The sequence below is a fragment of the Salvia hispanica genome, chromosome 3, assembly GCF_029641045.1.
Source record: "Salvia hispanica isolate PSC_SH4W2 chromosome 3, Shi_PSC_v1, whole genome shotgun sequence".
Lineage (NCBI taxonomy): Eukaryota > Viridiplantae > Streptophyta > Magnoliopsida > Lamiales > Lamiaceae > Salvia > Salvia hispanica.
Genome location: NC_142694.1, coordinates 12,367,176 through 12,438,301, shown reverse-complemented (window position 1 = coordinate 12,438,301; position 71,126 = coordinate 12,367,176). Strand labels below are relative to the sequence as shown.

Sequence of the window (71,126 nt, the reverse complement as noted above, 5' to 3'; positions counted from 1 at the left end):
ACGAAGACTGCAGCGTGCCCATCATACACTGCGACATCAAGCCTCAGAACGTGCTTCTTGATGAGTCCTTCGCCCCAAAAATAGCAGATTTTGGGCTAGCCAAGCTTCTCAAAGCTGATCAGACAAGAACCACAACTGGAATAAGGGGGACTAAAGGTTATGTTGCTCCAGAATGGTTCAGGAACATGCCGATAACAGTTAAAGTGGATGTTTACAGCTTCGGGATCATGCTGCTTGAGCTGATGTGTTGCAGAAGGAGTTATGAAGCGGATGTGGAAGATGAGGGACAAGCAGTTCTTGCTGACTGGGCTTATGATTGTTACCAGCAAGGGGCTTTGGATTTGCTCGTGGCGGGTGATGAGGAGGCGAGGAGTGATATGAAAACGTTGGAGATATATGTGAAGACGGCAATATGGTGCATTCAAGAAGATCCAACACTGAGGCCTCACATGAATATAGTGATGCATATGCTTCAAGGATCGATCCAAGTCCCTACTCCTCCAGATCCTTCTGCATTTGTACGCTAATCCTCTAGATCCTACTGCATTTGTGCGCTTATTACAGATCCTCCAGATCTATAATTTGTGTTGCAGACCGACGGAAATATCTTGGATCAATCCAAGTCCCTACTCCTCCAGACCCTACTGCATTCAATCAAATACTCAGTTAGAAAATCAAATTAATTCCATGACCCAATAGATTAATTTAGCAAAGAGAGAGGTTTTGTGATCATGACTAAGCTCTCACTCCGTGTAGATTTTAGTTTAGCTACATTTAATCTTTGATAGACATTTCCATTACATATGTTTTACTTACACTTTTCAGTCTTCCATTTTTGTTATTTTTGTCCCTAAAAGACATCCATGTAAAAAGACCAGACAGGAATCCGAGAATTTCAAATATTTTTCAGAGACGCAGTTCGGTTGTACTTATGCAGATTGATGCTGAAGGATATTCTTGGACCAGACACTGCAACGCATGTGTAACACAACACATGATGCTGTAATGGATCTGCAAAGAAGTTGTCAAGGTTAAATTTAACATTTACCTCAAAAACAATTGGGGTTGACATTGTGATTTCAACTGCAAAATTATTAGAAATGTCCAAACCATATGAGAAAAGTTGAAGAATCAAACAAGAATCAAAATGAACAGATTCTGCACAATCGATACTTTTGTAATTTTAAGCTAAATCAGCAGAAAATTTATCTTTTCTCACTATAACAGCATTTCTTAGTTGCATATTATCTGCTATTTATATGTCAAAGTTTCAAATTTAAAGCAGACAATGATGGTTAAACAATAGAGGGATTTGACCATCAACTAAAATTCATCACATACACCAACATCACATCAATTCCCAATTCAACGAGAGAAAAAAATCACTACAGCTAGCCCTTATCTCATATATAACCATCATATTAAAGTTTTGTCAGCATCATATACTTCCAGGAATCCACATCAATCCAAATTACTATAAACCTATTTAAGTAGACAAGAAAGTAGTCACGAAATATCTAAAATCCCTAAAATACAGCCAATAAAACATTGACTCAAATCAAGAGGGCTATAGATGTACCAGCAAAGCATTCCATAAAAAAGATTTCCATGTACTTACAGACCATAATTACTTTCCATTTACTCACAAAATCATGTTTTCATCAAATTCATAGCTCAGTTTCTGCAGCATTGATTTCCCTGACCCTAGCAACTCCGATACCTTCACATAATAATGATAGGTCTCTCATGTTTCATATGTGAAGAGTTAATGTAATTGAATAAAGTGTTTGAAAGTCACAATTATTCCACCCGTTCCTGAAAAGTATGAACTATTTTCTTATTAGTAGAGACATTTCTTTTCGGCTCGTGATTTAACAAAAATTGTGTTAAGTGAGTTAATAAAGTAATAAAATAAAATATGAAATGACAGTAGAGAATAAAACGCAAAATGACATATATTTTCGCTCTATGCATCTGCAGAAGATCATAAACCAAAAACTGCAATATTCACAACTGGACATTAACATGCAATCAAAAGTATATAAGCGGTTCACAGTTGAATTACTTTGATGCTTACTGTTGAATTTCTGTTGAGGATGACCTTCCAATTGATCTAGTTAGTAGATCAACTTGATATGTTGTGATTCGACATGTAGCAGTGCGATTGAAGCTAATATCAATTCAATGAAAATCGCGAAAATGTACCTCGAAAACCTTTCTCGATGTTAGGTCCTAAAACGTCGATAAATCGCCTCTTAAAAAAGATCCTCCAACGCCAGGCGCTGACTATGCTCGAAACCTTCGATTTACTGCGCCGGAACTCCAGCAAATGGCTGAACGGTATGATTCCAGTCTAATTCGAGTGGCCGAGCTCCGCTTTTTATGAGTAATTACTTGCCATATGTAGTGTTGAACGAAAGCATGCCTAATTTAGTGCACATGAGGCGGAGCGAGGGTTCGGAAGGGTTGAGAGGAGATATGATTTAATAAAAAGAGAATTAAAGAGTATAGCATCATTTCAATTCTTTCCATATATTCCCCTGCCACATGAAATTTTATGTCCGCCCATGCACAACATATTTAACAAAATTAATCTATCAAACATTAGAGTAAAAAAAATGAGACTCTTATACTAAGAACATTGATAAAAATGAGATATCAGAGTTATCTTACCCGATTTCTTACAACGAAATGACATTGATAAAAAAAGTAATTTCACACATAAACTAAGAACATTTAGTCAATTACAATATTCATTACACTTTCTTTCCAAATCCAATAAAACTCCCACCACAATTATTTTAACCAGCCACACTCTACCAACTACAACATGCGCATCCAACTAACCCCAAATCTCCAATTTTTATAACTCCTTCAACTAACTGCAGCCACACTCTACAACATGTGCCTCCAACTAACCTCAAATCTCCTAAACAAAATTGAATATATGGTTTGGAATCCTTCTTTAAGGCTCCTTACCCCAGCCTTTCTTTAACCGCGTAGCCTTCCAAATCTCATATTGAAAAAAAATTAATTAGATTAGGCGAGTTCATCTTACCTGGTTTCTTTCTCCCGGGAGGTAGCAGATATCAGATTTAAGAGTTCATCTTACCCGATTTCTTACAACGAAATGACATTGATAAAAAAAAGTAATTTAATACATAAACTAAGAACATTTCGTCAATTACAATATTCATTACACTTTCTTTTCAAATCCAATAAATCTCCCACCACAATTAATTTCACCAGCCACACTCTACCTACTTCAACATGTGCCTCCAACTAACCCCAAATCTCCCATTTTTATAACTCCTTCAACTAACCGCAGCCACAGTCTACACTCTACCTACTACAACATGTGCCTCCAACCAACTCCAAATCTCCCATTTTTACAACTCTTTCAACTAACCGCAGCCACACTCTACACTTTACCTACTGCAACATGTGCCTCCAATTAACCCCAAATCTCCCATTTTTATAACTCCTTCAACTAACCGCAGCCACAGTCTACACTCTACCTACTACAACATGTGCCTCCAACTAACCCCAAATCTCCTAAACAAAATTGAATATATGGTTTGGAGTCCTTATTTAAGGCTCCTTACCCCGGCCTTTCTTTAACCGCGTAGCCTTCCAAATCTCATATTGAAAAAAAATTAATTATATTAGGTGAGTTCGTCTTACCCGATTTCTTTCTCCCGGGAGATAGCAGATATCAGATTTCAAAGTTCATCTTACCCGATTTCTTACAACGAAATGACATTGATAAAAAAAGTAATTTCATACATAAACTAAGAACATTTCGTCAATTACAATATTCATTACACTTTCTTTCCAAATCCAATAAAACTCCCACCACAATTATTTTCACCAGCCACACTCTACCTACTACAACATGTGCCTCCAACTAACCCAAAATCTCTCATTTTTATAACTCGTTCAACTAACCGCAACCACAGTTTACACTCTACCTACTACAACATGTGTCTCCAACTAACCCCAAATCTTCTAAACAAAATTGAATATATGGTTTGGAATCCTTATATAAGAGGCTCCTTACCCCAACCTTTCTTTAACCGTGTAGCCTTCCAAATCTCATATTGAAAAAAAATTAATTAGATTAGGCGAGTTCATCTTACCCGATTTCTTTCTCCCGGGAGATAGCAGATATAAGATTTCAGAGTTCATCTTACCCGATTTCTTACAACGAAATATCATTGATAAAAAAAAAAAGTAATTTCATACATAAACTAAGAACATTTCGTCAATTACAATATTCATTACACTTTCTTTCCAAATCCAATAAAACTCCTACCACAATTATTTTCACCAGCCACACTCTACCTACTACAACATGTGCCTCAAACTAACCTCAAATCTCCCATTTTTATAACTCCTTCAACTAACCGCAGCCACACTCTACACTCTACCTACTACAACATGTGCCTCCAACTAACCCCAAATCTCCTAAACAAAATTGAATATATGGTTTGGAGTCCTTATTTAAGGCTCCTTACCCCAGCATTTCTTTAACCGCGTAGCCTTCCAAATCTCATATTGAAAAAAAATTAATTAGATTAGGTGAGTTCATCTTACCCGATTTCTTTCTCCCGGGAGATTGCAGATATCAAATTGCAGAGTTCATCTTACCCGATTTCTTACAACGAAATGACATTGATAAAAAAAAGTAATTTCATACATAACAAATCCAATAAAACTCCCACCACAATTATTTTAACCAGCCACACTCTACCTACTACAACATTGCCTCCAATTAACCTCAAATCTCTCATTTTTATAAATCCTTCAACTAACCGCAGCCACACTCTACAGTCTACCTACTACAACATGTGCCTCTAACTAACCCCAAATCTCCTAAACAAAATTGAATATATGGTTTGGAGTCCTTATTTAAGACTCCTTACCCCAGCCTTTCTTTAAGAAAAGTTCTCTTACTAACTTGTGGAATAGAATGTTCTCTTACTAGATTCCCATAGCCTACTTCTCCTCCTCACCTCCCGACCCCAATCATCTCCGTCGTCGACCTGCAACGCCGCCTCTGCTACTACTCTAGCGGCTGGAGTCCAATTTTCCTTCCCCGAAATCGACATTTCCCCCTCCATTCTCCCTCGCCAAAACAGCCTCTGTCGCTGTCCTGTTCGACTCGTCCCCGCGCATGGCTTCGGTGTTGCTGCTGTCAATGCTCGCAGCCAATCACTACTCGACCAACCCAAAACGCTATTCGGCAGCCCCAACAGCCCCCATTAACCCCGAAAAGATAAGTTCTTTAACTTATTCTCATGTTGTTTCGTGCTTTGATCAACCGATTAAGTTAGGGGAGTTCAGATTAGTGATGGTTGTGGAAATTCTTCGAGTATGTGAAATTTGTATTTTCAGAAAGGGATCAAAAGATTGGTGGACGACATCGGTTTCTGCCATGACATCCATGAGAATAGAATCCATAAGTTTTGGTTGCGAAGAGATATGGGAATCGAAAGAATGGTGAAAAAAGTATTACCGTGAATTGTGTTGATAGGAAATTGGAATCCAAAGCTTCTCTACTATCTTTCTCTTTCGTCTCTTTCTCTCAATTGTTTTGCTAAGAATAATTGCAGATTGTGAGTGTGATGGAAGTGAATAAATTAAAACCTCTTGGAAAGAAAATAAGTGAAGAAGGAAAGATTGACCAAGATCGCGTAAGTTAAGGAATTAGTATAATTCTTGATTCTATGTCTAGGGTAAATCTTCCTATGTATATATTTTCCTCAAGCCTATTAATGGGGCGTGAATATTGTAACCAAACAACTCAGTTGAATGAAATCAAATACTCCTTTCAACATGGTATCATTCATCATGTCTCAAAACCTTCGACCAAAAACAAAACAGAATCAATACCTACAATCAAACATGACGGACAGCGAGGAGGAGAAGCCAAATACCGACGAGAAGCCAAATACCGACAATGGGATTGGCTAGTTCCGGTGATACGGAGGAACCAGACGATTGTTCGAATTCTTAAGGAGATATGACGGAATCCGGCGAGACATCCTCAAGGAGGTGCCACTGCCCTCAGCCGAGGCCGCATACGACATGGTGAAACGGGAAGCTACCCGCCTTAAAATCATGCCGGCAGCAAACTCCGATCCACCAATCGGTGCAACCAACAACATATCGTCATCGGGTCAAGTAGGGATCGGATTCGCCGTCAAAAGCCAACAACAACACCAATGCCCACACCAACAACTGTCGCGATCCGCCGCACAACCAATCAACCGCCGAGGAGGATTCAAAATTGACAAATCAAAACTATGGTGCTCACACTATGGTAAGAGCAAACATACCCTTGAGACTTGCTTCCTCCTTGTCGGATTCCCGAAGTGGTGGGACGAGAATCAAAAGGCGAAGGCCCGATTGGCGATAGGTATAGAGGATGGCGACGGCGGCAGATTGTTCTTGAACGGATCGGGCAACCAAGAGGTCACCAACGCTTGTGGAAAGGCAGGGGATGTCGGTCCTCAGCAGAATGGAGGTAACAAGCCCGGCGAGACAGCCAGAATCGGAGGAGCGGCATTTGCAGAAAGGAAAGGAGGCGCATCATGTGGAGGTACGAGATTAGGGTTGGAAAACCTTAATCCCCAAATTAATTTGCATTCTAGTCCCTGCAAATATAGTGATGCTAAGAATATACCCCATTACAAGAGTTCTATGCAGTCTGATCCCCCAAATTCTGAATATATGCAATTAGAACCCCAGAATAATGGATTTCGAAATAGGGGCACTAAAATGGCTGAAAAATCTTTTTTGAGTCCAAATCATTTTGCACCTCTAGATAATATTCCAATTGCTTGTGTTGCCCAATATAAAACTGATGCTAAGGAGAGAGAGTGGATTTTTTTTATTGTGAGACGACTGATACTATGTCTTATGATAAACATGATTTTTCTGAGTTTGATGAAGCAACGAAAAGCCATATAAAAACTGCTGATGGGGAATTGACTGTAGTGAGTGGAAGTGGAACCATTGAAATTTCCCCAACCTTAGCTCACCAATTGTCTATATGTGGCCAAATTATCCCATAAACTCATGTCTATTAGCCATGTGACAAAAGAATTAAAATGTACGTTACTGATGCATCCAAACTTCTATGTTTTTCTTAATCAATGTAGGTTAGCATTGAGCATACAGTATTGATTATGCACTGCTTTGACTTATCAAATGGTGCGGGTTTTTCATAACCCAATTATCCTGATATATTGGGCAGTGGTGATCGATATCTAGCGGTGCTAGGATTGCTATTATATTGAATCGTGCGCGAGCTGAGTCTCGCTTGATAATGTCCTCAAGAGGAGCGCGAACGAGGTTTTATTATTCGGAACCTAGCTAGTTGGAGTGTGATTACTCTATGAATAATAAATAAGCGTTTCATGCTAAGTCCACTCTTGGAATTAATAAGAAGTTAATTAATTAAGTCAATAGCAGACATTAATTAATTAATGGACATTTTAATCTTAAGCACGGGAAATGAAAGTTAAACGGAAACCCGGATTACTTGTAATTTCGGATTTGGATGGGGAGAGTTCAATATTACTTCTGTAGTGGCTGCTCGTAATATTCCAATTATAACTTATATTAAATTGTGGGTTCAATTTAATTAGTAAAAAGTAAATTGAATGAGCCCATATCCAAAACCTTCCATAGATCCCTGTCTGGGCCCAAAAGGAATTTAATATAAATAGGAGAATAAAGGAGACAGAAAACAACAATTTCTCATCATTGTAATTTTCGAAAATCCCTTCTCCAGCTGAGGAGATTTTCGAATTCCTCTCCTATTCCGAAAAGGATTTCTTCTGTCTTCTTTATTTAAGTCCTAGTATTCTAGTAAGATCAACCCACACTGATATTGGGATACAGTTCGGGAACCGGAGGGAAGATTTGTGGTTTAGTACTCAAAGCATCACGTGGAGAAGAAGTTAGCCATCTTCAATTCTTTGGAGAATTAATTAGGTATTTTTCTGCTCCGTAGAAAAGCATGTTTTAGGTTTCAATATTCTTAAAGCATGATTGATTCAAGTTATGAGCATGATACATGTGATAATTACGCGAATAGCTTTTGTCTAAATAATCTGCTAAATAGATCTGATTATTATGTGATTGATTTATTCTCGCACGCTTCCGCTGCCAGCACCTTCAGAACAATACATGGGAAATATGTCTGAAGCCTGATGGGGCTCGAGCTGTAGGATGCAGATGGGTCTTCACCATCAAACGAAGACCTAATTGGTCAATTGAGAGGTACAAGGCGAGACTAGTGGCCAAGGGATACACGCAGACCTATGGAGTTAACTATGCCAGACATTCTCACCTGTGACAAAAATGAGTACAATTCGGGTATTATTCTCAATAGCTGCAACTAGAGACTGACCACTACATCAGTTTGACGTGACTAATGCTTTCTTACATGGGGAACTGAAGAATCCTATCTATATGGAGGCGCCTCCTAGATTCGCTGCGGAGTTCGAAGGGGGGAAGATCTGCAAACTGAAGCGAACACTGTATGGACTAAAACAGTCGCCTAGAGCTTGGTTTGGAAGATTCACAGATGTAATGAAGAAGTACAGGCACAAGCAAAGCAATTCTGATCATACATTGTTCCTAAAGAAGAGAGACGGAAAGATCACATGCCTAATCATCTATGTAGATGTTATGATCATCACTGGTGATGACGAAGAGGAGATGGAAAAGTTGAAGAAAAACTTGTTTGCTGAGTTTGACATGAAGAACTTGGGACTACTAAAGTACTTTCTGGGTATAGAAGTGCTAAGATCGAAAAAGAGGATCTTCATCCGTCAGAGGAAGTATGTTCTTGATTTACTGACCGAAACAGGACTGGTGGACTGCAAGCCAGCCGACACCCCTATGGTTCAGAACCACAGCTTGCAGATAGTAAAAGGAGCTGAAGCTACTCACCGCACTAGGTATCAACATCTAGTTGGGAAATTGATATATTTGTCCCACACAAGACCGGACATAACTTATACAGTTGGAGTAGTCAGTCAGTTCATGCATGCACCACAAGTAGCTCACTGGGAAGCAGCGCTAAGGATTGTTCGATATCGAAGGGAACGGCAGGCCATGGCATTCTATTCGAGAATCATGGACATTTGGAGATTCATGGGTTTACCGATGCTGATTGGGCAGAAAACCCGAATGATAGGAAATCGACTGCAAGCTATTTCACTTTTGTAGGGGGAAACCTTGTCACATGGCGAAGCAAAAAACAGAAGGTAGTAGCATTGTCAAGTGCTGAATCAGAATTCAGAGGAACCAAGAGTGGGCTGACTGAGATTCTATGGTTGAAGAAATCTATCAATATATAAAGTGAGAGTTGTGTGAAGTTGTTTTTGGCGGGAAACATGATAAATTGTGGACAAACTAATGTTATATCTTTCGAAAAAGTTAATTGCCCATCGATAGTATAAATATTTGTTCGGGAAAGCAATTGGCCATTGATAGTAAAATTATTTATTGGGAAAACCATTTTCAGCAAAAGCAATTCCTTGAGCCATGTATTCAAATTGAAAAGATAGATTGTTTTAATATTGATGTATTGTTTAATATTTACCGAGAAAGAGAGCATGCAAGAGAATTAAAATCGGTCCAATAAAAAATTATTGTGGCAAGAGCTACACAATTATAGCATGCAACATATTTTAAGATTATAATTTAAAAATATAAAGTTAGCTTTCCCAAGAAGCTTTAGACCATTATAAATAGCACTCAATAAAATTGAATAGAATGTCATTTGAGTGATGCTGAGTAATCGAGATTGGATGTCATTTGAGTAGTGATGGAGATTAAGTTGCCGACCTCACCACCGACCGATGAGTACCTCTGCAGCGGCGGAGCCATTGTGACTGGCTGCCGAGCCACTGCATCTCCTTGTCCAACCCCACACAAATTAGAGAAATAAAAGAGAGAAATAGAGGTATCACAAGCTGCAGTCAATTCACACGAGAGGGGATTTGGACGATATGGAATTAACTTCTCAAAGTGTGTTTTATAGAAAGCGATAGATCGGATTTTCTCGATTGACAAATGAAGAATGGGTACGGGAGTTTATATAGCCGCAAAGATTTCTAGGAGGTTCGATATGTTATCGTGGTGAGAGATTTCTGCTGAGGTCCACCGAAGACTTGGATGGTTCTTGGCCAGTTAATAGAAACATGGAGTAAAAGAGGAAAATTGAAGGAATCAAGAGAAAATGGCGTGAAACTGAAATGGAGAGTTCAAAGGTGAAATTTTGGAGAAGAGGAGTCGCGCCGCCCTATTTTGGGTTGTAGTAAACCCAGATTCATTTTTATTAGTTTCACATAGAATTTTATGTTTTATATTGCTTCTCACACCGTGTTTCTTGCGAATCTATATCTAAAGTAATAAAGTAATCCAAAAAATTCTAAATTAGACTACTTTAAACATTTGTGTACAACATATTGATATTGAAAAAATATAATTTAGAGATATCTATACGCACAGTTTTTGCTTTGTCGCCTAATTTGTTGAATCTACAAAATACTTTTGAGAATGTCATGAGATAAGATAAACTATAAACTACTCCATTAAAGAAAATAATATTGTCTATTAAATAATACGCATAAAAATGTGGAAGTGTTACTGTTGCACAAAATGCTTTTCAGTTTTCAACTATGCAAAAATATAAATCAATTTGCTAAAAGAATGGTTCAATTTGCTAAAAGAATGGTTTGGATCACCATAGTATTTCCTGCTGTGGCATTTTGTAAGCAGGGGATCCCAACCTGTTTTTTTATGGGTTTGATATAATAAAAAGTGGGCATGATTCAGGACCATATTTTCAATAATTAACATAATTACATTGATTCTAAAATATAAAATTTTCTAATAATACTACTCATTATGGATAATCTTATACATATAATCATTTAATACTAATTGGACCTATAAAAAATATAATTGAAATATTCATAATTTAATACAAGTTTTAGTTATTATTAAAAATATTTTTAAATTAAATATTCTGAAATAAGGACAAATTAGTTGACATTTTATTAAATTTTATTTTATTTAACGGAATGAGTCGTGCCTGAACTTTTGTAGCCTTTTCATATCTTTAGCAAAATGAATATATGGAAAGAAAAATCTCAACTTTAGTTTGAAGGAAATTAGAGATGCATTGTGGTTTGATATTTTATATAATTCTATTTATTTAATGTATAATATACTCATGCTAAATTATTTGCATCCATATATTTAAGATATTTTGATCCCTAAAATTATTAAGTTTTCCAAAAATATGCTACTCCATTTTTCTCCATATGTTTTCTCATAGTTGAGGTGAAACTTTTTCGACACGAAGTTTAAGAAAGAAATGTTAAGTGTGTTAAATAAATAGATAAAAGAAGAAAGAAAAAGAAAATGTAGAGAGAATAAAGTAAAAAGTTAATAAAGTAGAGATAATAAAGTAAGAAAGAAGTGAATAAAGTAAAGATAATAAAGTAAGAAAGAGAAAAAAGTTACTATCCCCTCCGTCCCGACTAAGATGACACATTTCTTAGCCGGCACGAGAGTTTAGGAGTTATTGATTAACGTATTTAATTAGAGGGAGTAAAGGTGGGTGTAAGTATTAAAATATAGAAATAAAGAAAGATGAATATTTAAATAAGAGTGAGAAAAAGTGGTTGAGTGTATTAATTGAAGAGAAAAAAGTTACCAAAAAATGAAATGTGTCATCTTAGTTGGAACAAACTAAAAAGGAAAACGTGTTATCTTAAGTGGATAGAGGGAGTACTATATATGGAATTGACTCAACTATGAGGGAACTTCTCGAAATGGGAAAATGACTCAACTATGATGAACGGAGGGAGTACAAAAGTGGTGTGAAAAGCATAAACTGTGGCATAGCTTATTTTTTTTACCAGCCCAATCCGCTCTTAAAATATTCTGGCAAAATTCGATCTACGTGGACAATTGTAAGGTATGCATCTGCACCAAAAATTTAAAATCTTACTCTCTCCGTCTATGAAATATTGTCCAAGTTTGACTCGCCACGGGATTTAAGAAATGTGGAGAAAAGTGAGTTGAATAAGTTAGTGGAATGGTGACCCCACATTTATATTAGTTTTATAATAGAATGTGAGTGTAAAGAGTTGCGAAAAGTGGGGTTCATTTACCAAAATAGACAAAAAGCAAAGTGGACAACTTTGCACGGACGGACCAAAATGACAAAACTGGACAACATTTCATGGGCGGAGGGAGTACGATGTTATGTCCTTCCTAGCTTTTTCGATAAATCTAAGAATTTGACTAACAAATCGTACTTTGAATCGGCTAATATACGATTTTGTTTTTAAAATGTTTTAATTTTAACCATGTGATTTTACACATCATATGCTATGTGGAGAGAAGTAACAACAACTATGATAAAAATGTTACGTAATCCATCTAGATCCACCTTCTGACCTGTTGTGAGAAAAATAAACGCCTAAATTTGTGATTTCTATTAGTACCAATTTTATAGTTCATGGGTAATTTTATGTAATCCATCTGGGACGCAAGGAGCAAAATTTTGGAAAGAGTGGGTGTGTATTAAATGGAGAGAAAAAGAGAGGGTGTAAGTAGGGATAAAGATAGTTGAATATTTAATTGAAAAGACAAAAAAATGGTTGGGTGAATTAACTGGAGAGAGAAATTACCAAAAAGAGAAATGTGTCATCTTAGTTGGCACAAATTAAAAAAGAAAGTGTATCTTCTTAGTTGGGACAGAGAAAGTATTCTTAAATTGTATATTGTTTAATTCAATAACATTCATTCTCATAAAGTAGTTTTACTAAATATAAAATGTTTCAGAGTGGGTTGAGAGAAAGTATATTTCTCTTTTTGTTATTGTTTATTTGTTTATAATGTTTTTAGTTGTTTATAATTGTATGAATGCTTATTTTAATTAATACATATATAAACATAATTATATTTTCTTTATCTTTATTATTTAAAAATCTTATGTCCCGTGCATAGCACGGGTGATAACACTAGTTGATGACAGAATTGGACTTGAACTCACAGAAGTCGTGTAAATTGTTATGTGACAATAAGGCAACAATCAGTATATCTGAAAATCCAGTCCAGCATAACCGTACAAAGCATGTCGAGGTGGATCGACATTTCATCAAAGACAACATAGAAGCCAAGACAGTAGAACTTCCTTTTGTGAGATCTGAAGATCAATTGGCGGATATTCTCACGAAAGAAGTTGATGCTAGGAGCTTCCATGAGGTATTGGGCCAGTTAAGAATGGGTGATCACATTACTTAACTTGAGAGGGAGTGTTGGAAAGAAAATCAAATGAAGAAGGAAAGATTGACCAAGATCGCGTAAGTTAAGGAATTAGTATAATTCTTGATTCTATGTCTAGGGTAAATCTTCCTATGTATATATTTTCCTCGAGCCTATTAAAGGGGCGTGAATATTGTAACCAAACAACTCTAGTTGAATGAAATCAAATACTCCTCTCAACAAAACCCAATTAAATTAATTGGGTAATTCAATGGTAATTAGTGACTGATTTAAATCCTTTGATAAATCCTCATGATTAAGATTAATTTGTTGGTTAAATTCTCGCAGGTAATGGCTAAGGAGTGGAGTAGAAGCTGAAGCATATTTCTGAAGAAGAACAAAGCAGATTGTTGGAGTCTGCGTGAAGTCACATAGAAGAAAAGATTGGGCTCAAGATGATTTAACATCTCCCACTTATTTATTTATTGGACTCTTTTATTTTTCATGGCCCAAAGCCATCTTGTAATTAAACTTGGACTTAAATTATTTATTAAAGGTCTACTGCGTGGGCATGGACGATGTTAATCCGGAGCGTGGATTCATGGATGGGGATGTCGAGGGGGAGGAGGAGGTGATAGGATGATAGCAAGTCACTCAGCTGAAGTCATCAAAACACGGTGAAAAATAACATTTGCTATATAAGAGAAATAAAGAGAAAGAAACAATATCAGGTCTTGGTATTTGAGATTTTGATATTATTGTTTTATAAGAGAAAATATGTGTTATGAACTCATCTACAATACTCATCATAAAAGTTGAAGCAATCAACCAGACCGGGATGATTAGTAGTAAGCTAACACTCACCTGTAAATGTTTTCGTTTCAGAGCAGCACGGTGATCAAGCATAGGGATCAAACTCTTTGTCATTCACCAAAAATTTCCCATCACCAAACACGTGCTATGCTGCATTTCCGTCTTCCTGTTCCGTAAGACCTTTACGAGCCTTGGCAGCTTCTTCTTGTTTCTGGCGCTCTATTTCAGCTCTACCTGACTTCTTAGTATCTTGTCTCCTCTAATTCAGATAGAGACGGTAGTCCTTGAATGCCTTCCAAGTCCTTCAGTGCAATTAAAGTATTAAACTATCCAACATCTAATCCGTTATTCCAGATGCAGCTATAAGGTCACCAAATGCACGATCAGAACCTGCAAGAATCAGCAAAATTAGTAAACAATATTTCCAAAAAGGCTTCCCTATGGAGACTTTTTAAGCTTAGTCATATATCTAAAAAAGATGGAACATTTAGAACAAGTTATACATTGCTCAATAGAGATTTAGTTTTTGGGATTAGGGCATTTGGAGCTACGAAGTTCATGCTCGAGGAAATTAGAGATAGACATTGGTGAAACTGTGAAGATTTGTGTAGTACTAATCAAGTAAGCATTGCTGTGTTGTGTTCCATTTACTCATAAAATCATATTTTCATCAAATTCATAGCTCAGTTTCTGCAGCATTGATTTCCCTGATCCTAGCAACTCCGATACCTTCACATAATAATGATAGGTCTCTCATGTTCAAAAACATTATTCCAATATATGATGCTTCATATGTAAAGAGAATAAAGTGTTTGAAAGTCACAATTTCCCCTTCCAGATTTATTACCTATCTGTTCCAAGTATGAACTATTTTCTTATTAGCCAGAGACATTTTTTTTCGGCCCGTGATTTATCAAAAATTGTGTTAGGTGAGTTAAATAAAGAAAAAATAAAATATGAAATGGCAGTAGAGAATAACTGTAATACCCAAATTTTCCATGTCTTCATAAAGGATAATTATGGTCTGTGAACTAGATTTTAAGCTATAGAGTTTTAGAGTTTTATTTAATATTGAAATCTTATAGTAAGTTTCAATAGCTAGTTCACCTAAGTTTTGGGCATGTTTAGTAATTTTTGTGATAAGTTCTTATATATATGTATATGAGAAAATAAAAGGTTTATTTCTTTTCTCCTTAAGCATTAGGAGTAAGACACCTAAGCATTTAAGGAGTAGGTGTCATTTTCTTAGGCAAAAAGAGAAGTTTAATTTAATGGCAAGTTTGATTAAGAAATAAACTTCTCTCTATATCTCTCTACAACTACTCAAGGCAAGAAGAAAAGAAAGGGAAAAACTACTCCTCGACATTTTTTTTTCACGCTCCCTTCACAGGGGCAGGGTCAAAATCCTTCTCTCATTCTCTTCTTCTTTTCTCCATCTCTTTCTCCATGAAAGTCCCACCATGAATGAATGAAGCTAGCTTAGAAATTCTTCACTCCTTTTGCCAAGCTTTCTAATTAAGGTAAGTAGATGAACATCTTTCATTAACTCTTTAACCTGAGATTTGATGTTGCATGTTGAAATTTCCTTATCTAAATGTGAGTTGAGTTACAGTGAAAGAAAGTGAGAGGAAAAGAAAATAGTTCTATGTTGAGTTCAACCTCTGCAGGTCCTAGGATTGAAATTGGTTGGTAATTTTGCTAAATTATGCTTTATCTTGGTGATGCCGTGCCTAACTGATTGTTAAATTTTATGTATATTCGTATTGGGGCTGTTTATGTCATAAATGTGAATAGAAGGAAAGGAAATTTTGTCGTAAAAGAAAAAAAAAAATAGGAAAAGTCATAGATTGGCCAACACCCCTGCTCATTTGCAAGGAATATTAGACCAACCAAAATATTGTATTTTGCTTTGATATTTTAACATATCCTACCTGAAGATGTAGGTAAGTTGTGTAAAAATTTTGGAGTTTTCTGAGTTAGTATGAATTTATTATAAATTTTACAAGCTGGCTGTGCAGTTCAGCAATGGATCTGGGCAGTCTGTACTTAAAAGTACATAGCTCCTAGATGGTGATGAAATTTCTTTAGAAAATTATGCCCTGTAATTAATACATGTATAGCTTTAAGTAATCGCTGGTTTCATAAATTTCCAACTCTATATGCTTTCGGAGTGCTAATTCAGAAATGGTGTACTGCAGTAGCCATTTGTTAGCTGGATAATAATTTAAAAAAGTACCCTTTGTATCTCATAATGAACACGTTTGGATAGAAATTCATTTGTGAAATAACTTGTTGTATATATAAATTAATTTGGGTGAAATAACTATTTCTAAGGTGATAAGAATCCAAGCACAAGCGATCGAGGCAAAGAAAAGCTGTAAGGATAAGTGCTCCTCATGAAGTTTTTGTGGGCTTGCTAAGGTAGGGTGTTCATACTTCTTTATAAATGAGTTAATATTGCTGTGTGTTTCTATGATAAGAATATATTGTCTTGTAAATTGTATATATATAAGATATTATATGTTCTCTTACTAACTATGGAAGGTAATGTGAATTTGGGTTTGCAAACATGGTATGATGCTGATGTGCTTTTTATTTTGATAATCAAAGATGAAAATAATATATATACGCCCCATTTTGCTCGAGTGAGTCACCGGGTATAGTTGGCATGCCATAGGACAGCAGTACTGCATATACGTTGATCATTTGTCTTCTAGATAACCAAAGAAATGATATCCAATCAGGTTTATATATGTGTCCTTGCCCGATTATAGGCATATATGGAAACAGTGCACCGCCTGATGATAGGCATACATGGAAATAATGGTGCAGGCCCTACGCGGGTCCGATCGGTCCCCACGCGGGGGAAAATTCTACGATGTCACCCTCATCAGGTTATATATGGTTCGTGTACCCGTGTTAGTCACTGAGCAATAATAAAGGGGCCAACTGTATTGAATTTATTGTTCAAAATATGACATGCTGCTACTTGACAAAAGAATGTGTTCATAAGTGCAAGGATTTGTTGTTACATGTTATATGTGCTGGACAATTTGGTGTTAAGTGTATGTTTGTAATTGGGTGTTCTTTGTTTTGTCATCATACTAATAAGCATGACTGTTATTGGCTTGGAATTTACATCAGATTGGTACTTGATTAATACTTAGTAAGTTCTGCAGACAATCATGAGATGAATTTCTTGTAGAGAGGTAAGTGTATCTATTATATACTTGAAACTGTTATTTGGTAAGTTAAGTATTTAAGAGATTATTTGTATGTGTATCTAGACCTTGAAATCAATTTTTGATGTCAACAGTTGTTTAATCATAGTCGGACCTTATAAGAGTTATGTCCTAATTTATGAACTCAATACTGGGCTTGTCAAAGCTCACACCCCTATATACCTTCTTTTGCAGATCTAGTTTGAAACGTTCAAGTGGTTGACGTTGCTGCCGGTGTAGAAGTCACAGACAATCCTTTTGGGTAATCAAGTGAATGTAATAGATGTGGCATGTTAGTTTTCAAGTCATATCAGTTTCTTTTGTGAGCCCCTTTTATGTATAAGCTAACTTAAGCTACTTACCGCTACTTTACAAACACATCTTTTAAACCATGTCATGGGCTTCTAAGTCAAGATAGTTTGATATATGTATGTTTTTGGAGAATCGTGAGACTTAGTCTTCAAAGGGGCTTGAGTTTGTGTTTTGATTAAGAAAAAAAAAAAAAGAAAAAAAAAAGTTTTACTTAAAATTCAGGTTGATCAGATTTTTAAGTTACTAAAACGTGACATCACTTACTCGATTAGTTAATAATCGAATAGTGGGTGTCACATGTATAGTGGGTGTCACAATAACAGAACGCAAAATGACATATATTTTCACTCTATGTATCTGCAGAAGATCATCAACCAAAAACTGCAATATTCACAAGTAGGAAATTAACATGCAATCAAAACTATATAAGCGGTTCACAGTTGAATTACTTTGATGGTTACTGTTGAATTTCTGTTGAGGATGACCTTTCAATTGATCTAGTTAGTAGATCAATTTGATATGTTGTGATTCGACATGTAGCAGTGCGATTGAAGCTAATATCATGAAAATCGCGAAAATGTACCTCGAAAACCTTTCTCGATGTTAGTTCCTAAAACGTCGATAAATCGCCTCTCTTAAAAAAGATCCTCCAGCGCCAGACGCTGATTATGCTCGAGACCTTTGATTTACTGTGTCGGTATCCAGCAAAGGGCTGAACGGTATGATTCCCGTCTTATTCGAGTGGCCGAGCTCCGCTTTTTATGAGTTTTCGGTCACAAATACTGCGGTAACTAGGGATGTCAATGTAGTCCGCAACCCGTGGGCCGGCCCGAATAGCCCGCCAAATTTACAGGGTTAGGGCTGAAAATTTCTAGCCCGATAAAATTACAGCCCGATTAGCCCGCAACCCGTTAGGGCCAGACCCGAAAACCCGATGGGCTAGCCCGAAAACCCGATAAAATTTCTATCGTTCTATTTGTTTGACTCTAATTCGACACTTCATTGATTATTTTATAATATAGATTACTAAAAAAATAAATTTCAATTTTATATATTAAATATATAAATTATATATTAAATTTTTATTAACATAATAATAGATATACAAATTAGAAACTTAAAATTCACTAACAAATATATTTAAATTTCTAAAATATGCTTTAAAATTTCTTGATGTTTATGTTTTATTTTGCATAAACCTTAAATATTAGTATTTGATCATGTTTATGTTTGAATTTAAGCATATATCTCAAATTTACCATAGTTAAATATTTTACATTTTATAAATATAACTAATTTTCACCATTATTTATTGGATTGAACGCATGTTAATTTTATCGGTAGCAACCCGATTAGCCCGCTGGGCTAGCCCGAAACCCGAGCTTTTAGGGTTAGGGTTGAACTTTTATAACCCGAAAAAATCATAGCCCGATTAGCCCGCACCCGATTGACCCGCAACCCGAATAGGGTTGGCCCGAAACCCGGTGAGCTGGCCCGATTGACATCCCTAGCGGTAACTCACTTGAATGGTGATCGTAATTACTTGCCATGTAGTGTTGAACGAAAGCATGCCTAATTTAGTCCACATGAGGCCGAATCCAGCCTCCTGGCGGAGCGAGGGTTCGGATGGTTGAGCGAGAGAGGGAGGAGATATAATTCAATAAAAAGAGAATTAAACAGTGCTCCATCGTTTCATATCACTTTCTTTTTTAGTTTGTCTCAACCAAGATAACTCATTACTAGCTAGAAATAGAAATACTTTTATCTCTACTTTATCCTCTCTCTCTTACTTACTCTCTTTACTTAACACACAAAATAAAGCTATATAAAATCTCGTGCCGTCCAAGGAAGGGATCATTTTCCTTGGGACGGATGCCACATGAAATTTTATGTCCGCCCATGCAAATATATTTAACAAAAGTAATCTATCTAACATTACAGTAAAAAAAATGAGACTCATATACTAGTACGGAGTAGTACAATATAGTAGAATTCAAATAATTTTTTAAAATTTGTAAATGAAGAAAAAGAGACATTATTTTAAGGACATGAAATACTAAGTACGTAATTAGTGCACAAATGCAGTAGGATCTGGAGGAGTAGGGACTTGCATTGATCCTTGAAGCATATGCATTACTATATTCATGTGAGGCCTCTGTGTTGGATCTTCTTGAATGCACCATATTGCCGTCTTCACATATATCTCCAACGTTTTCATGTCGCTCCTCGCCTCCTCATCGCCCGCCACCAGAAAATCTAATGCCCCTTGTTGGTAACAATCATAGGCCCAGTCAGCAAGAACTGCTTCTCCCTCGTCTTCCACATCTGCTTCGTAACTCTTTCTGCAACACATCAGCTCGAGCAGCATGATCCCGAAGCTGTACACCATCCACTTTAACTGTTATAGGCATGTTCCTGAACCATTCCGGAGCCACATACCCTTTAGTCCCCCTTATGCCGGTCATGGTTCTTGTCTGATCAGCTTTGAGAAGCTTTGCTAGCCCAAAATCTGCTATTTTGGGGGTGAATGTCTCGTTCAGAAGCACGTTCTGAGGCTTGATGTCGCAGTGTATGATGGGCACGCTGCAGTCTTCATGCAGATAGCATATCCCTCTTGCGATTGCAAATGCTATGTGCCCTCTTGTATGCCAGCTAGGCCTTTCTGGTTTTTGAAAGAGGAATGTGGCTAGAGAGCCATTAGTCATGAACTCGTACACCAAAATTCTGTTCTGGCCTTGGTCGCAATACCCTAGCAGCTGCACAAGGTTCTTGTGGTTGGTTCTGCTAATTGAGCTCACTTCAGCTGTGAACTCATCATCTGCTCGTTCGAAGATCTTGTGCAGCTTCTTGACTGCAACAACCTTTCCATCATTTTTTAGAGTACCTCTGTAGACTATGGAGCAAGCACCCCTCCCCAATTCTTCATCGAATCCATTGGTAGCTTCTTCTACCTCTTTGAAGCTGAAGCTACTTATCGTGCTCACTCCAGCAGGTTGCACATGGCTCCTCTGTTTCCCCATTGTCATTTTTCTGCGTTTCAAGTAGATAACAAAAAAGAAACTTGTAACAATAAACAATAACACCGAACAGCCTAACAAGGCCGACAATGTTACAGTGGTGGAGCTACTCTTACTGCTCTCTTGGCCGGGGCCGGGGGCAGGGGTGTCAGGATTCGACATCAAAGTGTTGTTCATCCTGACCTTTATCAAGGCCTTTGCTTCCTGCTCCCTCCCATTTGAGAAGGGGTGAGCCTTCATCCAACATACTCTACCAGAATATATTACAAGAGCACAGAGACAATCAGAAATGCATGCTTGGCGGCACCATGCCTCCTCGACGTCCCTGACAATCGCATAATCCTTGAAAGGCCAATTCACGCCAGACATCTCGTTGAATGTGAAACTCTGCGCATCCTGCGCTTGTTGAAGGTCACATCTGTGCTGCACGAACTCGGGTGCGCAGCCAATGAATCCGCCCTTCGGGTAGTAACCCGAGGGGCAGTGGCAGGCGGACCTTCCGTCAGGTTTGATGGAGCAGTAAGCGTTGAAACCACAGGGCCCGCCGCCCATATCATCTTCTCTAATAGCATGGCATATATTTGAAGGCTCAAAATTGCGTACAGACCACGCCGACGACAACGATGGCAGTAATGAATCATCATACACATAATGGCGGAGGACTCCGTCGTGTTCTAGCCCAGTCTCTGGTAAAACTGCCGGCCAGAGATCCGCTGCCGAAGAGAGGCCGGAGTATGGTTCCGTTCTGCCGGATTAGGTTGATGATGCCGGAATTGTTGAAGATCAACTGGAATCCGGCGTCACGAGTATCCGACGACCAATAAGCATTCACATTTTCATCGGAGGGGTATGATCTGGTGACGAGCACCAGATTTCCATCGGCCTGCAATGTGAATTTGAATTTCCCTCTCGAGAAATTGGTCGCCGAGAAACTGGAATATAGAACACTTTGTCGATTGAGTACCTAATAAGACGATGAAGCGTAACTCAGTTGGCAAGACACTTCTGTTGTATTAAATGAAAAAAAAGTAGTCTTGATATTTAGGAATATTGGAAGATAGAGTATTTTTTGCTAAAAAAAAGTAATGATTCACTTATGATGGGATATAAAAAAAAAAGTGATTTCAATTATGATGGGGCGTTTTACCTGAGTTGGTAATAAAGTGTCAGTGGGGGAATCAAAACTCTGCCACAGGATGGCTGAAGCATTGGAGGCAAGCACAAGGTTTCTGTTGTCGAGCATGGCGGCATAGGCCACCGTACCTGTCCGGGCCGGAACAGCCCATACCCGACTGCCTGTTTGATTGACGAGCTCCAGCGTTCCGTCTGCGGAAAGCTGGACGGTTGATCCAGCGGGAACTGGTTCGTCGCGGTTGGCAGACCAAACTAGGGTTTTGTCGGGTATTTGATCAAACCATACGGCTAGCAAGAAGTTTCCGGGAGAGACCTCCCAGAACCCGAAAGCGAATTCACCGGAAGGCGACCTCCACGTGGAATTGGAGTTTGCGACGATGGAGGAGCCCAGAGTTGCGTTCCTGTTGCTTGATTCTTGGCCTTTTACTGTGGTGCTAATGATAATGATGTTGATGATCAACATTATTAACAATCTGCATGAAGCCATTTGATTTCAGTTTTGAGTTAGTCGATGAATTGGAAGATTAATATATATGGAGTCTTGGTCAATGGTGTGTTAGAGACGGATTAATATACTAATGTTGTTTTGATAGGATGTCTCAACTAACAAATTAAAATATTGATCACATGATTTATTCAACAACGTCAGATTTATTAAATTTGATTTCCTTTTACTATATACAGTAAGTTTCATGGAAGCGTGTTGAATTTGGATCTGAACCTACAGAAAATTCCATGACCCACTACATAATTTCAACAAAGGTTTTTGTGAGCATGGCTAACAGACTAAGCCTGCATTTAATCTTTGATTAGTATTTAAAACGTAAATCCTTGACATATCGAGATACAAGACTTTTTAGTCTTTCTTGTTTTTTGTTATTTTTGTCACAAAGTAAATGTAGTTTGGCCCTCCAACTTTAAATAAAAGCAATTTGTATCGTAATTTTGTGTGATAACAACTAGACATGAGATAAAAAAATATAAAAAGGTAGAAAAAATGAGTAAAATTTGATATTTTTATATACAGAATGATTATTTATAAAAAATAATAAATATAAAATGAAATATTCAACCCGTAAATTTTTTTATGCAAGTTCAGTTTGACTGAAAAAAAGGGAATGGGTCAAAATGAAGCCAAAATAGAACAAAAGACAGTTAATAAAAACGTTTTTTATTTCCTCCGAAATTACTTTTGATAGCTCACATAAAAATATTGCTTAATATCCGATCTTCATCCTGATTAGAATCGTCAACATTAAAAATTGCTATTATGATTTTGATCCATCACATTAAAAATGAGACTCTTATTTGACTTACAATACATTCAAATAAACTTCTAAAATTTGTATTAGAAGCAAATGGGGCACTATTTTATGAACATGGAAATAGTAATTAGTGTATAAATGCAGCAGGATCTGGAGGAGTTGGGACTTGCATCGATCCTTGTAGCATATGCATTACTATATTCATGTGAGGCCTCAGTGTTGGATCTTCTTGAATGCACCATATTGCCGTCTTCACATATATCTCCAACGTTTTCATGTCGCTCCTTGTCTCCTCATCGCCCGCCACCAGCAAATCTAATGCCCCTTGTTGGTAACAATCATAGGCCCAGTCAGCAAGAACTGCTTCTCCCTCGTCTTCCACATCTGCTTCATAACTCTTTCTGCAACACATCAGCTCGAGCAGCATGATTCCGAAGCTGTACACATCCACTTTAACTGTTATAGGCATGTTCCTGAACCATTCCGGGGCCACATACCCTTTAGTCCCCCTGATTCCGGTCATGGTTCTTGTCTGATCAGCTTTGAGAAGCTTTGCTAGCCCAAAATCTGCTATTTTTGGTGTGAAGGACTCGTCTAGAAGCACGTTCTGAGGCTTGATGTCGCAGTGTATGATGGGCACGCTGCAGTCTTCATGCAGATAGCATATCCCTCTTGCGATTGCAAATGCAATCTCCACTCTTTTGTACCAGCTAGGCCTTTCTGCTTTTTGAAAGAGGAAAGTGGCTAGAGATCCATTAGTCATGAACTCGTATACCAAAATTCTGTTCTGGCCTTCATCGCAATACCCTAGCAGCTGCACAAGGTTCTTATGGTTGGTTCTGCTAATTGAGCTTACTTCGGCTTTGAACTCATCATCCGCTTGTTCAAAGATCTTGTGCAGCTTCTTGACGGCAACAACTTTTCCATTATCTTTTAGAGTACCTTTGTAGACTATGGAGCAAGCACCCCTCCCTAATTCTTCATTGAATCCGTTGGTAGCTTCTTCTACCTCTTTGAAGCTGAAGCTATTTATCGTGCTCACTCCAGCTGGTCGCCTATGGCTACTTTTAGCCATCATTGATTTTGTACGATTCAAATAGAATACAAAACAGAAACTCGAAACAAGAAACAATAACACCGAACAGCCTAACAAGGCCGACAGTGTTACAATGAGAGCAGTGGAGCTACTCTTACCACTCTCTCGGCCGGAGGCAGGGGTGCCGGGATTCGACGTCAAAGTGTTGTTTATCCTGACCTTTATCAAGGCCTTTCCATCAAAGCCAGGATCCAGCCTCCCATTGGTGAAGGGCAGTGACTTCTTAAAACAATTTCCATTATAAACTATTGCAACAGCACAGAAGCAATCGAAAAGGCAGGATTGGCGACACGATGCCTCGTCGATGTTCCTCAAATTCACATAATCCACGACAGGCCAATCTATGTTGTACATCTCGTCGAATATGAAACTCTGTGCATCCCGCACATCATCGTCGCATCTGTGTTGCGCGAAATCAGGCGCGCAACCGGTTAGACCGCTCCTAGGTTTGTAATCCGTGGGGCAGCCGCAGCTCGGTCGTCCATCAGCTTTTATCGAGCAGTAGCTGTTGAAACCGCAAGCCCCTCCGCCCGTATGTCTTTCTGAAACAGCACGGCATATGTTGGAAGGCTCAAAATCACGTACAGACCACGAAGAATTAGAAGACTTGGGATACACATAATGGCGGAGGACTCCGTCGTGTTCTAGCACCAGTCTCTGGTAAAACTGCCCGGCCAGAGGCCCGCTGTCGAAGAGTGGTCGGAGTAGGGTTCGGTTCGGCCGGATGAGGTCGATGCTGCCGGAATCATTGAAGATCAACCGGAAGCCAGATTCAATAGTATTCGATGACCAATAAGTATTTCCGTTTAGGTCCAACGGGTATGATTGGATGGTGAGAACTAGATCACCGTCGGCCTTCAACGTAAATAAGAATCTCCCTGTCGAGAAATTGGTCGCCGAGATGCTAGAATATAGAGCGCCTTCTCGGTTTAGTACCTGTGTCAGCAATAATGTATCAGTAGGGAAAACAAAACTCTGTCACATGATGGCTGATGTGCAACTCAGTTGATAAGACGTTTTTCTTTATTAAATGAATCTAATAAAAAGAGTACTTGAGTTGGTAATAATGTATCAGTAGGGAAAACAAAACTCTGCCACACAAGATGGTTGTGCAACTCAGTTGATAAGACGTTTTTCTTTATTAAATGAGAAAAAGAGTACCTGAGTTGGTAATAGTGTGTCAGTGGGGGAATCAAAACTCTGCCATAGGATGGCTGAAGTGTTGGAGGCAAGCACGAAGTTTCCGGTGTCGAGCATGGCGGCGTGGGCCACCGAACCTGACGTGGCCTGATCAGCCCATATCCATCGGTTTCTTTGATCGAAGAGCTCCAGTGTTCCATCTGCGGAAAGGTGGACGGTTGATCCAGCGGGAACTGGTTCGTTGCGGTTGGCGGACCAAACTAGGGTTTTGTCGGGTAGTTGATCGAACCATATGGCTAGCAAGAAGGCTCCGGGTGCAACCTGCTTGAACCCGAAAGCGAATTCGCCTGAAGGGGACGTCCACGTGGAGTTGGAGTTTGCGACGATGGAGGAGCCAAGAGTTACGTTGGTGTTGCTTGATTCTTGGGCTGTCACTGAAATTGGTGATACGGTGCTAATGCTAATGATCAACAATAACAATGTGCATGAAGCCATTTGATTTCAGTGTTCCATGTTTGTGGGAGTGGATGAATTGGAAGATTTATGAAAAGTCAGTCTTGGTCAATGGTTGGCCGAGTCTTGGATATATGATGGATTAATTGGAAGTCCCAACTCCCAACCACCAAAAAGAAAAAAAAATTGGTTACATAACATAACTCACACAAGCATCAATGAATGTACTCTTTCACTGTCGGATTTCTTAAATTTGATTTCCATCTACTAGTCATGCATGGAACCGTGTTAAATTTGGGATGAACTACATTTAATTTCTAAGTTTGTGGTACCCCTTTTAAGTTTGAATAAACGTTGCTGGACGTGTCGGAATTTTGCCTCTGAATAAAACGTAGACAATTTAAGGTTGTTTGTATTGCAGTAACTCCCTTTTTTAATTAACAATATCAATATTGAGAAAGTGTGTGAAGTTGTATGAAATCGATCGTGTGGAGAAAAGTTAAAAATAATTTATCATTACTCTCTTTGACATGAAAAAGTCAAAAAGTAGTCAGCTGTCGTTTTATTCCTTTGAATTATTCTGAAAATTGTATGGTGATTATGCGTTGAACAAGTCGTTTCTCTGAGGGGCATTAATTTCAAGGAAAATTTTCTGTTTCACAAAAACATAAATGTCGGTTTGAATGAAAATCGAAAACTTAAATCCTGTACCGAATCAAAATAGCTCTTTAAATAGTGGATGGAGGGAGGACATCAGTTAGTAACATTAAGGTGGTGTTCGGTTTCTAAGATAAAATAATACTAAGATACAATCTAGGATTGAGTTGTCACATTATTTTAGTCGTGGGATTGACTATGACTAATTATCCCATGATTATCCATCTAGGATTGAGTTGTGGGGTTGAATCTCATGAACCAATACCAGTACAAATTTAATCTCGGATACAATCTTGCAAACTGAACACCCTCTAAAATTTTACGCGTAAAATCTTCTTCAATGTGAAGAAATAAAAATCACGATACCCATCAATCTACAAATCTATTAAGGGAGAGAATACAACCAACAAAATCACTAGCTAATCAATGCAATTTCAAATCATATGCAAAAACATCCTAAAACAACAGCTCGTTCAAAATGAACTATTCATTTCTCTCTTTATAAAAAAACATTTTCCCCTTTTCTTCGGTATCTTTGTCCTGTAAAGTGAGAAATGATGATGAAAAAAGGTTTTGCAACATTTGACTCATTTAGTGGTCAAAATGGCCAATTATAATTGGGTTTTGATCACAAAATTGGGGTTAACGTTCCAAAAAAATCCAATAAATTCATTACCAACTATGTGAGGGGTCTTTCCATGTCGGCAAGAGATCAACAAATTTCAAATTTGCATCGTGCCAAAATCTCAGTATCATATCAGTCCTATTACCATTCGTGATTCGTATGAACTTTTCTTGAGTTTAGTCAACTTTTCATCCAACAAATATCAATAGTCTAACCACTTGCAAAAATTAAATGTCATATTCTATTTTATTTATTCTACTTTATCTTTGTAATCTTGAAAATATCCGTATGATGGTATCATCCATATTAACTAATTATTTTTATAGGTAAGTATAAATAAATATCTTATTCCAGGTTGTTTGATCGGTTGATAGGGATATGATCAAATCAATAAGTGAAATTCTGCCAAAAATCAAAGCAAATCTCAGTCATTGAATTTTGTGATGTTAGATTAATGACACGTGTCTCCTAATAATATAGACTGTGTAGTCTAATAATGTAGCTCGACTAATAATATAACATTTTTTAGTCTAATAATGTAGCTCGACTATTTTTATCACAACCATCCAATCTAGGGATCAAAGGGCTGAGATTTGCTTTGATTTTTTACAAAATTTCACTTATTGACCATAGTGTGCGCATCGGTTGATAAATTGTATATATACTACAAAATCGAGACACAATTATTTATGTTGAAAAATATTTAAAAATAAGAATAATTTAGGATACAAAAGAAATCGTTCTTAAATTAATGACAAATTAACTTAATCTTTTATTTTTTTAGGATACTTCCATTTGCATCCTCTAATTTTAGTTGAGACACCAACAATTAAAACGTTTTGTTGCGTTGGTGATATATTTGAAAACACGAATTAGCGTTCTTAATTGTATTAAAAATTTGTACTAACCATTTTTTTTGTTGTTGCAGCGATAGTAGCCTCCTGTTGGAGTTATCCATTTAAAAGTTAGGAAAAACTTGTTTATTCACCTGCTGGTGCAACTCACACGTCTATACCATGATGATCACATTGACATTTGCACGTTGTCTATTGACTTTCAATCTATTGTATATTTCTTATAAAAACTATCGAGTCAAGGCTCAAATTGAATTTGCTCCCCAAGCTTGGGAAAAAGACAAATTTACTCAAAACAAGACCAAGATATTCGGTATATATCCGTGTATAAATATATTTAAGTTATGTATTTCTTAACAAATATATATGATTGGTATATACTCGATATGCGATATATGCGAGACGTGGAATGTAATCAAATGAAAACTCTAAATAATATACAAATTCAAAACTATGATCTGGACCATTGAAAAATATCAACAGATCACAAAAAAAGCATACATGAAAATGTCAACATAATTTCAACGGTAGTCAATGATTGATGTTTTGTGTTGATATTGTGTTGACAATAAAATCTTGGAAATTTTACACTGTGTTAATATTGTATTGAAACTGTGTTAAAACTGTGTTGAGGAGTTTTGAGTTTATACAATATATAAGTTTGCATTTTATTATTACCCTATCAGACGTTTGGTATATAAATATTGATACCGGTATATGATATTGCATGTTCGGTATATTACCATGGTATGTGAAAATCCTTTACCATACTTTTACCCACTCCTAGTCCTGCGCTTCTCACAACACTAGACAAAGAGTACTAGTAAAATACTCCATCTGTTCTTCAATAAAGTCACATTTTGCCCTTTCGGTCCATCTCACAGTAAGAGTCACATTTCACTTAGACTATAAATAGAAAATAGGTCTTACATTCTACTAATTCACTTCACTCACATTATATTATAAAATCAAGATAAAAAAGTGGACTTCATATTTTACTAACTTTTTCAATTTATTATTCTTTGCATTTCTTAAAATTCGCGCCTACAATAAATATGAATCCTATTGTAGGACGAAGATAGTATATAAAGAATTTGGAAGTTCATGAGTCGGGACGAAGTTCAAACATTTTTATCTATCTGCAAACAACATAACATGGTACAAACAACTTCAATTATTTTAATTTTATAAAACCATTCATCCCACGATGTCTTATGAGCTGTGTATTAATCTGGCACTAATATTTTAACTATATTCTGACCGACCAAGAATAACATTTGTCAACGTGGATGGGAAAATACTCCTTCACTTGTATTTATATATGATGATGCATCTGCAACTCTAACCACTATTCATCATGGCATTAATGGCAAGCAATCACTTCTTCCCTTATCTACTTCTATCTCTCTGCAGCCTCTCTCTATTATCAGCTGATGGTTGGCTAAGCTAATCTCTTTACTTTGATCAATTTCTTTATCTCCAACTGTTTTCACTAACTCATTTTTTTCGCAGTTTTCGTGAGCATCGACTGTGGCGCTAAAGCTTCATACACCGACGAGGTAGGTGTGGTGTGGACGGGCGACTCCTCGTACGTTTCCAACGGTGAAATCCGTTCCGTTCCATCCTCCAACTCCTTCTCTCCGGTGATGGACACAATGAGAGTGTTCACCACCCGGAAGAAGAACTGCTACAACATCAACCTCGACGTGGCAAAGAGGAGAGTGTTGGTGCGTGCTCACTTCTTCTACGGGAACTACGATGGCAAGGACTCACCTCCCTCGTTCGACCTCAGCTTTGACGGGAACGACTGGGCCACCGTGGTCACCTCCAGCACGGACTCTTTGTACTACGAGGTCATTTACGTGACCAAGAAGGATTCCATCAGCATCTGCGTTGCTCAGACCACTATCGGCCAGTTCCCCTTTATATCGGCCATTGCTGTCCGCAGTTTGGAGCTGTCTTCGTACGATCATATCGATTATAATCATCCCTTGTACATGAGCCGAAGGGTCGCTTTTGGAGCAAATACAACAATCAGGTAAACTATTGTGATAGGATGAATAAGACTTATACAGTGATTTCAGTTTCTCGCGTAAACCCTAAAATGATAGATGCTCTAATTAGGTTAGGTTAGGTTGAAACCTTAAAATGATAGAGCGTTGCGATTGCAGGTGGCCGGAGGATCCCTACGACAGGTACTGGTCACCTAATGTATATGAAAACGACACGGTCCGAGTCTCAAACACCGCCCCTTTGGGTGACCCGATGTTTTTAGAGGATCGGCCTCCACCTGCTGCGTTAAAGAATGCGATTACTGCATCCACTCCATCATCCAGCATAGATCTGTACATGAGATTCCCTTTCACGCAAGCTCCTGTTTATGTAAACTGGTACTTCTCCGAGGTTCGTTTGTTGCAACGCAACGAAATTCGGGCATTCAGGGTTTTCAAGGATGACCTGCCTTATTCACCAACAATCCTACCTCCTTATGGTAACTGCACTCAGTTCTGGGTTAGTAATCTCCTGGCTTCGTCGAACAACACCTTCTCCATCGTCCCCACCAACTTCTCCACGCTTCCTCCGCTCATCAATGCCATGGAGGTTTTCTACATTGGAAACGCGCTAACTGATGGCACCAACACCAAAGATGGTACGTATTTTATATAGGCATATTAGTCATTTTAATCACGAAGTTTTACTAAATTTTGATCAGTTTCATAAAGTTTGAACATGAAATAGTATTAAATGATGAAGTTTCAATTTAACACGTTTATGCAAAACTTGTTGCAGTGAAAGGCTTGGCGTCTCTGCAAACTGCGTTTAGCGTGTTAAAAAATTGGAGCGGCGATCCTTGTCTTCCTTCGCCGTTTTCATGGGATTGGATTGTCTGCAACAGCAATCTCGCACCACGAGTCACCACATTGTAACTATTTCTAATATTTTACATGAGATAATTTTTTGTTACGTTAGACGTCCCAAAATGGAAAATTGGAATATTATTTCGTGGACGGTGAGAGGACTAATTTACGTTTATTTGACAGGTCTCTTGTTGGCTACGGTCTGTCTGGGTCGCTACCAGATTTCAGCTCCATGGATGCTCTTAGAAAAATGTGAGGTTCTTTGTTATTTATTTTAATGAACGTCTGATTTTCAATGCTACAATTTCTCTCATATGGAGTATATGAATTGATTGATTTGCAGAGATCTTAGCAACAACAGTTTACAAGGGCCTATTCCTGAATTTCTTGGAACATTACCAAACCTAGAAATTTTGTAAGTTTACAAAGATAAGTAGTAGTAGTATTTAATTTAGTGGAGTACTTTATTAATTTATCATCATTTATAACCTTGGGGAAGAAAATTGACTTAACCTTTATTATTTTTGTCTCAGGAATCTTGCAAACAACATGTTCACTGGAGCGATACCACGCTCATTATCGAGGAAATCGGGCCTAATTTTAACGTACGTAATTATAAGTTCATTTAACCAACATTTTAAATACCATAAACCCTAATCTAAAATTGATAATGGGATCTCTCAACTGTCTATACAGGGTGGATGGGAATCCTGGCCTCTGTAAAACCTGCTCGGGCTCATCTCCGACGGCCATGGATACCTCTTCTGCCGAGAGGAAGCAGAAGAAGGTTCTAGAAACTCTTTTCGCCGCAATAATTTCATCCATCATCGTATTAAAAAGTTGGGGGAGAGTGTGATGCAGTAGCACAAGATGTGGAAATCCTTGTCTGTAACTTCTTTGATCAAAACTGAATTTACTATGTATTAAATTTGGACCACAATATGGCATTTCATGGGAAGTGTGGATGCAATTCCAAATCTAAGCAGTCGGCACCACCTCTTCAAATTTCGATATCCAATTGGCAATTACACCAAATCTATCTTTATGGGTACAAATAGAATAAAAAAGAAATTGAGGACTCAATTTGGTTTACATATGCATGGAATTCACTCACTCCACATCCTTCATATCTTGCGGTGAATCCCAAATAGCAGTATTCCATAGAGAAATCAATTAATTGGAGACTCCTATATCCACACGGTTAATAGCTTTCTCAGTTGACAAGGTTTTTCGAACTTAGACTTAATTGGCCGTCGAGATTAGGTTATTTCTGCACAAATCACTTGGCATTGACTTGATGCAGATGACGTGTGTTATATATGTATGAGTCTTGATCATAGAAACATAGATTCTGCAGGGAAACTCATCAATCAGAGAAATCGTAATTGCCACGGTTCATAGCTTTTTCCACTTGACAAGTTCTTTTCAAACATAGACTTTGCCTTGGAGATTAGGTTCTTTATGAATTTCTGTACACACCACTTGTCTTTGACTTCATCATAGGAACACCATTATATTTATATATGAATGGTTATCTGCTCCAAATTTATATGTACTCACTGTCACTGACCATGGAATTTTAGTGTGACTGAAAGAGATTGTACATTTTTCAACTACGGTGCTATTTCTGTTGTTGAATAATACTACCATGTTGATAGTATTTCACTAATTCTATGATGTAAGAGCATATGTTCTTCTCTCTAATTAATATGTCTTTCTTCCTTTAATCAAATTGTGAGAATGTTTCTCCAATGAATTTTACCTTCCACATATAAATGAATTATTTCTCATGAAAAACAGATTTTCCTAAACACTAAACTTGGCATGGCTTCTCGTTGGTTCTCTATCTCTCTGGTTGTATCGCTATGCACTAGTCTGTCTACATCAGATGATGGTCAAATTTCATTTTAAGCATCAATAACTCTGTTTCACTCTGATTATAGGCTATAACATCTTGACTTATTCCTGCAGTTTTTATCAGCATCAGTCCCGTACAAAGAAGGAAACGGGATTTCTTGGGTGCAGAGTGACGAATCCCGTTCCATCAAACCTCTAAATTCCATCTCCCGCGAGGCGGAGTTCACTACTCGGAACAAGAACTGTTACCACTTTGGCTCTGTGAAGAAGTGGCGTGTCCTCGTACGTGCTAGCTTTTACTATGGGAACTACGATGGCAATGGAGACGTTTAATACAACGTTCAACTACTATGAGGTGATTTATGTATTGAAGAGGGAGTCATATATGTATAAACATGTCAGCGATAGTTACCCGTTGATTTTGGGGACTAGGGTTGCTTTCGGCTCAAATACGAGTATGTTAATCGAGACTCCTAAAGTGAGATACCCAAAAATGATAAATCAGAACTCCTAAAGTGTAGGACTCCTAAAGTGGGACGAAGGGAGTAGCATAGAATAAGATTTGTAATTTGAAGTTCGAAGTACTATAACTTGTTTTTGGGAATGTTCGGATCTGCACCGATTCCGGGCCGGAGGTTACGCGCGTGTATAAATATAATCATAGTAGGAAATAATAATATCAATGTTTCATCTATTTTGGCCGCCGTTCTCTGTCTCTCTCTCTCAATTTCAAATTTAGTACTCTCTCTCCCAAGTTCAAGCTTAGTACTCTCTCTCCCAAATTCTCAAGTCCTCTCTCTACCAGATTCAAGCTCTCTTGATGCAGTATCATTGGAAGAGTTAGATTTTTGGTTTTATTTATTTTCTAGTTAATATGATTAATAGATGGAAAAATATTAGAAGTTGTTATTCCTTCTACTAATTAGGTTTTTCTATTTTACTTATTTTTCTTTTAGCTATTTTCCTTCTAGTTTTATTTTCCATAAGTTTAGGAATTCCTTTTTGCTTATATAAAGGTCTCATTGTTGAACTTATTATACAAACTTTGATTATTTATTTGATATTGAGTTTTTATATCAAATTCTCAATTTAGTTGAGTTTTTTTTATCTATCAGTTAATCATTCTCATAGAAAATTTCTATGATATTTGCATCATCTCTCTTGCCCACCTACTCACCCAAGGTAATCTCCTCTCATTTGTACCTTATCTACCGTACACTTATTTCGAAGATCCAATTTTTATGACAATATAAGGTTTTCCAAGATCCAATTTTTATGACAATATAAGGTTTTTTAGTCAGAATTCTGGATGCCCCACTCCCAATCTCTGTGTTTTTTATGTTAAATTTTTTGTGAGCAATATTAATTCTATGATAAAATTAGCTTAATTATATTGGGCGATTAGGAATCTCTTTGTGAAATCATAAGTCCTATTTATATAAGGCAATTCACAAATCCTATTTACATGAGTATAAGGCAAGTCATAAATCTTATAAATAGAACACCAATTCCATAGGTGAGCGTCCTATTTATATAAGGCAATTCACAAATCCTATTTACATGAGTATAAGGCAAATCATAAATCTTATAAATAGAACACCAATTCCATAGGAGAGCCCAAATTCGAGGTGGTGTGAATTTGGTGTAGAGAATAAACAGACAGTTGGAGAGAAGTGGTTTCAGTTTCTACCGAAAGAAACAATTTCATATGTGTAGCGTTACAACTTACAACTATAATTCATGGAAAAGTAAACTGTATGCTTTTATTTTTTTGGTGTGTAATCTCTGGCAGCCATATTATTCTTTAGGTTCAAAGTTGGAATATGATCTCCAAAGACTCAATCCAGCAAGATATATTTAAATCCCTACCATCAGATATTCTCACCGATATCTTGCTGAGACTCCCTCTCGAAAACATTGCAACTTGCAAATGCGTTTGCAAACCGTGGCTCGATCTCATTGAGAGTAACTATTTCATCAAGTCCCATTTTTCTAAATCCATCCCCGCCCTTGTGGTCTCGAAGCCGACTACAAATTCAAATTGGTTCAATGTTTTCAAATTGGAAGAGAAGCCCAAGCGCAAGCAGAATCCAATCACAAAGTTTGATTTCCCCCAAGCATCAACAATACAAGGTTCTTCAAATGGTTTGCTTCTTCTAGAAAATCCTTTTCATCATCATCTTTATGTATGTAATCCTATCACCTGTGAATTTGTTGAGCTCCGTGGCCGTCTTACTCGCCCTCGAGAAGATTGTTATGGAGTTCGAGTGTGCAAAATTAAATGTCATCTTACTCGCCCTCGAAAAGATTGTTATGGAATTGGAGTAGCAAAATTAGCGGACAACATAAGGTTGTACATCTTAACCCTAACTACGACGGATGTCATGTATACACTCTTGAATCGAGATCTTCGTGGAGACGCGTTAAAGGTGTTATCCCCTCGTTTGTTTGTTGTTACAGCTCTGTTGCTGCATTTGCTAGTGGCAATCTCCACTGGTTTGTTTCAAATGGAACGGAGATTCCTTATATTTGCTGCTTTGATCTTGAGAAAGAATGTTTTAGCACATTCTCTCCACCACTCGAATGTATCAAGAAACCTATCTTTAACAAGGGAATGTTGTATACTGTGGGGGATTGTCTGTGTTTTTGTGATGACAAACCAAAACATGACTGTGGCGATGATTATGTGATGTGGTTGTTGAAGGAGTATGAAGAAGGCGAGAAATGTTGGTGCAAGGTACATGTCGACATCAGAAAAGGACCACCTTATTATTTACGGGCCCTCATCCAACATCCTTGTTATGGTTTTGGTTTACACAAACGTCTTCAGCCTATCAATGTTTACGAGAATGGAGACAGATTGATGTTATGGAATGAGAAGAACTTTCTATACTACTCCAATAAGAAGAAAAGTCTTACAGAAATTGGTTTGTTTGGTAAGAAGGATTATGATTCTTTTTGTATTAATTCCATTATTCTCACTCCAAGTTTCCTCTCACTCAAAAGACACTATGGTTTGAAGAATGTAATATCATTTTAGGTAGTCCTTTTTTTAATCCTCATCATGGACTTGTAATTTACTTATGCTGGCTTTTTTATTTCTTTAACTATTATTAATGGATTGTTTAGCTAAAGAAACCTTTCTCTTTATTTAGTTTATATATGTGTTGTAGTTTTGTTTATATATTTATTTATTTTCATTGTCATTTTAGTTTACACTATATTCCTAATCTTTCTTGTCATTGGGGTTGTAATTTAATTACTGTATTTGTTTTCATTTGGCCATTATTAATTGTGCTGGTCTATATATTATAAACTAATTACCAAAAATGACGTTAAATTACTGCAATTTGTATTTTTATAAACTTAGTTAGACTAGTTAACTAAGTAATATTTCAAAACACCATCTTGATGCCAAGACTAAGCCTAAATTCAAATGTGAGGTTAATTTCACTAATGGTTACCAAACAATGATAGATGTATCAAATTGGTTAGTAGATAATACTTCATTTTAAAATTTTCAAATTGGTTACTAGAGATGCCAAGTAAGGTCACTATAACCATTTGAAAAAAATGTTGATGATGTACAAACATAATCATCTATTATATGAAGATTAGAACAGTCTTGTAGTTGTAGATGATGACTCTATCTTCAACTAAACTTGGAGTTCGATGAATCTATCATCCTCTTAATTATCAGACATTGTTATGTCTTAGTTGCTGCAACATTGTCTTCCTCATATCACAATGAGTCGGTTGATAAGAATACACATTTTAGGTAGATTCTGGGACGGTGTGACGAGACTAGAACTGTCTCAAACATTTCATTATAGTTAAGGTAGCGTTTGTACTCTTTTTGATCCCATGAATGCAAAATATTATGCTTTCAACATATAAATATGGGTTTCAAAATTTTATTTCATTTTAACTATAATGTAGTACTAGTTCATAGCAAGATTGATTGTTGAGAAGTTAATTTGGTACCTTTATTTTCAAACATACAATTGCATATACTAATGTTGTGTACTAAATGGGCTTTCACTAGTGCCACTAAAAGGTTTTCTATTCTAATGGGCTTTTTCACTAATTAATAATTAAACGAAGCAATTAAAATAAAGTCATTTGTTGTTGATACGGTCCATTAGAGGCCCATTTTTCCGATCAATTGGTAAAAAAACGAAGAAAAGAGTAGGTAATTTAACTGTATTAAAAATAATTACTAATAGTTATTTAAATCATAAATAGTCAAACTATGATTAATTCTATAAGATCTAAAGCTGTGTTATTAAATTACTCTCTCCGCCCCGATTAAGAGTCACTCCATTTGTTGTTGAATTGTCGAAATAATTGTGATTTGATGTGTATTTTTGATAAAATGTTCTCTGTTGTGCTGATATGATGTGATTACACTGGCCATCAATGCAAAGATTCTTTCCCTGAACAATAATAAGTTGAAAGCAGAGATCAAATCAGTAGATTCTCAAGAGTCCGCCTCCCTCCCGCGTAATGGCGGACGTCGGGCACGCCGGTCCGACGCCCACCAGGACATCCGCGGCTGGAGATGCTCTTAGTTGAATGTTTATTTATTAAAATAATAAAAATAGAATGATTTAGTTGAATGTTTATTTACTAAAAATAATAAATTTGGGTTATATTTTTTATATACTAGTAATTGCTGATACATTTATTCAATCACTAAGAGCATGCATTAATTTTTTAAAAATTTACTACATATTTTATGAGTTTGGGTAGGTATTGTAATGCATTTTTATCATTTAGCTACATACAGGATTATATTCGTTGATGCTACTTACCTCTTATTTACCAATATACTCAATTATCTGATCCATCGTAATTACTATTAATATTACAAAATATATATATATATATAGGTTCATGATCAATTGAAATTTTTTAGGCTAATTGAGAAATGAGATGCAATATCAGTCACTCATTTTTATTAAATGAGTGGTCCAGATTTTGCCACATGAAAAATACTTTAGAGTAATTAATTATAAAAGGGCAGAATGGTAATTTAAGTTAAAAACAAATGAAACACGGGCGGTTTCCAGCACTCCAATTCCATTCCCAATTTTCCTCCAATTCCATTCCCAATTTTCCTCCATTAAAGCAACGCCTTCACCAAATCTTCGACCAATTAGCTAATGGAAGGCGTTTCGCCACCGTCTACCGAGGAATCAGAGGCTACTGGCGCCGCAACCCACAAGGGCAGAAGATGCGAGTTGTCTAGCTAGGCGATTCCGGCGGGGCGACGCGGCGGAGGTCGTGGCGCATCAAGTGACGCTGCGGCTGAAGCTTGTCGTGAATCTCCTTCGATTTCTCTTTCGCCAGATCGATCACGCCGCAGGCGATGTCTCTGTCACCGTCGGAATCGAAGCAGCGCACCTCCGATCTGAGGATGTTCCAGCACATGTCCGATCTATCGGTTTCGGAGCAGAGATCTCTCATGTATTTTTCAGTGTTGTCACCGGAATCAGAGCCGTGTGATTTTCTCGATCTTTTCCGGTTGTCTCATCGCCTCCGGTGATCTTTGAGATCTCTTCTCAAAGATTTTGACTATTTCTACTTCTCCTAGGTCGGTTGCTTCGTTCCTCTCTCGCTCTGATTCACTGTTTTTTTTTTTTGTCGAATTTTAGATGATAATATCATTAGAAGAGCTAATTAAGTTGCTTCATCTAATTTTATGTTTTCGTTAGCTAATTTGACTAGAAGCGTGGATTAGGATTTTTTAATTTGAAATTTCAACTGTTTGATTTGCTTTCACTGAATTTTGGAAAAACAGAAACTAGTCATTTGGTTATACTAATTCACAATTCAAAACTAATTTGATTAGAATAGCAAATTAAGCATGCTGCTTCATCTAATTTTGTGTTAGCGTTGGGAGATTGAAATGCTAATTTGATTAGAAGCGCGAATTGTGATTTTTTCAATTTTTTCAATTTGTAAATTGTCCTCAAGAGGAGCTCGAACAAGGTTTTATTATTCAGAAAACTGGTCAGTTGGAGTTTTATTACTCTATGAATAATAAATAAGTATTTCTTGCTAAGTCCACTCTTGGAATTAATAAGATATTAATTAATTAAGTCCATAGCAGACATTAATTAATTAATTGACATTTATATCTTAAGCGCGGGAAATAAATAATAAATAACGGAAACCCGGATTACTTGTAATTTCGGATTTGGATGGGGAGAGTTCAATATTACTACTGTATTGGCTGCTCGTAATATTCCAATATAAGCTTGTATTAAATTGTGGGTTCAATTTAATTAGTAAAAAGCTAATTGGGGAGCCCATATCCAAAACCTTCCATAGATCCCTGTCTGGGCCCAAAAGGAACTTAATATAAATAGGAGAATAAAGGAAACAGAAGAATCACAATTTTCATACTTGAAATTTTTGAAATTTTCGGCCCCCCCAGCTGAAGGAGATTTCGATTTCTACTCCTTTTCCCAAAAGGATTTCTTCTGTCTTCTTTATTCGAGTCCTAGTATTTTGATAAGATCAGCCCACCTTGATATCGAGATACAGTTCGGGAACCAGAGAGAAGATCCGTGGTCTAGTATTGAAGATCATCACGTGGAGAAGGCGCGAGCAATCGACGATTCTTTGGAGAATCAAAATCGGTAACTCTAATCCGTATGATTCATGTTTTAGGATTTACTATCTTTGAGCATGAATTATTTGCGTTCTAGCATGCAATTATTTGTTTAACATGTAAATTGATTAATCGCATAATCGGTCAAATAGATCCGTGTCTGATTTATTTGTTTCGTACAAGTCTTCCGCTGTGCAAGGGGCACCAAACCCCATCAGTTACTCCCTCCGTCCACGAATAGGAGTCCCATTTCTTATCGGTGCGGGTTTTAAGAAATGTTAAGAAAAGTGAGTGGAAGAAAGTTAGTGGAATAGGGGTCCCACGTGTATATATTAGTTTTAAATGATATGTGAGTGGAATGAGTTGGTGGAATGTGGGGCCTCTTTACCATTTATGGTAATTATGAACCGGGACTCCTATTCGCGGACGGACCAAAATGGAAAAACGGGACTCCTATTCGCGGACGGAGGGAGTATTTGTTAGTTGTTGACATTTTAATACGAGTTGTTGACATTCGATATTCTCGATATTGACATGTGAATAGTAAGTGTTATTTGTTAGTTGTTGACATTTTAATACGAGTTGTTGACATTTGATATTCTCGGTATTGATATGTGAAATTTTAAGTGTTATTTTTTAGTTGTTGACATTTTAATACGTGTTGTTGACATTCGATATTCTCGGTATTGATATGTGAATTATAAGTGTTATTTAATTGAATGTTGAAGATTTGAAGATTTGAATGTTGAAGATTTGAAGATTTGAATGTTGAAGAGATTTGAAGATTTGAACATTTGAACATTTGAATGTTAAAGATTTGAAAATTTGAAGATATGAATGTTAAAGGTTTGAAGATTTGAATGTTGAAATTTGAAGATATGAATGTTGAAGATTTGAAGATTTGAAGATTTGAAGATTGAAGATTTGAAGATTTGAAGACTTTGCAGCTAGAGTTTTAGAGAGAATTTTAGAAAATGATTTAAAACACAATTTAATGAAAAGACAATTATGCCCCCTTGTTGACATAATGTGGTATTTGTTGACATTTTGTTAATCTTGTGGATTAGTGGCCCATATTGCATCTCATTTCTCAATTTAGCTAAATAATCTCAATCTAACAAGACCCTATATATATATATATATATATATATATATATATGGATGTATTCAAATCCTTTTCATATCTTTTGTACGTCCTTTTTCCTTCTTAATCCTAGCTCCACGATTTTGTCATCTGACGGTTAGATTAATGCCACGTGTCATTTAATAATGCACATTTTCATTCTAATAATGCACAGCGGCTAATAATTCAACATTATAGACTAATAATGCATTGATCACAACAATCCAATTTAAGGATCCAAGGGCTGAGATTAAGAAGGAAATAAGACACTTAGGGTGCAAAGGAGCCTAACGCACCCCTATATATATATATATATATATATAGGGGTGCGTTAAAATGACAACACTCTTAAAATGAATGACACTGTGACACCACGCTAGACTGCAATCTATAGATTGCAGTCTAGCGTATTGGATATTGTAGTCGGGAAAAATTGCAGTCTAGTGTATTGGATATTGCAGTCCGTGAAAATTTATCCTTGAGCAATTTTTATGATTGCCACATAGCAGCTTATTATTCGTCCACATGTACAAATGATTGGCTAGGAATGGTGGTATGGTGTTACTTTAAGAGATATTGTCATTTTAACACAATCCTATATATATATATATAGGGGTGCATTCAGATTAAAACCATAATGTATATTAAAACATCAAACCATGTAAAATAATGTACATTATACACAATAATAATGTACTGTCAGCATAATGTACAGAATTCATATAATGTAAATGTACATTATTAGTGTGTACAATATTTAGAACAGTACATTATACATGAATAAAATGTACATTATTAGTGTGTATAATGTACATTATTTACATGGTTTGATGTTTTAATATACATTATGGTTTTCATCTGAATACACCCCTATATATATATATATATATATATATATATATATAGGGTTTTGATCTATGAAGACCAGATTTAAATACAAAAACGCAGAACAAAGTCATACGTAGGGCATTTTTAGGTCATAGTTAGTTTATATTTAGGTCATGCTAACAAAGCATGACCTAAAATGATCTTAATATGACATAAACCCAAATCTTATAATATGACCTAAAACTACTTAATTATGACCTTTCGTGTTTTGAGTTAATTATTGATCATTAGATCATCTAATCCCAGGGCCAAGATTTGGGCTGCATTTCTGGATTTAAATGCATTCTTATTTTGATCATCTCCCTATATATATACCTTTCTTTTTTCATGTATATATTTATAAATTTCTGTATTTTATCCATAAAAAACTAGATCTAAAAGCCCTAATTTGGTAGGGTTCGGTGGTTCGGTCTTTAAGAGTGGATTTGTGGATAATAGGACTCTATATATATATAGAGAGAGAGAGAGTTGTGATCAATGTCGAACCCTTCTTAAAGACCGAACTAGAGGCCAAATTCGGGCAACTCATTTTACTTAATCTTATGGTTATGATTAATTTAGAATTAATTTAATATTTTATTAAATAAAAATATTTTTAATTTATTTTTTTTTAAAATTTTTTTAAATTTTTTTTTAATATTTTTAATTTTTATATTTTTAGTTTTTTTTTTTACTTTTTTTATTGGATAAAAACTTGCTGGAGTAAATAATGAACTATATTCACTACATAATGAACTAAATGAATGTATGTTATGAAGTAATTTTTCGCATTCATTATATACTGAATTTACTTCAACTGAAAGATAATTATGTCATAACACATTATGAAGTAATAAACTAATGAAATGAAGTACTCCCTCCGTCCCCCATAATTTTACCCAGTATTCCATTTTAGTCCGTCCGACATAATTTTACTCATTTCAAATTAACCATAAATGGCAAAAAAAAACACTCCTCACACCCACAATTAATCGGTCTGTCCGATTTCACTCTCACCTCTCCACATTCACTCCTACCCACATATTCACATTCACTCCCACCCACCGAATCTACCATTTCACCCCCACCCCCAATTTCGTCGAAACCTAGATCTTGAGAGATCCATATGCAATGGCTTACTCGGCCGACTCATCTCCTTGTTCTTTATTGTTAGATCTGGAAGATTTCGTCGTTCCAGATACGCTGGAACATTTTTGGCCATCTGACTCCGCCATCGGAGAATCTGTCGTCGTCGGAACCCTAACCGACACTGTTGTTCCCGAAATCCAATTTGATTCATCCATTCCCGAGTATGTTGACTGTGGTTGTGGTTGCCCCTATTACGGTCCACCACCACCAGCCACCCCCCTCCGGCTTTCCACCAGCCTCCCCCATCGATCCAGCTCAAGCCACCCCCCACCGTGTGTATTCTGACGTTGAGAGGCAGATCTAAGTATGTTGTCTCTCAATTTTGGTGTTTTCCGATTGGGTTTGAGGCTATGCTTGTTTGTTGGGTTGGAGGCTATGCTTGTTTGTTGGGTGTGGAGGCTGCGGTTGTTTCATGGGTTGGAGGCTGTGATTTTTTGCTTGAGTTGGAGGCTGTGGTTGTAGGTTGGGTGAGAGGCTGTGGGTGTTGGTGTGGATGATTGTTGGGTTGGAGGCTTTTTGCATTTGCCCCTATGATTGTTGTTGCTCATGTGTTGCTAATTGAGATGATGCTATTTGTGTTGCTGCTATTGATTTGTGCTTCTGATATTGAGTTGATGCTAATTCAGAAATGTTATTTATCTGTTCCATGTGATGCTTTGCTATGTGTTAGTAAGCCACCCCTCTTGTTAGGTTAGGAGGCTTATGTGTGACTTAATTTGCTCCCTATGATGAGTTGCTAGTACTGATCTGTTATGCTTTGCTATGTGTTACTAAGCCACCCCTCTTGTTAGGTTTGGAGGCTTATGTGTGACTTGATCTGCTCCCTATGATGAGTTGCTTGATCTGTTCCATGTGATGCTTTGCTATGTGTTAGTAAGCCACCCCTCTTGTTAGGTTAGGAGGCTTATTTTTGAGTTAATATAACCATGCTATCTGAGGGGAAATGCTCTTTACAAAACCATACAAAGTCATTACATAAGCCACCCCTATACAATGGTTAAGAGGCTGTGTTGTGTTGTTAGTTAAGCAGCCTTATAAGCCACCCCATATACATGTACGGTTTGGAGGTTGCCCTATGATGACAATTTTCTGAGGGATTAGGACTTTAGAAGCCACCCCTACACTTGTAGGTCTGGAGGCCTTACAAAAGATGACAAAAAACAGTTGTTAGCATAAACCACACCTAATCCTGAGGCTTACACACCCAACTGACAAAAAATGCTTACTGAACTTAGAAGCCTACAGCTCCACTGATACCTGAGATGTCATATGATGTGCTGACATCATTATCAGGTTGTTGAAGGTATGCCACAGCAGCCTTGACAATCTCTTCCTCAACCTCCAAAGTGATTGGAAGTATCCCCAGCCTTGATAACCTTTCTTTTTTCATGTGTGGAGTTTTGTAGCCATTTCCCCCTTCCACCTTCAATATCTCAGTAAGACAACCTTGAAGAGTTAGGAAAACATTATTGAGTGTTTGTGCACTAAGTTCATCAAAAGAGCTTTGCACATTCCTCAGCAAATCATCCACTCCATTAGCCACTTTTTCATATTGTATAGACTGGATGGCTCTGAAAAAACCTAAATCCAACACATTACAATCAGGGGAATTAGGTGGTTGGCAAATGATATGGAATTTGAAACCCTCTGTGTTTGCTACTACTTGAAATTCTGCATCATTGTGGTTTATGTGTGGCCTGGCATTGTCTTGTTGAATGAATATCTCCTTGCTTATATTCTCTGGCCATTTAGCCTTGATTGTTGGTATGATCTGCACATATATATGTGATGTGTTTTAGTGGGATGCAGAAAAATGGAAACAAAAACAGTGTACCTTTTGAACGAGGCATTCTCTCATGACTTCCTTGTTCACTGATTGAATGGGCTTTGTCTCTAAGGTGTCTCTTGGTCTATTCTTGGAACCTCTCTTTGCTGGCTCTTTAGTAGTGAATGGAAAAATGCCTATTTTTCCATCAAATATGACTTCTCCATTTTCTGCAATGTATGGTCTACACACAGCACACATAAACATGACCTTCGTGATGAATCGCTTTGACTTACATGATCTATATGGCTCTTCTTCATCTGGCAGCAGGTAGTATCTATCCGTAGTCTTAGTTATGAAAAATCACTTCTCATCAATGTGCACTACATTGTGCATTGTGTGATATTTGAGCATACCATTGAACACCACTGGTTGAACATGAGTGAGACCCCATTTCATTCTTGCTAATTTGTTTGCGGCAGTAAGTAGTGGCCTAACTGCATTTGTGTGTGGCCTGAGCCTACCATCTTTCATCTTTGTGCTTGAAGCCTTTAACACGGTCTCTTATGTTGACAGGTAGTCCACTCTGGATCTGTTTTTTGGCCTCTAACCAGATCGTATAGACTGTCTTCCGGGTCACTCCAAACTCCTTTGCTGCCTTCTGAAAACCTCCATATGGCACATTACCTAAATGGCTCGACTATAGCAGACTTTGAGCTATCAAATTTTTGGTGGTCACTGGTATGACGTGTGACTCTCTGTTTCTGGCTCTGTTTCCGGCAGTATCTCCGGCGAAGTCTCCGGCAACAGGCTCCATAGCCCAGTGATGAAAATTTTCTTAGGGAAAATGTTTAAAAACTCTCCTTTAGTTGTGTAGGTAGTCCTTTTATAGATGGTGGTAGTTGGAGTTTCCCTCCTAATTTGTGTGTAAAGATGTTGTACTCCCTCCTAGAATTTGTTTAAAGTTTAATGGGATTTGGGATTTCCCTCCAAAAAACTACAATTTGTAATGTAATGGAAGTTTTATGAAAATATGTAGCAGCCTATTTATTCAAATTTGATGTTTTATGAAAATATACTGCAGCATTTCGGCAGAATATGTTTCTAATTTTGGGCAGCAGATTTGTGCGTGGTAGGGATGATTAAAACATTAACTAGAATAAAAAATGGAAGAAAAAAATTTAATTATACTCCAACGGCCACAAAATCAATATTTCAACAAAAAGTTAAAAAAAATCAAAATGAGACACCCCTTTTCACTACATATCTTCATTTAAATCAAAGTCAAACAACATTTCTTAAAACTCGTGCCGGGTCAAAGTGAGTAAAATTATAGGGGACGGGGGGAGTAATAAACTAACGGAATGAAGTAATAGCATGACTGAATGAAGTAATAAACTAACGGAATGAAGTACTAAACTAATAGAATGAAGTAATAACATGAATGAATGAAGTAATAAACTAACGGAATGAAATAATAACATGACTGAATGAAGTGATAAACTAACGGAATGAAGTAATAACCCTAAACCCAACTTAAAGATAATTATGTCATAACACATTATGAAGTAATAAACTAATGGAATGAAGTAATAAACTAATGGAATGAAGTAATAAACTAACGGAATGAAGTAATAAACTAACATAATGAAGTAATAGCATGAATAAATGAAGTAATAAACTAACAGAATGAAGTAATAGCACGACTGAATGAAGTAATAAGTTCATAACAATAACATGACTGAATGAAGTAATAAACTAACGGAATGAAGTAATAACATGACTGAATGAAGTAATAAACTAACGGAATGAAGTAATAACATGACTGAATGAAGTAATAAACTAACGGAATGAAGTAATAACCTTAAACCCAACTGAAAGATTATTATGTCATAACACATTATGAAGTAATAAACTAATAGAATGAAGTAATAGCGTGACTGAATAAAGTAATAAACTAACGGAATGAAGTAATAAACTAATAGAATGAAGTAATAGAATGATGTAATAGCATGAATAAATGAAGTAATAAACTAACGGAATGAAGAAATAGCATGATTGAATAAAGTAATAAGTTCATAACATACATTCATTTAGTTCATTATGTAGTGAATATAGTTCATTATTTACTCCATCAAGTTTTTATCGAATAAAAAAATACAAAAAAAATTAAAAAAAAATTAAAAAAAATAATAAATAATAAAAAAAATAAAAAAATCTAAAAAATAAAAAAAAAACGTTTTTATTTAATAAAATATTAAATTAATTGTAAATTAATCATAACCATAAGATTAAGAAAAATGAGTGGCCCTAATTTGGTCTCTAGTTCGGTCTTTAAGGGTGGATTTGTGGTTAATAGGACTCTATATATATAGGGATGTATTCAAATCCTTTTCATATCTTTTGTCCTTTTTCCTTCTTAATCCTAGCCCCACGATTTTGTCATCTAACGGTTAGATTAATGTCACGTGTCATTTAATAATGCACATTTTCATTCTAATAATGCACAGCGGCTAATAATGCAACATTATAGTCTAATAATGCACATTTTCATTCTAATAATGCACAACGGCTAATAATGCAACATTATAGACTAATAATGCATTGATCACAACCATCCAATTCAAGGATCCAAGGGCTGAGATTAAGAAGGAAATAGGACACTTAGGGTGCAAAGGAGCCTAACGCACCCCTATATATATATATATATATATATATATATATAGGGTGCAAAGGAGCCTAACGCACCCCTATATATATATATATATATATATAGGGTTTTGATCTATGCAAACCCATTTTTAATACAAAAATACAGAACCAAGCATATGGAGGTCATTTTTAGGTCATCGTAAGCTTATTTTTACGTTATTATAATAAGAATGACATATTAGATTGTCAAATCTAATACTTTAAAACTAAGACTCGCATCCATTAAAATTTGACACACTTCACTTTTACCATTTTTGGTAGTGGACCTCATATTCCACTAACTCATTTCTACTCACATTTTATTATAGAACTAATACTTTAAAACTAAGACCCACATCCCACCAATTTTTTCAACTCATTTTCCATTACATTTTTTAAAAACCGTGTCAGGTAGTGTGTCAAAATTTGGGGGACGGAGGTAGTACTATTTATGAACATGATAACTGTAACATCCCGGAATTTCGAACCCTAATTTAGAGCCGCAAAATTTCCTGATTAATGACTTAGGAGACGTGAATTAATTGAGGAACGAAGTTATGACCGTGCGTTGGAAGTTTGAAAAGTCAAACTTGTTGAATATATGACGTGGCATGTGAATATTTGAATTAAAGGAATTATGAGGTGAATTATTTGTTTAAGGGTGAGTGAGAATATTAGGAAAATTTCCATAAATTCTATAGCCACATAATTTTGAGATTTTCGACCCCTTCACTTTATTGGAGGAAGAATTCTATTTTTTTCGGATTTAATTTAATTCTTGGGATATTTATCCAAATTAAATCCAAAACCTAATTATTCTCTATTTCTTATTGAGAAAAATCGAACCGTATTGATTCTAGGTGATTTTCGAAAATCACCTATGTTTGGGAAGGAGGAATTATTTTATTGTTTAGTTGATCCCTTATTTGATTTCCTTCCATACCTAGAATTTAAATATTCTAGCAAATCTTACAATACCTCAAGGAGATCTTGCCATATCTTATTTTAGTTAATATTAAAAATCCATTGCTTATTTAAAAGGCATAGTACACGTCTATTTTCCTTTCTTCAATGGGAGGATTTTTATTTTTATTTTGCTCCGTGATATTTTATTCTACTCCGTAAAATATACAAAACAAAATCTTGGCTAAGTACAAGCCATGATTTTCGAAAATTCATGCCTTGAAACCCTAACTCATTTTTTTATTTCTTCTTCCCTACTCCACAATATTTATTCTTATTTAATTGTGTTGAATCAAATCTTTCCAAATATTCTAAAGATCTTATTGAACCCTATAAATAAGAGAAACACCTAACCCTGGCCATAAAATTTTCGCCCCCCACCCAAAGTACACGCCTCCCTCTCTTCTCTCACTCTCTCAATTTTTCTTCTTCTATTCTCCAATATTTCGTCATCTTTTGGAGAAGAATTGAAGTTTAATTCAAAAATCTTGAAGAACCAAGGCTAATACTTTGATTTCTACCGTTCGTTTTCTCAAAAAGGTATTCTCATATTAATCTTCTTCTTCTAACCGATTAATCGGTGCTCTTGAACCCTCATGCATATAGAACGAGTGAAAGAGGGGAATAAATTGATGATTGGGATGTATGTGTGTATGTGTGAAACCGTATGTGTGTGTGTGTGTGTTTGGTGTGTGTGTGTTGGCAAAACACTCATGTGTGATATATGTTGATCTAGAGTTAAGATGCGAATGAGATTTATTTGATGAACATGATTTTGATTGGTGATATTAAGATAAATCGATGGGAAAAGGGAAAGCATTGAGACATGCATGTTTTAGGAGTGGGATTTGGAACTGATTCGTGATATGTGCCTATGTGATTAAAAGGTGAAACCTCGGTTGCGAAGCAGGATAACAAAGGGAAAGAACATACTTGAAACCTAAGCAGTCGAGGTGGGCTTTATTCTTAAACTCTTTTATGTGCAAACTTATGAATGTGGAGAGACAAGGGTGGTTTAACTGTTATGCCATGCCTATGACTGTTTTGTTGTGATATTGTGCGCCTGATGCCCAGTTTGAGAGTTCGCTCCATTGGGCTATAGGGCTATGGATATGTTTAAACGAATTCGGGTCTGAGTAGGGCCACAAACCCTACCAGGCTATGTATACTGTGGGATCGGGAGCCGTCCTTGCTAGTTGGCCGGTCTTGTGGGCGAAAAGTGTGACCACACTTTCGCCGCACCATGGAAATGTTGTGATTGTGGAAATTGATGAGAAAAGTGGGGAGATGTTTGACTGGCCAGTCTATGGAAATATTTTTGTGATACTCGTTGAATATTTATTTTGATAATTGTTAAACCTCGAGTTCACTATGGTAAGGGTGACATAACTTATAAAATGTTTTGGCAACGAGTTCACTGAGTACTTCAAAATACTCAGCCCTGCATGTGTTTTCCTTATGTACAAGTTGAACGACGACGAGCGGTGGCGGGTGTTGAGCACATTAATAAAATAAGATGGATATTTTGAACTTCGAGTGTAGTTGTGTCTTCATACATAAATTCACTTCCTCTTGGTCGTTTCCGCTGAATTTTTGAAACACTTTAGTATTATTTGGATATTTTGCACCTGTGCCTTTTGGTTTAGAAGCTTGAGACTTGTTGTGGTTTTTGTTGAATTTATGTCGAACCCTTGATTTTTTATCATAGTCTATGGTATCTATTTTTATTTAAATCTTCTAGGTTAATTGTTGACTCATTGCTTTGGTAGTTCGTTAAATGTCTTGCTCAAACCTCTTAAAATGAAACCCTAGCCTATGTTTTATTACTTTTAAGTCCGTTTTGGTAGCAGTCGCCGCATTTAATATACCCTAGAGAGACGGGCTGTTACAATAACAGTAATATAACCAACAGTAATATAACCAGTGTATAAATGCAGTAGGGTCTGGAGGAGTTGGGACTTGCATCGATCCTTGAAGATAGAAAAAAAATGGGATTGGATTGTCTGCAGCAGCAATCTGAGTAAAGATTTTTTGTCTTCCTTTGCCGTTTTCATGGGATTGGATCGATTGTCTGCAGCAGCAATCTTGTACCACGAGTCACCGCATTGTAATTATTTCTAAAATTTTACATGAGATCATTTTTGTTACGTTAGACGTCCCAAAATGGAAAATTGGAATATTATTTCGTGGACGGTGAGAGTACTAATTTACGTTTATTTGACAGGTCTCTTGTTGGCTATGGTCTATCTGGGTCGCTACCAGATTTCAGCTCAATGGATGCTCTTAGAAAAATGTGAGGTTCTTTGTTTTTTATTTTAATGAACGTTTGATTTTCAATACTACAATTTTTCTCATATGGAGTATATGAATTGATTGATTTGCAGAGATTTTAGCAACAACAGCTTACAAGGGCCTATTCCTGAATTTCTTGGAACATTACCAAACCTATAAATTTTGTAAATTTACAAAGATAACATGTTCACTGGAGCGATACCACGCTCCTTATCGAGGAAATCAGGCCTAATATTAACGTAATTAAAGCTCATTTAACAAACATTTTAAATACCCACCCTAAACCCTAATCTAAAAGTGAAAAAGTGAAAAAGTGAAGCAGAAGAAGGTTATAGAAACGCTTTCATCTATCATTGTGTTAAAAAGTTGGGGGAGAGTGTGATGCAGTAGCACAAGATGTGGAAATCCTTTTCTTTAGCTTATTTGCTGATCAAAACTGAATTGGATCAAATTTCAATCATCAATTGAATCAAATCCGTTGAAAATCTCCGATAGCTTCTATATTGTTGTGTTTGAAGACTAATTCCTCCATTTCAATGGCTCCCTCTGTCCACCGCCGGCCGTCACTGCAATTTAGATTTCCGGCGACGAGATCATGCGCAGATCACGGGGAGTGAGGATCTAGGTAACTGTTTATCTATATGCATGGAATTCACTCACTCCATATCCTTTATCTCTTGCAATGAATCCAAAATAGGAGTAGCAACATTCTAGAGTTACTGTTTGCCGCCATCACTGCGTCTATCTTCGTATTATAATCGATGAAGATTTTAGTGTATGAGGAAATGTGGTGTTGCTGGGATAATGAATGTTTAAGTCATCAAAGTGTACATTGTTTTTGTAAAAGTTGCTATGTCCTAGTTAACAAATCACAACTTGGAAGAAGCATTGCATATGTGCATATCTGTGATTAATAACTTGCTACATGCTTATATTGTAAATTGTAATAGTGGTTTAGGCTTTAGACATTGATAATATTTTAATATTGCAAATTTGGTTTGAAATTTCGTACTTACAGAGACTATAATAATAGAAAAATAGTTACATTAATTACTAAATCTTCGGTGCACATTATGACTGTTTCAATTTTCTCGTTTGTTCAAATCAATTAAAAATGCATGTCAGCTTCATCCATTATCACATAAGAGTCATTTTAATCTAATTCGAAATATTAACGTAACAATTTGGCTGATGAAATACATATATATATATCCATGTTCAACTATACATAAGAATTTACCTAATTAATCTAATTAATTATTAATGTTGCCTTCATCGCGCGAGTCAACAACCCGCGTAAAGTTAGTTAATATTATGAAAATATATGTATAAGTTGAGGATGAAAGTAAAAGTTGTGATGATCAATTAATTGCAGCACATTCATGGCTCCGAGTTCAGTTCTTTTCGCCCTTTGCCTTTTATTTTTGGTAACAGCCGATGATAAAATAATAAAGCTATCACGAATGAATTCTATTATAATTTGTTTGATGATTTTGAATGTGAACTTGGAGTGATGCTTACTTGTTTAAGTAACTCGTGTTGCATGTTAATGAGAGTTATGGTTTCTAATTGGTTGAGTACTTTGTTATGGTTCTAAGTTTTCTAAAGTTGGAATGACTAACGAGGTTTCAAATTTAAAATTTTAAAACTAAGTTAAGTGTGAAAGTGCTAGGAGCGGCGCATCCGAGGCTCGAGGATGGACAACCAAACCAGGCTTTGAGGAGATTATTTTGGATTGCAGCTTTCGAGGTGGGGTTTACATTTATCTGTAAGCGTAGTGGTTACATGGTTATGATCATTGTTGTGTCATGCGTCATTCATATGAGCTTATGGGCCCATGAGGGGTCAGATCCACGAGGGATCATATGGGTCGCTGACAGCCCACCAATGGCCCACGAGGGGTTAGGTCCACGAGGGACCGAGACTAGTCTCATATAGATGTCAGCAAAGTTGAGATGGTTCATTATGTTATGATTCATTACACAATTGGTTATAACTGCTTGCAGCGTATTCCCCACTGAGTGTGCTTGCATACTCACACCCCGTTATTTAATGTTTTTTAGGTTAAGGAGGGTGACGGGGCAGCGGTCAACGTGGTCCACGGTCTTCCAACACAATTTTTGACTAGTACCCATTTTGGGATTTTAGGGTAAATATGATCAGTTTAGATATTTTTATATTTGAAAATCATGTGATCGATAATGGTGTTGTTGCGTGGACTTCGTGGGCTGTGACCCAGAAATCTCTTTTGATAAAATTTTGTATTTAGGAGATCTGATCTTTTTGGTCAACTTACCAGATGAAATATAAACTTTTATGATGAGCTCTCATTGAATATAGACATATTTGTTGATTGGGAAAATTGTTTTTACTCGATGAAGTATAATGTCAATGAGGAATTTTCTTTTAAGTTTATACAATCGTTTCTGTTTTTCTTATTTTCATTTAAATTCTCAATTTTCAAAATAGAAGAAATTCGTATTTTAGTATTTTGGTAGCGTCCCTAATTTTAAAGAGTTCGGGGCGTTACATTAAATGTTCCACATTTTATAAATATAACTAATTTTTGTTATTATTTATTGGATTGATGACATGATAATTTTATCGGGAACAACCCGATTAACCAGTTGGGCTTGCCCGAAAACCGAACTTTTAAGGTTATGGGCGAATATTTATAACCCAAAAAAAATCACAAATCGATTAGTCCACACCCAATTGACTAGCAGCCTGAATAGGGTTGACCCAAAATCTGTTGAGCCGACCCGATTAACGTCCCTAAGAGAATCCAAAAAAAAAAATGAAACGTCCTAAAAGGAAACACAAAAAAATCATTTTAAATACATACTATAAACTTTAAACCTTTTTTAACTCTAAAAACCACTTCTGTCGTTGGTCCCACAAAGAATTAAAAAGAAATTGAGGACTCAAACTCAATGAGTAAACTTGGAATTTAACTCTTGGCAGAAAAAAAATCCCTAGTTTGGCTCTACATGGAGATGAATCCAAAACAGCTCCATTCCATGGAGAAAGCTTCAACGGCGTCGTAATTGCAGACTCTCCTATATCCACGGTTCATAGCTTTTTCCACTTTACCTCTACCAACTTAACAAGATCTTTTCAAACATAGACTTTTCGTAGGAGATTAGGTTCTTTAACAATTTCTGCACACATCACTTGGTATTGACTTCACGCAGATGACGTGTCGCACATCTGAGTCTTGATCATAGTATTTATATATTATTGGTGTCTGCTCCAAATTTGTTTACTCACTGTCACTGGCGAAGGATTTTTAGTGTATCTGAAAGAGAGTGTACACTTTTGTATCAGAATCGCGCAGGAAGAGTTCAACTATGGTGCTATTTCTATTGTTGAATAATAACATGTTGATATTACAATAATCCTATGGTGTAAGACCATATGTTCTCATCTCTAATTAATGTGTTTTTCTTCCTTTAATCAAATTGTGAGAATGTTTCTCCAATTCTGGTTCTGTCCTTTTCAATATGAGATACTGCGAATGTCAATGGAAAGAATTGTACCTTCCACATATAAAATGAGTTGTTTCTCATGAAAAATATACACTAATCCTGGCATGGATTCTCGTTGGTTTTTGATCTCTCTGGTTTTTTTGCTATGCACTAGTCTATCTACATCAGCTGATGGTCAAATTTCATTTTAAGCATCAATTACTCTGTGTGTGTGTGTGTGGCTGTTTTCAGGATATAATATCTTGGTTTATTGTTGCAGTTTTTATCAGCATTGACTGTGGATCATCATTCCCGTACAGAGACGGAAATGGGATTGCTTGGGTGGGGGACGATGAATACGTGCAGAGTGGTGAATCCCGTTCTGTCAAACCACTAAATTCCTGGTCCCACGTAGCGGACACTCTGAGGGTGTTCACTACTCGGACCAAGAACTGCTACCACATCAACTCTGTGAAGAAGGGGCGTGTCCTTGTGCGTGCTAGTTTTTACTACGGGAACTACGATGGCAAGTCTTTGCCTCCCACATTTGCTATCCACTTCGATGGGAACTTCTGGGATACAGTCCAGACGTCAAGTTCACAGTTCTACTACTATGAGGTGACTTATGTATTGAAGAGGGACTTCATTAGCGTCTGTCTTGCTCAGACAGAACCAGACCAGTTCCCCTTCATATCAACTCTTGAAGTACGCAGTTTGGAGTCGTATATGTATAACCATGTCGATGACAGTTATCCGTTGTTCGTGTGGAGAAGGGTTGCTTTCGGCTCAAAGAAGCCTATATTGTACTGTACTTAACTTTTCTAGATCCCAGTTTGGTGTTGCTTCTTTACTCATTTAAAATGCTTTAAGCCATCTTATTTCAAGAACAATCAAAACTGTTATGCAAAGTCATGAGTTCCTAAAATCTTGGGGTGACATGGCTATGCAGGTACCCTGATGATCCCTATGACAGACTATGGAATGTTGCACTCTATGGGAATGGGTCGATCCCAGTTTCAGGTGATGCAATCTTTGGTGAGCAGATATTGTTACTTGATAAACCACCACCTGCGGTTCTCAGGAATGCAATCACTGCAACAACCCCAAATGCAAGCATAGAGTTGTTGATGGGATTCCCTTCTTATGAAATTAATGTTTACATAAACTGGTACTTCTCAGAAGTTACTCGGTTAGGAGCAGGCCAGAATCGGTCTTTCAGAATTTTCAAGGATAACAAGTCCTACTCAGAACCAATCTTGCCTCCGTATGGGAATTGTGTTGAGATGTGGGTCAGTGAAATTACAGTTTCATCAAATACCACGTTTTCTCTTGTGCCTACCAATGTTTCTACACTTCCCCCACTCATTAATGCTTTGGAAATATTTCGAATCCCAGTTGACAAGTTAACTGATGGTACCAACAATAAAGATGGTAAGAAATTTGCTTTGAGTGTGTCCCATTAAATTCATCTCTAGTTTTATTGCTAAACAATCAACAACCATGGCTTTATTTTGCTGATTCAGTTGAAGGCTTAGCTTCTCTTCAAGAGAGATTTAGCTCGTTACAAAGTTGGACAGGCGATCCTTGTCTTCCAGCAAATTATACATGGGATTGGATCAAATGCAATCTTGCTCCTATTCCGCGAGTAACAGCGCTGTAATGATTTTTATGCACCAAATTTTACTTCTTTTTGTTTGACAATATACATATCTTAATATATGGTTGATGTACTTATAGTATTTTTTTCCATTTGACAGGCTTCTCAATGGCTACAACTTGTCAGGGTTGCTTCCAGATTTCAGTTCCATGGATGCTCTACAAACAATGTGATTTTTAGACACATTTACCGCTCCTAATCAATTTATAGAAATATTTTCCGTTCAAATATATTAAAAAGGTTTTTGGATTGGCAGCGATGTTCAGAACAACAGCTTGCGAGGGCCTATACCTGATTTTCTTGGGAAATTACCCAGCCTCAAAATATTGTACGTCAAATAAATATTGCACTTTGTTCTCTTCAGTAGCAGATAATTTTGTGTTTTGATGCAGGAATCTTGCGGATAATCAGTTCAACGGTAGTGTGCCAGCCTCCCTTAGAACAAAACAGGGACTAAAGTTAACGTAAGTTAATTAACCAAAGCGCCTGTTTACAAATCTCTCTTCATCTTTCCAACAAATATATATTCTTTATCATTGTTGAGTGCTTAGGAACTTGCATAGTTGGTGGTGGGTATGAAGTTATATTCTTCTTTTAATATTTATTTCCCGATATATAAATGTGTGTTTACATGTTTCAGGGTGTCTGGGAATCCTGGGCTGTGTACATCATGCGACATTGTAGCAGCACCTCCACCAGATGGAAACTCGTCAATCCAGAAGAAGAAGAACATTCCAGCGTTACTGTTTTCCGTCATCACGGCCTCTATCGTTATACTTTAATCGAGGGAGATTTGTTGTGTGAGCAAATGCGCATTCAGTTTGTGTGTGTGACGAATTAAGAATAAATGTTGTGGAAAATGAATGTCTAAGTCATCAAAATGTTTCCCTTTCCTAGTAACAGTTGTCGTGAAATACTGTAAGTAGACTATCATGATTATGTAATCACATCCACTTGTTAGAAGCACTGCATAAGAATTTACTCAGTCTCTCAAATTTGTTCACCTAACCATTTAATTTGGCTTTTCATATCGATAATTTACAAACTTGAGGAGTCCAGTTGTTTAGCTGTTGAGATTGATCAAACTGTAAATAAGTTAAGTAATATTGCAACTATGGTTTTGAAATTTCATACATTATTGTTATGCTGAACTCTGCAGATTCACAGTACAATATAAGTAAAGTAATGTTGCATTACATGTTGTGGAATAATGTATAAAAAAAATTACCTGCTTCAACAACGTCGTAAATGCGGACTCTCCTATATCCACGGTCGATACCTTTTTCCAGTTGACCTTGAGCAACTTGACAAAAAAATTTCGAACATAGACTTTGCCTTGGAGATTAGCTTCTTTAAGAATTTCTGCACACACCACTTGTAATTGACTTCTTGCAAACGACGTGTGTAGCTATATCTCAGTCTTAAATCATACGAACATCATTAAATTGTAATCTGAACTTCTGAAGTGTACATTTTCAGTATCAAAGTTGCTCAGGAAGATTTCAACTACAGTGCTATTTTGTTGTTGAATAAAAGTATAATACCATGTTGATATTAAATAATCCTATGATGTAATGTGTTTTTACAACCTTCTATCAAAATTATTCCGACTTCCAAGAGAAACTATCAACATCCGAAGAATGTTTCTCCAATTCTAATTGAATAAAATCAGTTATTTCCCATGAAAAAACATATTTCTTGGCATGGCTTCTCGTTGGTTCATTCGCTATGCACAAGTCTTTCTACATCAGCTGATGGTAAAATTTCATTTTAAGCATCAATAGCTCTGTTTCTCTCTGTTTTCAGGCTATAACATCTTGATTTATCGTTGCAGTTTTTATCAGCATTGACTGTGGATCATCATCCCCGTTCAGAGACGAAAACGGGATAGCTTGGTTGGGGGACGACAAATACGTGCAGAGTGGCGAATCCCGTTCCGTCAAACCTCTAAATTCCAGGCCCAGCGTCAAAGATACCCTGAGGGTGTTCACTACTCGGAACAAGAACTGCTACCACAGCGACTCTGTGAAGAAGGGCCGCGTCCTCGTGCGTGCTAGCTTTTACTACGGGAACTATGATGGCAAGTCTTTTCCTCCCACGTTTGATCTCCACTTCGACGGAAACTTCTGGACTAATGTCCAGACGTCGATTACAGAGTTCTACTACTATGAGGTGACTTATGTACTCAAGAGGGAATCCATCAGCGTGTGTCTTGCTCAGACGAAACCGGGCCAGTTCCCCTTCATATCGGCTCTTGAAGTGCGCAGTTTGGAGTCATCTATGTATAACTATGTCAACGACAGTTATCCGTTGCTCGTGTGGAAAAGGGTTGCTTTTGGCTCAAATAAGGTTCTTAGGTACTAAACTGCATCTTATTGGCATATTGTTAAGTACTTATGTTATATAAAGCATGGTGATATGAAATTGCAGGTTCCAGGAAGATCCGTACGACAGACTATGGAATGTTGGACTTTATGGGAACGGCTCAATCCCAGTTTCGGGTGATGCCATCTTTACTCAGAGGCCAAATGTAATCGATAATCCACCACCTGCGGTGCTCAGGAATGCAATCACTGCAAAAACCCCGAACACAAGCGTAGAATTGTTGATGGGATTTCCTTCTTATGAAATCAATGTCTACATAAACTGGTACTTCTCTGAAGTTACTCGGTTAGGACCAGGCCAGAATCGGTCCTTCAGGATTTTCAAGGATAACGAGTCCTACTCGGAACCAATCATTCCTCTTTACGGAGATTGTGTTGAGATGATACTGGACAGTGCAAATGCAGTTTCATCGAACACCACATTCTCTCTTGTGCCCACCAACGTCTCTACGCTTCTCCCACTCATTAATGCTCTGGAAATATTTCAACTCCCGGACGACAAGTTAACTGATGGTACCAACAAGAAAGATGGTAAGAAGCTTGCTTTTGAGTGGATGCAAACATATGAATTCATCTCTAATTATTGGTGATTCAGTTGAAGGCTTAGCTTCTCTGCAAGAGAGATTTAAATTATTGCAAAGTTGGACAAGCGATCCTTGTCTGCCAGCACCTTATACATGGGATTGGATCAAATGCAGTCTTGATCCTATTCCGCGAGTAACAGCACTGTAACTATTCTCATATTCATAGACCAAATTTTGCTTCTCCTTTGTGTTATGGTTCATAAACTTCATTTTTTCGGTTTGACAGGCTTCTTAATGGCTACGGCCTGTCAGGGTCGCTTCCGGATTTTAGTTCCATGGATGCTCTTCAAACAAAGTGATTCTATTTCCTAATCAATTTATAGAAATATTTTTACTTCAAAAATGTTAAAACTGTTTTTGGATTGGCAGAGATGTTCAGAACAACAGATTGCGAGGGCCTATACCTGATTTTCTTGGGACATTGCCCAACCTAAAAATATTGTATGTCGTCCCAAAAATTAATCAAGAAATAAATTTTTGTCGCGCTCTGTCTCTGTTCTCTTCCGTAGCTGATAATTTTGTGTTTTGATGCAGGAATCTTGCTGATAATCAGTTCAATGGCAGTGTGCCAGCCTCCTTGTCAACAAAAAAGGGCTTAAATCTAACGTAAGTTAGTTTATTACAAAATCTATCTTTATCTTTATGACAAATGTATATTCCTAGCTTTTTATCGTTGTTGAGTGCTATAAGCACGGATATATATTCTTCGTCTAACATTTGTTTTCTGATCTTCAGGGTATCTGGGAATCCTGGGCTGTATCGTATGCTGTCTTGGATCGAATGCAGCAACGACTACCCTGTGCGTCGTGTCACATCTCTGTGAGTTTTATGTCGCTCGAGCATGCATAGCCAAGCCCCAACAGGGCTCTTCGTTGGTGTAGTACATGTCCTGATTAGAGCATAGTAGTATCACTTTTTTCTTTTTTTTTGTAACTTTTTTATACCTCAAAACCAAACATATCATTTGTTTTTTTCTATTGTGGCTATAAATTTAACCATCTAAATCTTGAATGCAGGCAGCTACAATACCAACGTTTGTATGGGATTCTTTCAGATTTCAGTGAAATGGATGCCCTGGAGTCAATGTAATGAAACATGCTTCAGATTGTATAATTATCCTAAACTGATATTATTGATACTAAATTACTACTAAATGAGATTTTGCTTTATATACTAATTGAATAATTTCAAAAGGGTATAAATTTTTATTTCGCATTTTAATTTTGTAATACTGGACGTGAAATTTCAGGAACTATTAAAGTGAGCACGCATTTAAAAAAAAAATCTATATGAAGTAAATTTAGATTCGATTTTCTTTCATTTTTTATGCAGAGAACTGCACGGCAACAATCTAATGGGATCAATTCCAGAATTCCTTGGCTACTTGCCGTCGTTAACATATCTGTGAGTATATAATTTGCTGATTAGTAATAGTACTACTACTACTATAATTTTAAATTTATTGAACAAATTATTTTCTTTAAACTTTTATTGGTGTGAAGGAATTTAGCATTCAATTATTTTAGCGGACGGGTGCCATACTCACTGGTCAATAACAAGAGAATCCATTTGATGTAAGCTCAAGATTATTAAGAAATGCTTCTTATATAGTAGTATATTAAAGCCAAGTGGTTTACGGTTGAATTATTGCAGTGTAACAGGCAATTCCGGATTGTGTGACACAAGCTATTCGTGCTCATCGCCATACTCTCCACCCGCAGTTGATTTCGATGCACCCGATGTCCCAAGAAGAACCACAAAAAAGCTCGTAAAAATACTTGCCGGAGTGATTCCAGCAAGTTTCCTTATAACTATGGTTGGGGCAATCTGCGCATGTTACTGCCGAAAGAGCAATATGCCTCCAGCTCCTGCTGCAGGAGCTGCCACTGACCAAAACTTGACCAAACTTCATATTTTTTTGGACAATTTGCCCTTTTTAATTCATTACTTATTTTGTATTTCGGCAGTATGATTTTCTTCTCTTAAATACTTATATATTTTGTTGCACTGGTCACAAATACTCACAATCGATTTCATATAATTCGCTTTATTATTCTAGAATCAGGAGACTAAATATCCCTTAGTGTCGAGTCGGCAAAGGCAAAATCACCCTCTCAATGTGTAGAAAAATACTTATTTTATGTGATCTTTACTGTATCTTATTGCTTATATATCAAAATAAATATTTGAAATATTTGTGGAGTCTAAATGATGAGACCAAATAGGAGAACTCAACCCAAAAGACTAGCCTATTAGGTGAGAGAGCCCATTTAGTCTATATACCACACACCAATTGTTCTCACAACCGATATGGGAATTGAGTTCGTAACACTAAATGTCTACTGCTCCTATGTAATAGTACTCCATGTAGTATTCCTCCGTCTCATTATAAGTGAGACCTATTCCTTTTTAGATCATCCCACTATAAGTGACACATTTTCTTTTATGAAAAAAAAACAATACTCTTTTTCTCTCTTACTTTATCATCTCTCCCACATTTTCTCTCTATTTTTTTCTATCTCTTAATTTATGCTCTCTTCATTTAACCACTAAATACCACTACCAAAAAATTCGTACCCAAAAGAATTTTATAGTAGTAAATTTTTATTGGTGTGAATGTGGGAAGGAATTTTATAGTAGTAAATTTTAACTGATTAAAGGCAAGTAGTTATGGCAGTGTAACAGGCAATTCCGGATTGTGTGGGTCAAGCTATCCATGCTTATCACCATACTCTCCACCAACACATGATTTTGATGCACCCGATATCTCAAACAGAACCAGAAAAAGGCTCATCAAAATACTTGCCGGAGTGATTTAGGTAAGTCTCCTCGTTGTGGTTGGGGCCATCTGCGCATATTGTTGCCGAAAGAAAAAGGTGCATCCCCCCGCTACTATTGCACCAGGTTTGACCAGAATTTGACCAAATTTCAGGATTTTTTCGATAATATATTTACCTTTTTTAATTCGTTATTTTTTATTTCCATAGGTGGTTCATCAACGTAATTAGTTCTCAGATCGACCCATTGTGCATTAACCGGTGGAAGCAATCTTCCGGCCAGTGGCCAAATTTCTTCTTGTGTGTGGGCGCACTCTTAAGTTTGTTTGTACATAGTGTGGAAAATAACAAAGTAAGATTGTAAAAAATTTGAAAAATTGTAATTTTATTTCAGTTTCAAACATTATGAAATGTTTTCTAACTGTGAAATTTTTTTATTTAAATAGCAATTATCCTATATTAAATGACTTGAAATCGATTTATTGAGTTATGTTTTCTAAGTCTTCGGTGATAGTATTAGCACTGTTTCAATTTCATTTTTTATTTTTTATTTTCAAAAATTGCATGTCATTAAATTTAGGCAAAATACATACTTAGGTCCTTATACTCTAATCAAAATGTTCATTAGGTCCTCATGCAATTTTTTCGTTTTAATAGGTCCTTATACTTTTCACAATATTTTTATTAGATCCTCGTACAATTTTTCATTTTAGTAGGTCCTTATACTTTTATTATAACTTTCATTATGTCCTTGTACAATCTTTTATTTAAGGGACTTTTTTACATTTATCTTGGATAATAATCTAAATTTAATTAAACTCAATGAACTTTCTAATATTCCATTATTAAACTTAGCATAGTCTACATAGATAATATCATCTTGTCATCCAATATAATCTCAATAAATTGTAGAGAATAATAAAAAGATTAACCGTGATGATTGAAGATTAAAATCGAAGTTTTTTTTAGAATAACTATTTGAATTTTCAATTGATTATTTATATTTATATTGAAAGATATGTTTCCCTGAATATTTATAATTATAAGATAAGTTAAATAATAAAATTAAAAGGTTCATTAAAATTAATTAAATATAAATTATTATCTAAGATAAAAGTAAAAGAATATCTTAAAATAAAAAATTGTATAAGGACCTAATAAAAGTTATAATCAAAGTATAAGGACCTACTAAAACGAAAAAATTGTATGAGGATGTGATGAAATTTATGAGAAAGGTATAAGGACCTATTAAAATGAAAAAATTGTATAAGGACCTAATGAACATTTTGACTAAAGTATAAGGACCTAAGAATGTGTTTTGCCTTAAATTTACAAATTTCGCTGCGTAAAGTACATGTATGTCTCTATGTTCAACGCTACATGAGAATCAATCAAATCTAATTAATTATTAATGTTATCCTCCATCAAGTCTACCATTTTAACACACTTTGGCTTTAATAATCTTATGTTTTTGTGTTCATATTTTTAAATACAAAATGTTATTGATAAATATATACTAGTACTATATATTTTTGTATAGATATTTTTAATACACAAAGCTAAGATAATTTATCATTATAACGCCACCCCATTTTGGAAGCATTATAAGTTTATACTCCCTTCGTTCCGCTTAAGATGATACGTTTTCCTTTTTAGTTTGTCCCAACTAAGATGACACATTTCCTTTTTTGGAAATTTTCTCTCTCTAATTAACACACTCAACTACTTTTTCTCACTCCTATTAAAATATTCATCTTTCTTTATCTATCTACTTTAATACTTACACCCACTTTTTTTTCTTTCTAATTAAACACTTTAACCAATAACTCCTAAAATCCTGTGCCGGCTAAGCAATGTATCATTTTAGCCGGGACGGAGGGAGTAACATTTAGTTCAATATTAAACTATATGTACATTCATTATTACACCGGAATGTTAAACCTTGGTATTGGTTTATTCCGCAAAGTGATGACAACGATTGATATGATTTTCTTCTCTAAAAAATTAATTTTAGTTGCACTGGCCACCATATCGATTTCATAAATTCGCTTTATTGAATGAGACACACCAATTTCCATAAGTTAAAGTTATCTAACTATCTATGTACAGTTATAGATATGGAGCCTCCCACACATCTGTCTTTCCCATGATGAAGCCTAATAGTAACGTGTTTTCATTAAATGACATCTTTAAAAGAAACAATAATCTTCCTATTATCGTAACCTAGTTTTGTTTATATTATTATATCGGATCACACTTTTGAACCTAGCCCATTTTATAATATTCAAACGAGATTATTTAGTTCTCTATAAAAAAATAGTAATCCTATGATTAAAATTAAAGTGTAGATGGAAAGAAAAAGTATTTTTAACTTTCTCAACCATTAATTCTGTAAAGTTGGACTGGAGCATCCATGGATGGTTTGATCCCAAATATTTGCTGCTTCGTCTACTCCTAAAATAGCAACCTTAAATGCTAAACAGTATTAATTCGTTTAAACCCAACAATTTTCTATTAGTTAGGATCATTTTTTTAATTAATTGGTTAGACCTGTTAGATTGCTGATCATTTATGAGCACACGCTTTACTTCAATAATAGTAGTACTAGCTAGTATATTGTTACACTCGATATGATAAAGAAATTATTTCTTCTAAACCAGATAATTAATTGATCTCCATTATTACAACAATACACTAAATAAGAGTAGAAAATTTCAAAATAAACGAGCATGTATTTCAATTTTCATGCGGTCTTTTTTGTCATTAAATAACTATTCTAAATGGGGCATGCATCCATCTTTTTCTTGTAATGTATCACCAAATAAATGCTCACGATCTCTTTTATTTTCCTTGCATTTAATGATTTATATAGTACCCGCTACACATTCACCTCTAACACAATTCCATATAGAGTAGTACTACACTGTAATTTAAAATATCATTCATGTATTTCCATCATTCAGTTGCAAATTAAAGTTATTCTAAATTAAATTGACAATGCTAGAATTAAATTGCAAAAAAAAAAAAGTACTATTACTAAAATTTACTATGTAGAAGTGAAGCTTGAAATGGAGGTGGTGGCGCGTCTTCTTAAATCAGCCACTGAAATTGGTGTTGGTTGAAAAGGTTGGTTTGATCAATAAATTTAGTTTGTGCATTTATATATTTGGATGCTATTTGCAGGGTAACGAAATAATTTCTTCACAAAGTAGAGCTACAACTTGTTCTCATTTGTACTCCCAAATTTACTATCACGTGCGTGTGTTTACATCACGTGGGGTAGTTTTGTAGGTGTCATAATTAAGTGGAGGATCCTATAATATGCAACGTTTCGTTTCATTTCTTGTCCTAGGTCTTGTATTATTATTTCCTAATCAATATACATTCATTAATATATCGTCATTATATATAATTTTTTATACTAGCTAGTTGAATAGTATGTGTCGCACAATTGCAAAATCTTTTTGAGAATCATAAAGCCGGATTTAAATGCTCTAGAAAACGGATTGGAGCTATGTATAAAGTGAAATTATATACTATGCTCGAAATAAACGAAATCAAACGAATTTGGGTTTTTATATTTGGCACACATCCTTCAATGACATACATTCACAATAGATATTCGATATTCAAAGGTTGAAAATGATTCTATATATGTTTTTAAATAAAAATGGATTTTTGTTTGTTTCTCCCTTTATAAGTATGGCCCCAAAATATCATTATAATTTGCATAAAGGTGAACGTAGAATTTGTTTCATTTGCTAACATCCTCCTTTGAAGTTCATCAAATCAATTAAGACAAATATAATGATTCCAATTATCTCTGTATATCAATGTAACACAACATCTTATAAAGACAAACAATTAAACAACCAAATCATATATGGTAGTAACAATTATTTTTTCAAATTGAAGTATGAATATAGGGTACATTTTCTTCCACTTTCAGTAGTACCAAACCACCCATCATAAGAAAAACAAAAGATTAATCAATCTGGAATCTGATAATCATCTGGAATGCTGAAGCTATCATCAGCATCATGAACCCATCGAAACTTCTCCAAGAAAGGATTAGCCAAATTCTTCTTAGGATAAGAATCAATAAAACCCTTCCACACATTATCCCCTTCCAAATCCCTCATCACCTCCCAAACACAGCTATTACACTTGAACCCTGCCCCAAAACTTATCATAAACACCCTATCCCCCTTCTTCAACCTCTTCTTCGCCTCCATATACGCCAACACATACCAAAGGCTACTCGCCGACGTGTTCCCGAACCGGTGCAGCGTCATCCTCGCCGGCTCCACGTCATACTCGCTCAACCCCAGGCTCGTCCCTATCGCGTCGATCACCGCCTTCCCGCCCGTGTGCAGGCAGAAGTGATCCACCCCGCTCTTGAAGTTGATCGCTGCCGCCCTCCCCGCCGCCGCTTTGCTCCATTTCTGCCTCAATTTTCTGATATTTTTCGATGTCATGAACCGGATCAACTCTCTAACAGGGAGAATCTTCGGCGCGATTTCTTTCAAGTTGTCGATGAACGCCCGCGTGGCGGCCTTGGGGAGATTCTTCCCGAGATGGACGCCGACGAAGCCGAGGTCGTCCTCCTTCTGCTCGCAGCAGCCGTAGGCGTCGTCGCTGGCGCCGTGGTGGGTCCGGACGAGGGTCCTCAGCCTGAACATCGCCGTTTTCGATAAAGCCGGCTTGTTGGTGAGGATGAGGGCGCAGCCGCCGGTTCGGAAGAGGCAGTTTGCGAGCATTTTGGAGCGGTCGTTTCCCATGTACCAGTTGGGGCTGAGGGATTCGGAAGTCACAATCATGGCAGTCGAATTCGGTTGCGTTTTGAAGACGTTTTCGACGATGTTGATGGCGATGGTGGAGGCGCTGCAGCCCATCCCGGCGAGGTTGTAGACCTTGACGTCGTCTCTGAGTTTGTATAAATTGATGATGCGGGCGGCGGGGGAGGGGGCGGAGGAGAGCATGGAGATGTTGACGACGAGGAGGTCGATGGCGGAGGGGGGGACGGCGCTGCGGCGGAGGAGGGCGGGGATGCTGTCGAGGAAGAACTCGTCCATCTCGAGGAGGCCGTCGGAGAGGGTGGGGGAGGACTCGCGGCCATCGAAGACCATCTGGGGGGCGTAGGTCTCCTCGCCGATGCCGGAGCTAACGATGGTCTTGAGGAGGAATTTGTATTCGTGGAGGCCGAGCTGCTTGTTGCGGAGGATGATCTCGCCGGAGAATTTGGTGCTCAGCTTGCGGTGGTCGCCGGGCTTGTAGCACTCGTAGTCGAGGATGTAGCAGCGGCGGCTGCGGCGACGGTCGTACAAGGTCCATAGGAGGTAGCAGAGAGGGAGGATGAAGAGGAGAGGGTTGAGCATGTCTATGAGATCCATGTTTTCTTCTATATTTGGTGACTAGTAAAATGGAGGGAGGGGTACTTAAATAGTTTTATGTAGTACTTCCTTCTTCCGTCAATCGGAGGCTCACTTTGATTTGGCTCGAGTTTAAGAAGTACTATAAAATACTTTTAATAAAAATAATTAGTGGAAGATGAGCTCTACTAAGTTTTATGTACTCTAAATTAAAATCTGAATTAAATAAAGTTATGGAATACGAGGAGGTCCTTTATAAAAAATACTAAATAAAAAGCAAATGGGACAATTATTCATGGACAGACGAAAATGACAAATTGAGACGATTAATAATGGCAGACGGAGGAAGTGTATATTAATGGTGTATGAGAAATCTAAGTCAAAAACTTTAATTGCATTTGGGAAGAGGTTGGGCATGTGAAACAATGTGTATATATATGTTGTGCTAGAATTTATCATGCACAACTTCCACCAACTAAGATTGGTGAATAGTATTAATGTTTTAATACCATAAATTCAAGACTAAAATAGGCACGCCCCAACAAATTGTAGACTCCCAAAACAATATACGAGATTAAAACACAACTATCAACAAAATATATTTCCTTGAAACATAATGAGCCTCTTAATTACGGTAGTCCATTTTGTGGACCTAGCACTATGTTTCATAGTGTGGTGCGCCTTGTTGTAGGTATTTCTAAATGTGCCTAATTTATTTTAAAATTTGAAATGACACGTCCAAAATCCAAGAATTATATTACCTCCGTCTTTGAAAAATTGAAACTTTTGAAACGGCACAGTTTTAATGCGCAATTGATAAAAATAAGAAAGGAGAAGTGATAAAGTAAGAGAGAGAGGGGGAGAAAAAATGAGTAAAATAAGAGACGTGAAGAGAAGATGTAGTTGAAATAAAAAGTAAGCCGATTGTGAGATCCACTTCCTAGAAAGAAAGTTTAGAAAATTTTTACTTTTAAAGTACGATCCAAAATAAAAATAGTTTTATTTTTGAGAGACGAGGTAATAGTAATAAAATATCGAAACTCTTATTAACCCTAGTAAAGTACACAATGTAGTTTGCAGTCATTGTTTCAAAAGTAAAGTGTAGTATAAAAATTCAGAAACCGATAAATTGATAGTGGCATTTGAAGTACCATCAAAATCCTAACAAGTTTTCATCAATGATCTGACATGTATTTCCACCTACCATTTTTCGCATCTATTAAATTCCGTAGAATTTGATATATATGTACGTATGTTCATTTATAAAAGATTGCTAGTATTTATTACCTACTGATCCACATTTTATTTCAAAAAAAGAACTACTGATAATTTATAATTAGATAAATTTTTTCACCAAAGATCGATCATTTAGTGTCTCCACACTCTCCATTGTCATAGTAGCTGAAGCGTCTCGATATGTAAATATATATGTAGCATAACAGAACACCTATTGTGACCCAAAACGAATAAGGTCACAATGCAATAATGCATAGGATTGCAAATTTCAACTGATGACGTAGCATAATATAGTACTCCCTCCATCCCCGTTACTTGATATCAATTTTCTTTTTCGTTAGTCCTCAATTAATTGACATTCTTACTTTTTACTACTTTTAGTAACGAACCTCGCCACGTTACACTAAATTATTCAGCTCACATTTTAGTACACATAAAATTGATATATAAAAGGGCTCGCATTTCACTAACTTTTTCTACCCACTTTTTACTATATTTCTTAAAACATGTGTCAAGTCAACCGGTGTCAATTAATAGGAGATCGAAGGAGTAAATTAATTTGGTGTTATTAATTGATAATGAATATTGGAGATACATATTTAAAATATCATAGATAATACAAGGACTTTGACCGGAATATTAGGGTATCAATTTATCTCTTCTTCTAATTTACTTGTAAGCAGCATCCATATCTCTATCTACATACAGAGAGGCCAACGATCACTATTAATATTGACTTCGAAAAGGTATTAGTCCCGCCAGAGATGTTCACTTTTCCTTTTTAGTTTGTCTCACTCATGATATCCACTTTCTATATTTGAAAATAAAATATCCCTCTTTTCTAACTCTTTATTAAAATATTTGATTACATTTATCTCTACTTACGCCACCTAATAACTTCTCCTAAAATCTCATGTCACTCAAGAATGTGGACATCTTGATTGGGACGGAGAGAGGAGTTACTATTTCATTTTCTGCGTTAAATACTCAAATAATTATACGTGAAGGATATATAAATTGGATTTTTCTATTTTTAATTTAATTAGGGTTTTCTTGGGAGTGATATATATCAGAAGCTAGTATTTGCCTTATTTGTTAGCTCAGTCTCTTCTGTATATGGCCATATTTATATCTTTAAATATCTACTTTTAGAAAGATTCAAATCATGATGCGCTCATCCACAGAAAAGATCTAAAACCATCAGCACAAAGCATACCAGAGATCAATAACTGCCTATATATTAATTGCTAAATATATACTACTAATATATTACTATTAAAAATATAGGTCTTTGGAAATTTGTACTATTGCGTATGATAGATTTAATTGCATCTGCCAACTTGAAACCGTTTGTCCTTTTTCTCTTTCGAAGTTCATATATATTGACTTTGTTATAATACTAATTATATTTTTTTCTAAGATATGCAAGTTAGTCACTAAAGATCTTGAGACATTAATTTTCTGATGAATAAAATACTACTTGTATATAGATCCTTGTGAACATTTAAGATGTCAGATTATGGTTGTAATAATTGCCAGGAAAGCCAAGTTTACCAAATGTTTAGGAGGCGCACTGATGATGGTCAAGCTGTCCAAGCACGCACTTAACAACAAATGAACGTGCATGTTATTCACTAACAAATCTGAATTATTGATCATTGTAATATATGCAGTTGTTATATTAAAAAAAAAACAATCACATGTACCAAAAAAATGTCATAATTTAAGCATAGTTCATAGGGGCCGGCATGAATTCAATAGTAGTGCCGCCACGTATCGCAATCAAGACCGTCTAAAATTCACATTTAATGACTTATACTCAGTCTTCGTTATAATATAAGAAACGATTCTGAAATAAAACCTTGCGATCTAAGTATTTAATATAGTACTACTAATATAAAAAAAAATTACCACCAAGCTTCAAGGCCCATGGTTAATTTTAATTTTTTTTATAATAGTCATATACAAACACAAAAATGCTGGTTTTAATTTAAGATATTGCTTATATACATGCTACTATTATTTCTTATTGTTGAAGGTAGGACCCCACAATTCCAAGCACCTATTGTGGCATTTATATATATATACTGTGTCACAATGGATCTAATCTTTCTTGCATTTGGCATCTGACTTTGGAGAAAAAACTAAAAGAGAATTTATTGCTAAACAAACAAAACCAGAAAAAAATGAGAAAACAGCGGCAGATACGGAGAATTGAATAATGTAAAACGTTGGTTTCAGAAATAAATTGATTCTCGGCAGAATTTTTATTGGCTCTCAACTACTTCTGCGACTGCAACTTGTAGTAGTATTCTTATTGGGATATATCGATCCCACTATTAATTTCTCCTTACCATTTTTATGGGGGATTTCTAATTGGCCTAGTATTAATATTTTTAGTTTCGATGTTCTGGGCTAAAAGTTATGCAAATTAAAGATGCACATTTAATTTATAGTAATTAATTTGGAATAATTTAAAAGCGATATTTAGTACAACTACGTGTTAAAGTCTATTAATATTTTTTCGGATTAATTTCGTTTGGTTTCAAAAGCTGTCTAAAATAAGAACCAAATTAAATATTAACCAAAATGTTCGTCATTTATTTTTACTTTATAAACATCGAAGTTTAAATAAAATTAGAAAATAAAAAAATTGATGAACTGAAAAAAGAGTTAACTATATTTTTCAATTCATCATTTTTTTTAAACACTACGTACATTCATGTTTATTCATTATGGTTAAGTTATTTGCGTCCAAGCTAAAATTGAAAATGCTTAAGTCATAGCAGAAAAATGTAGTAGTAGTAGTAGTACCTAATTTGGGGCTAAATTGCGAATGACCTTAGTAATTGAAAATTAATAGTAGTTAGTTAAAAACATCTAATAACTAAATATAGTCAATTTTGAAACCTCTAGAAATCAGTGTGTTAAAAATGTCGACTCCAAAAATGGTATCCACATTTTACTAACTTTTTAATTTCCACTCATATTCATTCACATTTATTTGAAATTCAGAAAGAAGGTATGAGATATATGGTACAGAGATAGACTTGTTTTGAAATGAAACGGAATGACATGTATTGGTGGTGGATGTAAATTAGGAATGGGAGTTACTAAAAAACTTAGTCTAGTTTTGTCCATAATTTTTAAATTAGATTATAATGCTTTTTAGAAATTCTGAGCTATCTACATCACTTTGTGTAAGATTTTTGGCTATCTGGTCATATTATCATTATTAATAAACTGAAATTAATTAAAGATATTTGTAATTTAGAAATGACGAGTAGTTCTATAAATAGATTAAAACCCACGTGTGGTTTTACTCTTACGAATTCACTTTTCTTACTAGGTTCATGTTTCGTGTTTTGCCCATGTGATAAGGATAGTCAAATTTCATTATTGGCCAGACCCATACCATCCTTTCTATTACCATTTCTGTGTAAATTTGATTAATTGCAGCCGTATTATATTTATATCAACAAACAGAGCATGGTAGTAACTTTAATCAACTACCTAGTATACAATTGTGTAGGCCATGCATAATTTAAATTTACTTGGGTAAACGTTTATGTA

General features: G+C 36.2%; 7 protein-coding genes, 2 long non-coding RNA genes and 2 pseudogenes across 13 annotated transcripts in view; 6 read left to right on the top strand and 5 right to left on the bottom strand.

The window, feature by feature from the left end:
• The window catches only part of LOC125216041 (G-type lectin S-receptor-like serine/threonine-protein kinase LECRK3), a 2,885-nt gene extending 1,968 nt beyond the window's left edge, over positions 1-917 (top strand). The window contains exon 2 of the mRNA XM_048117645.2: positions 1-917. This exon is cut by the window's left edge and continues 1,372 nt beyond it. Within this exon, the coding sequence (XP_047973602.1) occupies positions 1-527 (527 nt within the window). The 3' untranslated portion in view covers positions 528-917.
• LOC125216042 (uncharacterized) overlaps positions 1-3,596 on the bottom strand; it is a 5,755-nt gene extending 2,159 nt beyond the window's left edge. Inside the window, exons 1-4 of one of the 4 annotated variants that reach the window (XR_007175337.2) lie at positions 2,066-3,596; positions 1,647-1,720; positions 817-1,011; positions 1-644 (exon numbers count right to left, since the gene is read on the bottom strand). The exon at positions 1-644 is cut by the window's left edge and continues 2,159 nt beyond it. This is a non-coding gene — a long non-coding RNA (uncharacterized LOC125216042). The remainder of the gene's footprint in view (positions 645-816; positions 1,012-1,646; positions 1,721-2,065) is intronic. The other 3 variants (XR_007175336.2, XR_007175335.2, XR_016137155.1) reach the window with 3 other exon arrangements.
• Positions 3,597-15,436: 11,840 nt separating this feature from the next.
• LOC125216946 (uncharacterized) lies at positions 15,437-17,764 on the top strand. The gene is made up of 3 exons (XR_007175519.2): positions 15,437-15,638; positions 16,453-16,539; positions 17,535-17,764. It is a non-coding gene; the product is annotated as an uncharacterized LOC125216946 (long non-coding RNA).
• A 1,925-nt stretch (positions 17,765-19,689) lies between these two features.
• On the bottom strand, positions 19,690-22,289 carry LOC125216757 (G-type lectin S-receptor-like serine/threonine-protein kinase LECRK3; annotated as a pseudogene). The gene is made up of 2 exons (XR_016137426.1): positions 21,816-22,289; positions 19,690-21,632 (listed from the first exon to the last, which is right to left on the bottom strand). The product of XR_016137426.1 is annotated as a G-type lectin S-receptor-like serine/threonine-protein kinase LECRK3 (transcript).
• Positions 22,290-23,106: 817 nt separating this feature from the next.
• Positions 23,107-25,832, bottom strand: LOC125209250 (G-type lectin S-receptor-like serine/threonine-protein kinase LECRK3). Its single transcript, XM_048108854.2, has 2 exons — positions 25,325-25,832; positions 23,107-25,099 (listed from the first exon to the last, which is right to left on the bottom strand). Exons 1-2 carry the CDS (start codon positions 25,796-25,798, stop codon positions 23,195-23,197), a joined length of 2,379 nt encoding a protein of 792 aa, XP_047964811.1. The 5' UTR covers positions 25,799-25,832; the 3' UTR covers positions 23,107-23,194.
• Positions 25,833-29,258: 3,426 nt separating this feature from the next.
• LOC125209249 (putative LRR receptor-like serine/threonine-protein kinase PAM74) lies at positions 29,259-31,723 on the top strand. The gene is made up of 8 exons (XM_048108853.2): positions 29,259-29,328; positions 29,405-29,930; positions 30,064-30,542; positions 30,683-30,815; positions 30,934-31,002; positions 31,094-31,165; positions 31,284-31,355; positions 31,447-31,723. The coding sequence occupies exons 1-8, from the start codon at positions 29,259-29,261 to the stop codon at positions 31,604-31,606; spliced, it is 1,581 nt and encodes a 526-aa protein (XP_047964810.1). The 3' UTR covers positions 31,607-31,723.
• A 2,707-nt stretch (positions 31,724-34,430) lies between these two features.
• LOC125209248 (putative F-box/kelch-repeat protein At3g20710) lies at positions 34,431-35,709 on the top strand. Its single transcript, XM_089067098.1, has 2 exons — positions 34,431-34,876; positions 34,933-35,709. The coding sequence occupies exons 1-2, from the start codon at positions 34,431-34,433 to the stop codon at positions 35,645-35,647; spliced, it is 1,161 nt and encodes a 386-aa protein (XP_088923224.1). The 3' UTR covers positions 35,648-35,709.
• Positions 35,710-43,596: 7,887 nt separating this feature from the next.
• Positions 43,597-44,397, bottom strand: LOC148930187 (uncharacterized). The gene is made up of 2 exons (XM_089067249.1): positions 44,200-44,397; positions 43,597-44,136 (listed from the first exon to the last, which is right to left on the bottom strand). The coding sequence occupies exons 1-2, from the start codon at positions 44,395-44,397 to the stop codon at positions 43,597-43,599; spliced, it is 738 nt and encodes a 245-aa protein (XP_088923375.1).
• A 9,127-nt stretch (positions 44,398-53,524) lies between these two features.
• Positions 53,525-56,266, top strand: LOC125213001 (putative LRR receptor-like serine/threonine-protein kinase PAM74). The gene is made up of 8 exons (XM_048113332.2): positions 53,525-53,738; positions 53,824-54,346; positions 54,493-54,974; positions 55,067-55,199; positions 55,301-55,369; positions 55,457-55,528; positions 55,593-55,664; positions 55,841-56,266. The coding sequence occupies exons 1-8, from the start codon at positions 53,669-53,671 to the stop codon at positions 55,980-55,982; spliced, it is 1,563 nt and encodes a 520-aa protein (XP_047969289.1). The 5' UTR covers positions 53,525-53,668; the 3' UTR covers positions 55,983-56,266.
• A 615-nt stretch (positions 56,267-56,881) lies between these two features.
• On the top strand, positions 56,882-60,987 carry LOC125209247 (uncharacterized protein At1g24485-like). The gene is made up of 8 exons (XM_089066381.1): positions 56,882-56,957; positions 57,035-57,557; positions 57,631-58,115; positions 58,180-58,312; positions 58,395-58,463; positions 58,538-58,609; positions 58,703-58,774; positions 60,846-60,987. Exons 1-8 carry the CDS (start codon positions 56,882-56,884, stop codon positions 60,985-60,987), a joined length of 1,572 nt encoding a protein of 523 aa, XP_088922507.1.
• A 3,751-nt stretch (positions 60,988-64,738) lies between these two features.
• On the bottom strand, positions 64,739-66,428 carry LOC125212681 (3-ketoacyl-CoA synthase 3 pseudogene; annotated as a pseudogene).
• Positions 66,429-71,126: the final 4,698 nt, after the last annotated feature.

Coding starts and splice junctions, on each gene's coding strand:
- LOC148930187 (XM_089067249.1), bottom strand. CDS start 44,397: ATGTTTATGTGTGCTGTGTGTAGACCATACATTGCAGAAAATGGAGAA. Junction 44,137..44,199: donor GAGAATGCCTCGTTCAAAAG/GTACACTGTTTT, acceptor ATATATGTGCAG/ATCATACCAACAATCAAGGC.
- LOC125209248 (XM_089067098.1), top strand. CDS start 34,431: ATGATCTCCAAAGACTCAATCCAGCAAGATATATTTAAATCCCTACCA. Junction 34,877..34,932: donor GATTGTTATGGAGTTCGAGT/GTGCAAAATTAA, acceptor ATGGAATTGGAG/TAGCAAAATTAGCGGACAAC.
- LOC125213001 (XM_048113332.2), top strand. CDS start 53,669: ATGGATTCTCGTTGGTTTTTGATCTCTCTGGTTTTTTTGCTATGCACT. Junction 54,347..54,492: donor GGCTCAAAGAAGCCTATATT/GTACTGTACTTA, acceptor ATGGCTATGCAG/GTACCCTGATGATCCCTATG. Junction 55,200..55,300: donor ATTCCGCGAGTAACAGCGCT/GTAATGATTTTT, acceptor TCCATTTGACAG/GCTTCTCAATGGCTACAACT.
- LOC125209250 (XM_048108854.2), bottom strand. CDS start 25,798: ATGGCTTCATGCACATTGTTATTGTTGATCATTAGCATTAGCACCGTA. Junction 25,100..25,324: donor ACACACTATTACCAACTCAG/GTACTCTTTTTC, acceptor TTGCTGACACAG/GTACTAAACCGAGAAGGCGC.
- LOC125209247 (XM_089066381.1), top strand. CDS start 56,882: ATGAAAAAACATATTTCTTGGCATGGCTTCTCGTTGGTTCATTCGCTA. Junction 58,116..58,179: donor TGGTACCAACAAGAAAGATG/GTAAGAAGCTTG, acceptor TTGGTGATTCAG/TTGAAGGCTTAGCTTCTCTG. Junction 58,610..58,702: donor TTGCCCAACCTAAAAATATT/GTATGTCGTCCC, acceptor GTTTTGATGCAG/GAATCTTGCTGATAATCAGT.
- LOC125209249 (XM_048108853.2), top strand. CDS start 29,259: ATGGCAAGCAATCACTTCTTCCCTTATCTACTTCTATCTCTCTGCAGC. Junction 29,329..29,404: donor CTCTCTATTATCAGCTGATG/GTTGGCTAAGCT, acceptor TTTTTTTCGCAG/TTTTCGTGAGCATCGACTGT. Junction 31,003..31,093: donor ATGGATGCTCTTAGAAAAAT/GTGAGGTTCTTT, acceptor ATTGATTTGCAG/AGATCTTAGCAACAACAGTT.